The following is a 72,089-nucleotide window of genomic DNA, read 5'->3' as shown; positions in this document are numbered from 1 at the left end:
GAAATTGAAGGTTACAAACGGGAGGTTATATAACATGAAATGTAGGTGGATGGGATATTATATGCCTATTTAGTATTTACTGGGTATGAGGACAATAGCAAGTTTATTGTCCCCCAAGACGGTAACTATTTAATGAGGCAAAGCCAAGGGAAATAGTTGCTGTGGAATGGGACAATAAACTTGCTATTGTCCGAATAGTCAGTTAATTGGTATTTCATTATACAGAAAACTTTATTTGTCAGGGATGTAGAATTTCTTGATGATAAACAAAGTAGAGTTAAATCAAACTTTGTATTTAATGCGGCGATCTTATTAGGTCAGAGGTGTTCCGAGTTTAAGGTGATATGGGACACTTCCATGTTGTGACATATTGTTTATCGAAATAAACAATAAAATAAAGTGTAATTATATAAGTACATGTAGTTTCTTTTCAAAAATGGTCACCTAACTCCTTAGCACAGTGGGTTAGAGGGTTTACTAGGAACCTGTAAGTCATGAGTTCGAATCCCGGTGGGGTTTTTACAATTTTTACCTTTTCAAATATTTTTAAAAGCTATTTTTTGGTTAAATATTGTAAAATTTGAAAATTCTAAACCGGTGAAAAGTTTTCAATTATATAGTACTTTAATCCACATTAATATCGACATATGTCCCATACCACCTTAAAAAGGAGGGAAATCAAATTCTGCTGATGAATGGTTTTGATGACTATTCACCATGGGCAGATAGCATGGATACTATTTTAAATTAAATAAAAGGCATGTTTATGCGGGCGCCTTCTAGTGATCAATTTGTCCGTCTGTCCATCCGAGATGGCTTGACAGGAGCATAGCTTCTCTCCCCTTGGCCCAATCTGGCTCATACCTCATCCACAGGGTTCCTTTGGTTGAAGGATGTGCAGTGACCTTGAACCATGTTTTTAGGTATAAGGTTAAGGTCATAGCAGAATTATATATATAAAATCCTTGTATGGGGCATATCTTTTTTCCCTTTGGTCCAATCTGGCTTATACTCACAGAGTGTCTCTATGGTTAAACGATGTGCAGTGAACTTGCATGAAATTTCTAGGTAAAGGGTGAAGATCATATCGGATCATGCAAAAATCCTTTTTTGAGAGCATATATAATTTCTACTAACCCCTATTTGGCTCAGACTTCACATAAGCAGAGCTTTTGAGTAAATGGTGAAAGGGTGTGTAGTGACCTTGAACCTATTTTCAGTGAAAAGAAACTGTGAAAGTCATACCAGAATTATATTTTTAAAAATCCTTGTCCGGAGTATATCTTCTCTCCCTTTGCTCCATTCAGCCTCATACTTCACCCACATGATGCCTTTGTTCAAAATATATGCAATGACCTCGAATGATATTTGTAGATGAAGAGTCAAGGTCATATCAGATCACACAAAAATCCATATTTTAAGAGCATAGATATACTCTCCTTTTAGCCCCTATTTGGCTAATATTTTACCTTTACAGAGTTTATTGGTTAATAGCGTGCAGTGACCTTGAACCAAGTCTGTCAATGTGAAGGTCATAGCAGATCTTTTTAAAATTAGTTTTAAATAGTAGATTATTTTCCAAATATGCTTAATCTTGGTCAGATTGAACAAAAATGCATGTATGTTAGGGGGAATGAAATTGAATTAAAAGTTCTATGCCAGCTGGAAAAATTTCAAGTTATAGGTCAAGGTCAAAGCAGAATTCTCTGAAATAACATAAGCGGGGCCCTTTGAAATGTTCACTATTTCAATGTTGTCTGGTTCATAGTAATTTTACATAGAAAATATTCACAGAAGTACAGTAAAGTAAACTTTACATCGATAAGTTTCTGACAATTAATGACGCAACGAGCACACAGTACGAAAGGTCAACCTTTTGAAAAGCAGTGAAGAGGAAAAGTTGCTCAGAATTATGTTTTTTAACAAAATTGATTTTTTACATAAATTTTAATTTTGCATTCTGGGTTAAGAAAAAAGATGTTAGTTCAAGGTAAAGTAAACTTGTACCTAAAATGAAGTCAAATTTGTTAAGTCGTACTTAAACACATTGTTTTTTTTTTGTTAAGTCGTTCTTGAAATGGTTAAGGGTTTTTGGTTAAGTCGTACTTAAAAACATTCGGATCATGTTAGGTTGTACCAAGAATCATTCGATTTTTTTTTATCATTTTGTACTTAGGTTTCTTTGTTTTTAGATTAAGAACTCTGCTTCTTAGACGTACTTCTAGCGTTGCTTTCGACATTAGCGGAAAACCCACTCGTTGCTTTGCAACGAGCTTTGCTCTAGTTATTATTCTTTTTTTTTCTTACCGATTTTGTGCAGACGATTTCTCAGAGATGGCTCAACCGATTTCATTCAAATTTTCAAGATTAACGTGACTTTATCTGAAGTTTATTGTTTTTTATCCATTTTTGAAAATACACTTCCGGTCGGAAGTTATCGTCCGTTTACGATTTTTAAAAGTCAATTTTGTCTGTCGGGTTTCTCAAAAACGAGTAAAGATAAAAAGCTGAAAATTTCAGGGATGATAGATCTACCGTTTTTCTGGTGCACCTCGGTCAAAAGAATGTCTGCCGTCACTTCTGGTCGTCATCGGAAGGAAATTTGAAAAATTTAATTTTTCGAATTTTTTATTTTTTTATATTGTTATTTGAAATTTTTACACCTTATAGTGACCCTTTTACTGATTAAGAATATGTAATTAGTTTTAAAATCGATCAAGGCATTCTCGAGAAATTAAGCGTCAAAGTTCTGAAGCGGAGTCCGAGTAGCTCAGTCGTTATAGTCGTGGACATGGCCCAGGCGACCCGGGTTCAAGCCTCGAGTGCCGCAAAATTTTTTTCTCTTTTTTTCGCTTAGATCTACGATTTTATCTTAGAATTGATAAGTTTAATCTTATCTATTCAAAAATTGGACGGAAGACCCACTCGTTGCTCGCAACGAGATCGAATCTAGTTATTATTATTATTCTTTTTTTTTCTTACCGATTTTGTGCAGACGATTTCTCGGAGATGGCTGGGTCGATTTCGCTCAAATTTTCAATATAAACGTGTTTTCATCTAAACCTGATATATAATTTTTATTTTTTGAAAATACACTTCCGGTTGGAAGTTATCGTCCGTTTACGATTTTAAAAAGTCAATTTTGTCTGTCGGGTTTCTCAAAAACAAGCAAAGATATAGAGCTTAAATTTTCAGAGATGATAGATCTACCGTTTTTCTAATGTACCTCGGTCAAGAGAATGTCTGCCGTCACTTCCGGTCGTCACCGGAAGGAAATTTGAAAAATTGAATTTTTCGACTTTTTTATTTTTTAATATTTTTCTTTGAAATTTTTACACCTTATAGTGACCCTTTTACTGATTAAGAATATGTAATTAGTTTTAAAATCGATCAAGGCATTCTCGAGAAATTAAGCGTCAAAGTTCTGAAGCGGAGTCCGAGTAGCTCAGTCGTTATAGTCGTGGACATGGCCCTGGCGACCCGGGTTCAAGCCTCGGGTGCCGCAAATTTTTTTTTTTTTTTTCGCTTAGATCTACGATTTTATCTTTGAATTGATAAGTTTAATCTTATCTATTCAAAAATTGGACGGAAGACCCACTCGTTGCTCGCAACGAGATCGAATCTAGTTGTTTTAATGATCATATATTAAACTGTAATTTATATTAGAAATGTAATTATTCTAATGATAATGACCAATCTTGATTACGTGTTACTATCTATTTTTGTTTTATTCAAATAAGTAGAAAAATAACATAGTAAACTATCTCAATCATAAAACGGGTTAAATATCTATCAAAAATACCTTCAAACTTATTTTCATACTTACTTACCTCATAAAATTTACTACATAGTGGTCATTATCATATACGGATATATGTAATCGTATTTCGATGAAATATAATTTACTTAATGAAAACATTATCAAGTTTTGTGGTTTCCATTAGTGATGAAATTATAAACAGAACTAATCAAATTGTTTATGACTTGAATATTTACCCAGGAGCGTCCTTTAAAAAATCATAAAAACTTAAATTCTTTTCATAAAATCATTTCATAGGGGGATCAGCTTACTACAACACATTACGACTCCGTGGTTACTCTCTCCGTGTGTCCAATGATACCACTGTACCACCACCAGAGTCCTCGTGTTACAATGACCCAGGAAACGTCACACTACCCACCATTGTAGAGGAGGACTGTGAGACGACAGCTCAGTACATCTGGATCTATCAGTCCAATATATCACATTTCAGTGATCCTTGTCCCATTCTTGCAATCTGTGAAGTTCAGGTTTTCGGTATGTAACGATTTTCTACAACATGCTGATGTATATCTATATATTAATACTTAGTTAAATTATAGCTCATAAATGTTAGTATAAACAAGTGAAGTAACAAAAAATAGGTCGGTGATGTTTTTTCTTGGATTCATGTATATCCTTAAACAGGTAAAACTAATCATAAATAAATTTTATTATATACTTTTGGATTTCTGTAGTATAATTACATGCAGTTATATGTAAATCAAATGACAACTTTTGGTTTTAAGTTTACTTTACAGTTATAAAACGAGTTACCGGTATTCACAAACCAAATTGTTTTAAGAGATGCATTTTTCAGGATGTGAGACTGGACATTATGGAGAGGACTGCGCAAAGAAATGTGACCACTGTAAGAACAACGCTACCTGTGGGATACAGAATGGAGAATGTGATGATAATGGGTGTGCTAGCCCTGGATACCAGCCTCCGCTTTGTAAAGGTAAACCTGTACCTTAAGTGACTGTGTTTCAGCCCTTTCCGCGATATTGATAATTTATATCAAGGTAGAGGTACCCACCCACATAACTATATAGACACGCTGTAGGCCTTAAACTTCGACGAAATATCAATTTTCAAATTATATGAGATAACCGACATTAGTTGATATTTTCACAAGTTATTTATCCTAGAATGTTATACTGGATATTATGGTGAGGACTGCTCCAAGAAATGCGACCATTGTAAAAACAACACTTCCTGTGAAAAACAGTATGGGGAATGTGAAATCCTTGGCTGTGCTTACTCTGGGTATCAGCCTCCTCTATGTAAAGGTAAGATGATAAGCTACTTAAGGAAAATAAACTAGATTGCATTTGAAACGAGTTTTGATAAAAGAAAAAAAAGAAATTTCATTTTATTTGTAGTGCTTGGTAAAAATTTGGTCAAAGTATATATGAAATAAAATCTAAATATTATTTATATAATTTCCATGAAAAACACAGCATTTCCTACACATTAAATCAACGTCACAAAGATAAACAAATAAATACCTGGGTATAGGACAGACTTATAAAGACATCATTTATTTTGTAAGGACTACATAAACAATAATTGTATGAACAGGTTGTATTCTTGGGATGTACGGTCTTCATTGTGAGAAGAACTGTAGCCGATACTGTAGGTTCGTTGACTGTGACAGAAAAACGGGCACCTGCTTAGATGGCTGTAAGAGTGGATACATTGGGAGTTTCTGCAACCAAAGTAAGACCCACTGAAGAAAGAGCATACATTCCTAAGATCATTTATTGTTTATTAGTTTACAAATGTCTAAATGGATACACATATACATTGTCTGCCTATCTGCCGGTCGGTCGCTCTGTCCGTCCATTCATTTATGCATCCATTACTCCATCTACTCTGACATCATACCATTTATATATAAATGATTTTCAGCTTGTCTTAATGGTAAATACGGACCAAACTGCAGAGAAATATGTGGCCATTGTTACAACAACTCAGACTGTTACCATGGTAACGGGACATGTCTGGAGGGATGTGATCCCGGTTATTGGAACCATGAATGTAAAACACGTACGTTTTTTTTTTTACAATCAATCTCTAAAACACATGTGTGCTTTTTATGATAATTCAGTTAAATTTTTGGGTGATTTTATTTACAAAAACAATGCCGAAACTTTTGCATAATTAAACGCTTTAAATAACCAAACTTGTTTGAATTATGGTAAAAAAAATTTCATTGATCAGAGTACATTTATATTAAATATAGATATTGCTTGGTAGCGGGGACAGATCGTATTTATGTTAAACTTTCTTCAGATAAAATTATTTCCAGTTTACGTTGAACAAAATAACCGTATATAAATCAAACCCAAATAAAACAGACCAACATGTTTATCAGTCGTATTTTTAACAGCCATGATAGTTCTCGCGTGGTTTTATGGAATTTAAGCTTGGGAGTTTTGACTGACTTGATAACGCTAATCCTATTGAAAATAAGCAATCTTACATCGTTCCACTCTAAAACATCAATTAAGAAAAGGGTACATAACAAAAAAAATATCAGATATACCCGTTTTTCTGGTCTAAAAAGAGGAATTTTTATATTCAATTCTAAATCCCAATCTGAATTCTCATTGGCTGTCCCAAAATAAAAACCGATCATGGTCAGAAAACATGGCGGACAAATTCAACATGCGTTGTTGACATACACAAAAATAACAAATACTAGAATATGGACTATACTCTTTATTTGTGGATTATTTCATGCCATACACAACTACAATGTTTGAATTTAGGTAAGAAATGCAAATCTTATTATCATTGATACGCAATTTAATACATTTAATTCTAGCCTGCAGCAATGGCAGATATGGACAGAATTGTCAGTACACATGCAGCGGAAACTGTGTGAATGGAGAGGCGTGTGATAAAACAAACGGAAGTTGTAGGTTATGTGTTGATGGATTCCAGGGATCTAAATGTGACAGAGGTAGATCACTGAGTTAAAAAATCCCATGGAATATGATTCTTTTCAGTTCTTATATATACAGTAGATATCATGTAGTTACTTTGCACCAAAGCAATTTATCCTCATGTTATCACACTGTACAAAGTCTATTTCAATTGTAAATGATGTAGATACAGACTTGTCACCTGTCATAGTAAGTTATTCAAGTAAAGCACACAACCAAACCAATCTGCTATTTATCACTAGGATTAATGTTTGAAACTTGTTCATCTGATCTAATTTGTATGTTTGAATTTACTGCATTGTTCAACGGATAATTAGAATTTAAGTATGCCTTGCTTTTATTTTTTAATATAGAATATTTTTAATGCTTAACATATAAATGATGTTAATTGTAGATATTCGCCAGTCACCAACAGATTTAACGGAGGAAATGGACATAGATCATCTGAAGATGGAAAGAATGATGCTACAGAATCAGAAAACAGAAAAAGAAATCAAGAGGCTAGAGGCAGAGACAGAAGTTCTACGTGTGAGAAAGAACGTTTTATTAAGATTGCACGGGATACTTAGCGAACTCTCTGATGTTGTTGTTCAGTTGCTAAATGACAGTAAAATTTGACCGGTTTATATCTTTCATACTAAATTTATTACATTAGTAAATAACTTTTGTGTCTGTTTACGCGTCTGTAGTGAAAACAAATCAATGCATTTATTGCTACTTAATATATCTCCAAAATATGTATTTCAGAGCCCTTGCATTTCATATTCACCTCTAAAATCACCTTATTACCTACGCAGATTGAAATGAGTGACCATTTTCCATATTAAATTCCTCGTTAAAATGTAAAGGATTTCTTGAAGATCTTATTTGTTATTAGGAGCTGCTGATTAGGATAGTCTTGAACACACACAATTCGATACCTCGCATAGTTGTGTATCATAGATTGATAGATTTTGTCATTTTTCGCATTATATCTTTTGTTTCATTTATCTTATTTACAAGAATAAAAAATCAAACGACTCATCTATAAAATACTCCCTGGTGTTTTGATTTCTTTGATTGGAATATCTATTCCTGTGTGGTTAGATAATGACAATATAATACACACCATTTGTCTATCATGTAACTGCGATATGATGTTTCGTAAAGCAGGCTTTTATTTTTTTAGAGTAATCTAAAAAAGTCATGTATTTACCTACATTTTCACATTTCATTCTATCATCCACATCTTTAACAGCGTAAATATATAACAGAATAACAGCTTTAACAGAATATATATACAGTGTTTAAGTAGTGCATACTGTTGAAATGATGTATGCTTTTTGTTTAATTTAACAGTTATCTTGAAAGGGAATACAATTACTGACATTGTTACCATTCATTTTGTCGCCCACGTCTATAACAGCACTATATCGTTTAAGATGAAGAGTAGGTAAAGTACTGCGCACGTTGAACACTCAGCGTCCACTTTAACAGAGATCTGATAAGAGGTAATTGGGACAAATTTAGATAAGTGACCGTGTTTTGTACTAGTTTACAGAAACAAAAACTAAACACTGGGCAACATTTGAAAGTTCATTCTTATTTAAATTTGATGAGGTTCTGAATCCTAATGGAAGTATTAACTAATGATTAAATAAAGAAATTGCAAGATAAAAAATGTTATAATTTTGACATTAACCATCCAGTTACTCCCCCTTAATTTATTCGATCTGAAAAATGTTTTTTTTTAATTCATGACCACTCAGTTTTTCTTAATGAAGACAAATTATTTGTTTCAACTATTGATGGCTATATTGAGATATCGTTTATCATAATACTAGAGATAAAAAAGCAACAAATAATGTGTATAATTATACACCTTTTGATATATATTATAAATAAAAAAAGCCATGTTAATTGCCACATTATACATTTTAATTCTTTTTCATATTTATCATACTGTTCAGATGTAACTCTCATTTATTAAGACTGTGTCATGCAGGTTTTAAAATGCATACAATGTATGGCTGACATAGGATTTATGGCCATCGTTAAGCTCTTCTTAAAATTGCTTTAAGGTGCAAAAAGGTAGCTTAAATACGATATATAAGCCACATTTAAGCTATATATGATGCTTTAAGGGGGGCTTAAAGGGGGCTTAAAGAAAGCGTAAAGATGACTTAAAAGTGGCTTTAAGCAGCTTTAAGACTATCGTTAAATCAATATTATGCCACCTTCAAGCCATTTGATAATGAATAAAGTCTTTCTTCAATTTTTATTCATTTAATTTTATGATTATAAACAAAATTGAATTTGATACCCTATAAAATGACTGATTTTTGTATTTCTAGTAAATGAGATTCACAAAATTCTATCTAGTACCAAAAATTGATTTAAAATGAATTTTGTTGAAGATTAAAGGAGAACTGGACTCTGATCACTTGACTATCATTGCATTGATGCTTTGAAGTGCTTACTCTAGTATGACGTCACAATTGATTTGATTGTATGATGTTATGATGTCATATATCCATTAAAACATCATACAGGATTTGATAGATCTTTTTTCTTTACTTAACAGCTCTAAAAAAGTCAATGTCACAATATGAGCTGGGGGACATTGACCATTTTAATTTTAGAAACGTAAATGTATAATATCATATACGGTTAATATAATCAGATATATATTCTGATAATGATCGGTTCATGTTAATTGATAAATCTAAATAATGCATTACTTTTTTGATAGTTCAAAACAGAATTTGTCACAAAAAGGTCATAATTCCAAAATAAGAGTTAGTATTGATTCCTATTGTTGCATCTCTGTTAAATGCCAAGGAAGTATCCTTGAACACTTTATAAGTAATAAAGCACGTTGACAAATTTTTATGTGCCATCACATTTTTTTTCAAATTAAAAATCAAAAACTTAAAAAAATGAAGGGCTGATTTCAGCAAAATATTTTTTTTTTGTAGATTTTATTTTTTCTTGTCATTAAATACAACATATAAACAACATTTTATCAATCAAAATATAATAGATGCGATAATAATGATAGTATTAGCATTGACAAAAGTAGCCACAGAACATGTGCTGGTAATAATATAAAATATCTAAATTAGGTCGTATGCATACATCTTTATGAAATGATAGACATTTTCTTTTTTAAGTTACATTTTACGGTATATGTATATTGCTTTAAAAAAAGAAAATAGTGGTAATAATAATAATAAAAATAATAATAGGGTTTATCACCGAGTACTACTAAATAAATTTGAAGAATTCTAACAATAAATGTAGATATATGCTGTCTATAGGGATCACCACTTCTTCGTTACAGTTCATTCACATACCCTATAGACAGCGCTACTGGAGGACTGGTTTCCTCTCAGTAGATATTTTATCTATAAATGTATAATTTTATATAACATAAGTTTACATATAGTAGTATTTTACAACATACGAGCAAAATCAGTGATATAACTTGCTCTAGATTTGTACTTCAAACGTAAAACAGATGCGTAATTTAACAGAGATAATTTGATATGCGTCTTAAGACCTTCTTCGTTTTCATCTATTTTTTCTAATCTACAATACATTTTATACTTATATATTCTCAATGCTATTAAGGATATTAAAAAATTTAATGTTGCAGTTTTTCTATTGTTTTCTAAGTAAAACCCTATAATAATATGTTTCCATTTAACATCAAAAGAAAGAAATTCACTTAATAACCTCCATATCAATAGCACATTTTTACATTCATAAATCAAATGATAACTTGTTTCCATCTTGTTAAACATCCTGCACTCTGGTTTCACATCTACCTTCCATTTACATAAATATGCATTATTACACAATATATTATTAAGCAGTCGGTAATTGAAGTCAGATAATTGTTTATCTTCAACTTCTAAAATTTTACAGACATATATTTTTTCCCATTGTTGAGTATCGTGAATTTCAAACTCCTTCGATAGTTTTGTCTGGTAGCAAGGTTTTGTAAACTTCTTCTTTATAAAATTTTTGTAAAAAAAATTACATTTTTTTCCATACAAGTTATCATAGCCAGTTTGAAAATAAAAATCTAAACCAATTTTCTTATCCACAAATTTTGTATTTGCAAAATCATATTTTCTCACCACTGATTTTAACACAGAAATAATAGTCTTATATTCACATAACCAATTAGATCTATCTTTCAAAACATTGGTTAAACTTTCTAAAGTTCGAATTTTTCCATTATTATCCAGTATATCTTTCACAAATAGGATGCCACTTTTAACCCAATTTTCAAAAAATAATACATTTCCTTTGTATCGCATATTCCAATTGTTCCATATCGGCTGTCGTACTATATCGACATTTGACATTACATCTAATCGGGAAATTTTACATTCATTTAGAGAACAAAGTATTTCTTTATAGAACAGTGGAAATTTTAGATTGTCTACGTTACTCGAAAATTGCAAAACATACATCACATCTATATTATATTTGTTACAAAAACCGTTCAGTATATTGTACAGAACTCCTTTTGATTTCAATATTCTTGGTAACCAGGCCGCTTTTAAAGCTTTGAGTTTACTTTCTACATCAATGATACCCAGACCACCATTTCTTACATCGCCGATAAGAGTATTGCGTTTTATTCTTTCTGATTTATTCCATACAAAATTAAATATGAGACGTTGAATTTTCTTTAAGAATTCCTTCCCTGGGAGGCATAAAATAGACGCTACGTATATAAGTTTTGATATAGCTAGTGTGTTAATTATGCAAGACTTTCCAAATAATGTTAATTTTCTGCGTTTCCATGATTCAAACAGTTTTTCCATATCATTATATATTTCCATCCAGTTTTTGTTGTAACATTCCTCTTTGTCATGCCCTATATATATACCAAGACACTTTACAGTATTATCAGCTACTTTTATTCCATTAATTTCTGTAAGTGTGTTTTTTAGTCCACCTAGCAATAAAAATTCCGTTTTATTAACATTTATTTTGGATCCTGCGTGATCACAGAATTCGTGTACTATTTTCATAGTGTTTATAAAAGAAATATCATCTCTTACAGTTATTGTCAAATCGTCTGCGTGCTGAACACTTTTAATTTCATTTGAGTTTATGTTAATACCTTTTATGTTTGGATCAATTTTAATTTTCATTGCTAAAATTTCAGCTACAAAGAGATATAAGAGTGCCGATATAGGACAACCCTGTCTAATGCCACGTGACATATTACATGTTTTAGATAGCCAACCATTATTTTTCATTTTAAATGTTGGATTCCTATATAAGATTTCCACCCATTTCATAAAATTATTACCAACATTGTATTTTTCTAATACTTTAAATAGAAAATTCCATTCGACAGAATCAAAAGCTTTTTCAAAATCTAAGAACAGTAGTATACCATCTTCATTTTCTGCATTACAATACTCAAAAATATCTAGAATAAGCCTAGCGTTTTCCCCAATATATCTCCCTTTCACATAAGCCGTTTGGTTTTCATTAATTATTTTTGATAAAACATTTTGCAATCTTTTAGCAAATACAAATGCAATAATTTTATAGTCAGTGTTGGTGAGACTGATCGGCCTGTAATTTTTTAATAGGTTTCTTTCACCCTTCTTAAACAAAAGAGATACTATGGATAATTTTTGGGTACTTGTTAATTCCTCCTGATCATATATTTCCTGTAAAGCTGCATAGAATAATGGCCCAATATCCGACCAAAACATTTGATAAAATTCGCTAGATATACCATCAAAGCCAGGAGATTTATCTTTTTTCATTTGAAATACTGCGTCTTTACATTCTTCGTATGAAGGGAATTTATTTAACATCTTTCTATCATCAGCGTTTATTTCTAGAACATCTATATTTGATAAATATTCAATAATATTTTCATTAGGAATGTTTTTAGAAGAATATAGACTTGTATAGAAATTTACCATTTCTCCTATTATAGAGTTTGTTTTGTTTACCGTTTCACCGTTGTGTGACTTTAGTTCTCTAATAACATTCAAAGTTTGATGATGTTTTTCTAAATTTAAAAAATACTTGGAATTTTTTTCACCATTTTCAATCCATCTCGCTTTTGATCTTATCTGTGTTCCTTTTATTTTTTCATCATAAAGTAAATTTAATCTAGCTTCGAGTGATTTCAGTTCCGCGTAGTTAAATTTTTCAGTTGGACCCGTTTCTAGTGCGTCAATTTTTCTTTCAATCAATTTTATATTATCACGAATAGACTTACATTTGTTTTTTGCAAAATATATGGAAAAATCTTTAACTTTTCGTTTTAAGAGCTCCCATCTGTCGATTGCACCTAGCGAGTTATCTAAGGTTCGAACAATATTTCTAATGTTACTTTTGTATTCTTCATTTTCGCAATATGATACATTTAATTTCCAATACCCTGGACCTCTGTTATTGTTTAAAATCTTGAGCGTAAATTTCAAAAATCTATGGTCACTCATTCTTTTACCCGAATGCGTTCCTGGGATTTTTCTTAATATAATGTTTTCAATTCTTGGAACAAAATTATTACTAATGAATACATAATCTATTCTGCTTGTAGGAACATCCCTGGCATTACACCAAGTAAAACCTTTAATATCTGGATACATTTTTTTCCAAACATCAAAAATATTTAATTGTTTAATTAAGTTATTTAAAAAACGTGAGCTTTTGTCTTGTTCATTATCTAAACGACAATTAAAATCCCCACATAATAATACATTATCACTATCCTTATGTTTATTTATAAAACTTAGAAGCTTTTTAAAAAAATCAATTCTGTTTTGATTATCGTTTGGCGCATAAATATTAACCACAGTGAATTTATAATCATTTATCTCCAAATTCAGCAGTAATTTTCTACCGTCACTGGACCTATTTACATTGTAAACTTGCACATCAATATTTTCTTTAAAAAGAATAGACACTCCTCTACTAGATTTCAGCAAAATATTGACTAAATGAAGATATTGCTTTGTAAAAAAAGCCAGTTTTATTTTTAAAAAAAAAATGAAGTTTGTTCTCTTTCTAAAAAATAATGAATGTAATTTAAAAATAAGTTTCATCAAATAAACAATTATCGCACAAAATTGAAAACCTTAAAAAATGCATAAAGCCAAAAAAAAGGGGGGGGGGGGGTAAGTCCCATCAATATAGCTTTCTTTCAAGGTATGTTGTAATGGACATCTTACTGTAAATATTTTTAAAAAAGCAAAAAAATTCACACTGCAATGTCCTTATCCCCCTTAAATTACAAATAAGAAGGAAAAAAAGAATCGCATTAGCTATCAAGGAGTTCACCCTGGCAATTCGATGTAACATTTCAAACAAACAATAAACCTATGACTCAATAGTTATTTTTTAATCATGAATATCAGTTATAAAAGTTAGAAAAAATATAGATCATTTAATTACTGATCAAAACAAAAATAGCACGACGCACTGCATGGAATATCGGCTGCTGCGGCTATTATGCAATTCTTAGTTATATTTTTAGAATACTGCACAGTCTGCTTACACTGGAGATGCAATGCCACTGTGTGTGAAGTCATGTTACAGGGGATGAAAATGGCTGCAATACTCAATATATTCCTTTTATCTCTATTTGTTTCCAGGACTGTAACGTACAGTGAGTAACTTAAATTAACTCTTTACTTTGTGGGCTTGATAGAATTGAATTAGTCAGGTTGAAGTTTTACTCCGTGTCATCTGTCACTCATGCCTATATTGCTTATTTTTCGTATTATTCTTCAAAATATAATGTTGTCATGTATAATATTTACCCGAAATCTACACGCCCCGTTTATCGATTGGTCGTTATCTACGGCGGCTGAAACTGACAATAATGTGACAGGATTGAATTTGACATGCCCTGTTTATCGATTGGTTGAGACCTACGACTACCTAAGAAAAATCACGAACTGCACGAACTAACCATGATGATGTCAGACTCAAAGTCTCACTTGGGACGATTTGGCTGTTTCTTTTAGCTAACGTACTTATGTACATTATCAGTAATTGAATGAATTTTACCTACTTTGTACGCTCAATTTATTAATTAGTTAAAAAATGATCGCGGGTTATGTATTTTTTCTGCAATGTCGCTACCTTCATAACCCAAATGAATCACCAAAGTGAGCATTTTATTGTTTATATGAACACACTCCAATGTGTAAAGATAATGACCAAATAACACAGGCAACCTCCCCATCGTTTAACTGTGGTAAGATATATAATGGTGAAAGCTATATTGTCGGTTTTGTTTTCTTGAGAGTGATATAAAGATGGAATAAAGAGATGTACATTTCCACTACTCATTCTATCGCCCACGTCTCTATCAGTGCCATGTCTTTCAAGATAAACAGTGTATAAAATAGTGAACACTTAGACCACTCAGTGTCCACTTAACTGGGATCTAACAAGAGGTAATTAAAACAAATGTAGATGAGTGTACTTGTTTTTTGCTAGACTTATTACACGGGAATAATAGCAAAATTTTACTAGTATTTTAATAAAAATGTTAAACGATTATTAAAAGTGACCTTAAAATCAGTGTTTTATCAAACGTATTCCTTACATATTTTGTTACAATAAACGTAATACATGAATTTTTTGTTATATATATTTCAAAATTGATCTCGATGGTAAATAAATTTCCCTTAATTAATATAAAAAGAAATAGAACATGTAATATACGACCGTGTATTCTGACTGACCGCTAACAAGTTTGAATAATCAAAAACCAGGTCTGGTATGGATCAAAAATATCTAAATGAGGATTTGGTGCACCCGGCATTTGTTCAATTTCATTATTCCTTCACACAGTTTTTACTTTAATTTTGGTTTTTACACATAATTGAGCAATTCGATATGAAGGCAATTTTAAACTCACTTTTCATCATAACAATATTTTAGCCTAGTACATTGAATGTTCAAATTCCTTTTCACAAACTTCTAAAAACAAATGTTTGAACTATATGCGTGTCAACATTTTTCATTCGATGATAAGTATTATTCGAAAGAGACGAATTTTAAATATTTTGTCATATTAAAGTTATGTTCGTTTTGTCGAGTTTATCTTGGAAACGGTGTTTTAACTTTTTTTTTTTTTTTTTAGCAAATTCAGTGTTTTTAATAAGTTCATTTAAATTTTACTATACAAAATACAGTATAAATTCTTTGAAGCAAGTACATGTTATACAAGTTGCTTTATCAAATACTTACTATGTGACAAAACATTTATCTTGACGTTGATATACTAACAAAAACAGTTGATGTGGCATTAGATATAAGCACACATATATCTTTATGTAGTGTCAATGTAAACCCGGAAGAATTTGCCTTTGATGGGATGTAAACGAAGAGACAAACTCTCTTTTCTCTTGTTATAATCTAAGAATAGTTGAGAATGGATGTGTTGACCAAGATTTGTTTCCTCTCGCTGTTTGTTGGACAAGTTCTGGCATATTGTAAGTACATTTTTTTAAATATTAAAGTAGCAGTCAGTAGCGTATAGAACGATTAAACAATTCGTAAAAGTATGCTAAAAATTAAAAACAATATGGTGGATAATTCTGTCAGTGCCAAGTGAGGCATTGTTCACCCGCTTAAGGAAGGAGTCTTTTCTGGTTTTCGACTTGTCAAATGTAAATTTGATCAATTGTTCATTAAATCAAGATGAAAGGAAATTAAAATAGTATATTTTTCTTTCTTTTTTACTATCATACAACTTGGAATAGAAAAAGGCAATCAATGTTTAGAATCTAACAAGGACTATATTTTTGGCGTAATATTAGCGTAGGAAAATATCACATGTTTCGCAATTCAGAATGGTTGCAGATTACTGAGTTTGTTTTTTTCATTTTAAAAACAATAACATTAATGTTGAAATTTTTTACTATTGTGAACTAATGATATGATACTTGGGTTTCAGAATATGTTTTTAAAATATGATTTGTCTATCAAATTACATTTTTATAAGCTTTTTAAAGTGCCCATTCGATACATTGATTTTTGTGAAAAAAAATCACTAAAATCAGTTTTTCTCTCTTATAAAATGGTCAATGTATTAGATTTTCTGTCAGTTTATATCTTTATATAAAGTCTTCATAATACATATAAATCAGAAATATTTTTTTATTGGAAGCATAACACAAATAATCAAAATTTCCTCAAAATTTAAGAAAATTAGAGGAAATGCGGGCTAAGCAATATCAATTTTAGTATAAATATTTATTCCAATTTAGTAGTATAAGCTGATACACACTCTTATAGTCTATGATTTCATTGAAGACTAAAATCTTCGAATTTTAAACAAATGTCTACGGAACTACAGAGCGCTACACTTATTTTTATCACCCTTCACGTTGAGGAAAAAGGTAGTGACTTTGATCTGACCTTTATGCAAAAACAAAAAGGTCAAATTTGATTAAACTGATAGAATCATTTGGTAATATGATCCGTTTGACTGTGTCAAAATTTCATGAATTTCTTATTATAAGAAGTATATTTGATAATGAAAAAACTCCTTCCTTAAGACGCAGGTTTGTAAAAATCCTAGAAATTAAACAATTGATCATTGTCTAGAGATACTATAACCACTTTAATTTTAGTGTGTCTCACCTGAAGGACCATCTATTTACCATTAAAGGTTAATATCCCATAGCTAAATAATTACCTCCATTGGAGAAATAATTTTCCTCTTGAAAATACTATACGATTTTTAACAATTCCTCGAGAGAATATATTTTTTTATTGGAGAAAAGTATTTTCTGTAGGAATTGAATTAAAACCAGTAGTTTTACTATAGGAAATTAAGATCCCTTTCGGGTTTTAAAATCTAATACGAGTTTTGTTCAAATCCTATTGGTTTTAAATTCATGTACGAAGTTCTTTATGCTGGTAGGAAATTCAAAATACCTTATGGGAAACATTAAAAACAACGGTGGTTGTAAACTCTTAAAAGCAATGGTCTATCATATGGCATATTTGAATTTTTCGACACATGTAACTTATACGGGTGCAAAATGTCATTTTTGGCACTGTTTTAATTATCCGGCACAACATTCAGTATATTCTTGCAATAAGGTACCTCCTTGTATGTAAAAAAAGTATAACAATTGATAATACAAGTTATTGTGACAATATAACCCTCTTTCTGTGCCAAATAAAATAAAATAAGGAAGTAAAGAGTTACATTGAATAAGTTTTATCAACAAGGCATATTCGTTTAGACTTAACATTTGTTTACATGTATTCTCTGCTCAACAGCACCAAAATGTTCAAAGGAAAAACAATATTTCTTCTATTAATGATTGATACCTTTGCGACGGATATATTATTGTCGTTCATGGTTTAAAAAATCAAACCCCTTTCAAAAATGAATAAATAAACAAAAATGAATAAATAAAAACCTAATAAAAAAGACTCCATAGCTATTAGGGAGATTCTATGTTCTATATGACAATTGTGTTTTTAATTTTGTATGATCGCTTAAGATTTAAATAGTGTGTGTAATATTGCACAGTGGATTCGAATTGAATGAAATCGATAATGAGTATACACAGTGAGGACAAATGAGCTGTGAAACAGAAGGAAAACATATACGATATTCTTTAAAATAACCCAAACATCATTTATATATTTATTTCATATAATGCTATTCACTATGTGTCGAAAGAGAAAACAAAACAAAGTTAATTGCAATGAATTGTTAGATTTTGACGAACTGTTTGATGCAAATTCATGCAATCGTCTCAATCTGATATTTTTTCCTAAATCTTCATATACCATCTTTGAGACAAGCATTTAAAAACAAATAAAAAATAATTATAACTTTAAAAAAATGAGTGGATGCCTATATTACTTGTTTTAACTATATGCATTATAAAATCTTAATTCTAAAGGCAAGAAAACAACTAAGAACTCGGGAACAAAAATGATTGTATCTAACATAAATCTTAATTCTATTTAAATGATTAAAATTCTGGAAAAAAAATATTCAAATCTTGTGTCTAGTCCTAAAATTAGGTATGTAATTTTAACAGTTTGTAAATATTTATATACATAATATAACATTTTTTGTCAGACTCAAAGGTGATTTTAGTTGTACGACACATTTGAATTCAGCAAGATCAACCCAATAATAACAAATATAAATATGAAGTAGGTAGTGGTCATCCAGTAAGAATTAAATAATCTTATCAACTGTCTTCTTTTAACGGAGATTTAACCAAAAATATTATTTTTTTGGAAAGCATTCTTTTTTACTTTTAATGTAAATTATTCACAATTTACAGACAAAATAGAAACTACTGATCTTAAAATAAAAAAGAAAGAAGAAGGTGTGTAAAAAATGCACTAGAAATTAGATATTTGTGGCGATTATGAAATGAATTCTGTTTATAATCACTTGTAAAACTTACAAAAACTTCCAAAAGCATTATAAACACCGAGCCGAATAAGATATGATTATTGTATTTCTTGGGTAGCTAGATCATCGTAGTGGTAAACAGGTATTCTCTTTAAAATAATGATAGGCATTTATTATATCATTAGACAGCTCTCTAAATATAATGCGTAAGCATGCAATAGACATAATAAATGGGATTTGTCCCACTGTTTTGTTGATTACCGATATAGCAGGACATAAAAATACTTTACTTCTATGAAACTAAATATATATACCCAACTGATATTTGCAAAGAAAAAACTGGATTTTTTTTATCAAATAAGTATGTGGATGTTTTACTATTAAGGCAAACACTTTTTTACTTAGTAATTTACATGCAAATAAAAATTTACATTAAGCTGTCACTGCATAGAAAATAAAGTAGTGCAAGCTACAATGCCTGCGCAAATATTAAATTTGCCGGATGCATCATATAGACATAACTGTGATTGGCCGAAGCCAATAACAAAAACAAAACCAGCAATAAATGTTTTATTATATGGTTAAGCAAATAATTGATACATACTTTGTAAATTGAATGTTACCTCTATTACCTTTGAGTGTAATCATTCTCTTGCACCCATCCCCCAACCCATTTTTTCTGAACTAGTGTTTTTTATTAAACAAAAAAGTTAATTAACAGTCAGATGAGTCTCATATTGGAGTTTGGACTTCTGAATAAAGCTAGAAACGCAAATATAGGCCTCTGACATGTCAATAAAAAATGACAATAACAAACTGTCAACAGTCAAATTGTCAGCTGTCAATCTAATGATTATGGTACGCAGGTAACCGTCAGTGCCTTTGGGCCTCTTGTTTAGTATATCATTTACCATACAGTACAAGTATCTACAACACAAATAATAGAATCATGCAGGAAAAAATTGCAAATTCAAGCTTAAAAGTAACGCAGACATCACAGAAAGCGTTCTTGTTCCTATAAAATAAGACTTCCTTGTGTAATATCTCGAGGAAATAAGAACGATTCAGGGTCACAATGACCATTTTTGAGTACTAAATTATTAAAAGTGACTTGTAGCGTTGCTCAATGTTTGTTTTTCTACCGATTTGTAAAGTCGGGGTCCTTACAGACAGTAAGAATTCAGTTAGGTTTAAACTAATATCCAATGAGCAAAGGATATGTAGAGAAATGAATTTTTAAGGCTTATTTTAATAATCCTCTATAAGTCTCTCTCTCTCTCTCTCTCTCTCTCTCTCTCTCTCTCTCTCTCTCTCTCTCTCTCTCTTCCCTTTTCTTTGCAAAAAAATTTAACGTATGCAATTTTTTGCGTGTCTATTTAAGCTAAACTTATATAAAAAAAATACTATTTTAATTATCGATGAAATACTTTAAACCAAAAGATTCTTTAATCGTTAATTACATAAATTGACAACGATATCCAACACTTTATTCGATGCATTTTTATGATGTATTATTTTCTTCTTAAGCATGTGATATGCGTATCTTAACACGGCTAATGTTCTTTATAAGTCGCATTGTCGCAAGTGATTAATGACATGAAATCACAAATATTTTTACGAAATATCCTTTGCTAAGTCACGTATTTTACAGTTTTTGCTGGTAGTTCATTTAAATATTTCGTTTACCTGAAATATTGTCTAAACATTGAGCACCATCATCAAAATTAGGTGCAAAATTTAAACAATAGTTTCATTAGTACATGTTTAATAATAATTATTATAATAAAAGAAATGCACGATCAAGCTTTGCGTTCCCTTTTTTGCTACAAACTACATATTTCAACCTTAAATCATGTTGCAGTTTCGTAATCTCTACAAAAAATAAGATAAAATCATAAATCAGACAATATTGCCAATATTAACAATGCAGTTTTCTTATGTTTTATTGACTTTAACAACGAGCCACAACATCTTTGATGTGTCTTCTTTGTTTACCTTGGCTTATTGTTAATGTCATTTATTTCAACATTTACGTTATTTACACATTCCATCATGTCAAAAACTCACACGCTTTTACTTTTGAATATTTATATCTCACGTATTTTTAATAATATTTCTATACCAGCCCAACTTGTCAACAACAAAACAATAGCAGTGGGTAGTTCAACATACAGAAATTACGTGGCATCACGAGCTGTGGACGGTAATACCAATCAGGACAAGCCACGTTGCTTTCACAGTGATGATAGGAGAGGTATTACAGAGGCGTGGCTACGTATAGATCTGGGAGGAGTTTACAGTGTCAAGTCATTCAAATTCTGGTACAGGGATGACAGTAAGCATCATTTAATACCTTCATCGTTTTCACATGTTATTACAAATAGAGAGTGTCAAAGCGTTACATGAAACTATTGGTGTTGAAGTATGCAGTTGATACATTAAAACATCCATCTAACATTTTTTGCCGGATAGTAGTATCGATTTACAATCAAATACTGCCAGACCGTATTAAAAATACCTGGCATTATTCACGACTAACAATGATACTTATAGAGCTAACAAGTATGTAAAATGTTATAAGGTTATCAGACTATAAATTGAAGTATTTGCATGTACTACAGTGTTATACAAAATGAGACCATATTATACTTAGTAGTTAATTAAACTTTATCATATTTTTAACTTGAAACAGTTGGTTATATTCCGATATATAGGGTAATCTATATGTCCAAAAATATCCGGGTGCCTATATCATGCATTATTTATCTATATATAATTTCAATAAAATGCTATCAAAATGCTATAGTTTTATATGTGTTGATATCTTTAAATAAACTGTTCTAAATTATTTACTTGAAAAATTATTATTTTTCCCATTTATTCTTTTCCTATATATAATTCAAATCCTACAACTTTAATAAAAACAAAAGTATTTCTCCGTGTGTCCAATGATACCTCTGTACCACCTTAGGAGTCCTCTTGTTACACAGATCCAAAAACAATAAAACAAAAACAAGTTGCTGTCCTACAATACGTGGACCATTTGCATGTGTTTCCAACGAAAACGTAAAAGCCTTAAGATTATCAGAGATTCCACCGACTCTATCCCTCTGCTTTTAACGACTAAATTTGTACGTTGTATTACGTATACTAAATGTATAGCCCTGAAATTTTATCTCATAATTTAAAGGGTTCATACTTCTAAAATAATTATGATCTATCTATGAATGAAGTTTGCATGTAAAGTATTAGGCATTTGGTGAATTCTACTATCTGCGCACACATTACGATTCGCACTACTTTGTTAAATAACGTTATGCAGTGACAGCTTTGTGTAAATTAAAAATTTCATATTTTGATGCATTTTTCTTGAGATTTAAACTTTTTTACAGTGACATAATTATTCAATCACACTTAAATGGTTAAAAAAATTTAATGGGGAAGTTCTCTAGCCTTGCCTACTATAAAAGTAAAGTTAAGTTACATGTGTTTTCGGAAAACAACAAAACATTGCAAATTATGCTATTTGATGCATGTGGAGTTTCGGCATAACATAAACTTATTTCATAATACTGATAGTTCGTATCACATGCCAATCATTTCTTTAAAAGGAATACTTTGTTTCTGTACTGTTTACCAACAACTTTACAATTATAGCGCATTTGAACTTGTGTGTGCATAAGGCACGGAATCCCGATCCCGATTCAGATAAACGTGTGCTAGCCTGGTTCCCTGAGCTACCCATTACGCACAGGAACCAGGCTAGCTCATGCGCAGACTAAATTTTCCCCATAGCATCCGGTTTAACCTCGCTTATATATTTTCTGCGTGGACCTCAGGGTCCACGCAATAACAAAAAACACACACAGTCATACACTACTTATAAAAACTCGATATCATAGAGATATATCTCTTTTGTGTGTCCGAAAACTATATTTTAATAATTGTTTATCGACTTTCTTTTAAGGAAAACCGACAAGACTCCGTGGGTACTCTCTCCGTGTGTCCAATGATACCAATGTACCACCTGTAAAGTCATCATGTTACACAGACCAAGGAAACGTCATACTACAGACCATTGTGCAGGAGGACTGTGAGAAGACAGCTCGATACATCTGGATTTATCAGAAGAACAACCCTGATGTGGATATGAGCCCTATTGTAGAAATTTGTGAAGTCCAGGTTTTTGGTACGTAACATGTAGTTTTGATTCAAAACAGCATTGTACAACACTATTAATTTTCATATGCCAATCAAAAGGATTTAAAAGAAAGAATAGCTAAACCCTTAAAAAATCGTTAAAAAACAAAATGAAATAAGTTTGGAATTCAGATATTGAAAAAATCCCGCAACCAGTGAAATACATATTCTGTTTCTTTTATTTAGAGAAATATATAGTAATGTTGTTAAATAGAATAAAGTTAGAGAGAAACAAGTATATTTTCATATTTCCTTTACCAAAAATTACAATGTAAACCGTTGAAAACAACCCAACTTTTTCACAAAAATGTTAATTTTATAAAATAAAATAAGTTACGGTTTTAATCTTAGAAAACAAATCATACTATCTCTGTTCATGCAGACTGATGTACAGTAGTGTTGTGTAATAGTATGTAGTACTGAAAGGATGAACAACACCATTAAAACCCCAAAATTTGGATGCTTCACACAAAAATTGTAACAATTGGTCTTGTAGTTTTAACGAGGAATTTTAAAAATGTAAACTTGTCAACGCACGTGGACGATGCTTGACTAAGGACGCAAGACACGACAGTCAAAAACCATTAATGATTAGTCCGTCGTGCGTCATAAGTTTTCATTCGTCGTCTTGCATAGACTCTTTAACAATCCATTACCAGACTTATGGTACCCAGGGGATCATTATGGCCTGCGTGCCTCTTGTTTTTATTATGAAAGTACATAATATAGTTATTTTTTTTTAATTACTTTAAGTAACAGCAATTTAGTTGTTTTGTGAATTTAATTGTTTCAAATATAACAGTTTTAATTTTTCTAAATTACAAAAAAATTCCAAGGATGTTCCAGAATGTTTAAAATGTTTTGAGTGTTGGTTTTTACATGTAAAAAATGGGGTGGGGAAGTCATCTTCATCTTCATACTTTTCTACAAGGGTTCTTAATGACAAAATATTGTCTTAAGATGGACTTTAGTCATATTGAGGTATAATATTTATTATGCTTATGTTATACGATGAAAATAAAAATGAAAAAAAAAAACCAAAACACAAAAACAAAAAAGCCTGTCAAAAAAATGTTTTAAAATCAAAGTATTTAGTATTTGATAATTGTGGTTTGATCTCTGACCGACACATATCAATTAACTTGATTTTGATCGTTGTGATTCTCGTTTCCTTGGTATATGACTATATTATTTTATGATATTTTGAATACTGTTTAAAGAAAGATTTGTGGTAAACCGGGTATGAATATATGGTCTCTAGAAAAGTTTAATGGCTATTTCTAAGTCAGTTGCAACAAACGTAAGCGTAACATTAAATTGAAACATAATTTGACTATTGTTAAATAAATGGAAATAAAATTAACAAATATCAGTACCTTATAATCAATTAGCACTGTATTCGGTATATTTTATCTAGGTTGTGAAGTGGGATATTATGGTAGAAATTGCACAAACAAATGTGACCACTGCAAGAATAGTGTAACTTGTGGAGTACAGAATGGGGAATGTGATGCTCTAGGCTGTATAAACGATGGATACCAACCTCCATTATGTAAAGGTAAGATTAAATGTATTATTTTTTTTCCCAAATACAATATCAGATAATACTTATTCATTCAATACGTACATGTATATGTAATTTTTACTAACTCAATTATATTTGTTTCATTATTTTGAGCAGTTTTATTGTTATTTATTTAGAGTGTAAACGCGGTAGGTATGGACTTAATTGTATAAAACAGTGCAGTCAATTTTGTATCGACGACGACTGCCAAAAAAATGAAGGAACCTGTATAAAGGGCTGTGAGAGAGGTTACAGTGGAAATCTCTGTAATGAAAGTAAAGTGTTCATCTATCTATCTATCTATCTATCTATCTATCTATCTATCTATCTATCTATCTATCTATCTATCTATCTATCTATCTATCTATCATCTCCTTTCTTTCTTTTATTCTTTTTTTTAAAAAGATGGATATTCGCATCATGCATTTCATGAATTTTGGGGTTTTTTAAAATGCATTTTATTTATTGAAATGAGTTTTATAAATTTTAACTTTGCTATATATTTTCTTAGCATGCCAGAAACAATGGTACGGACTTAACTGCTCTGAAACGTGCGGACACTGTTTAAAAGATACTATATGCCATCATGTTACCGGGACTTGTCTTGAAGGATGTGCTGCGGGTTATAAGACACAAACTTGTAAAACCTGTAAGACGACTATTCACTTAAACGTTGTATAGCAATGATTTTATAGAAATACACCAAATATATAAAATATAAGAGAACTTGATATAACATATATTGCCAATACCTTAGAAATTCCGGTAAAGATTCCGAAAATTGATTTGAATCGAATTTTAATTATCTTGGTTTAAAAGGAAAAATATTAATAATTGTAATATTATAATCTCCATTATCACTATTTTAGAGCATCATAAAACTTTGCATATTATTTGAAATAGTTTATCGAAACATTTTTATTGATCAAATTGAAGCTTGCGACGATGGAAAATACGGAATGAATTGTCGGTTCGACTGTAGCAGACACTGTTTGAATGACAAGGTGTGCAACAAAATAGACGGTAGTTGCCGGTCCTGTGCAGATGGATATAAAGGACTAAAATGCAACACAAGTAGGTTACATTTATGAAAAACGTTGATCTAAATTGCAAAGTTAATTTTGTATAAAATATTTTATTGATATTTTTTATTTCCGGAAGCATGTGAAACTGGAAAGTATGGTAAAGATTGTTCTCAGAACTGTGGAGCCTGTCTGAAATCCACTGTCTGTAATCACATAACTGGAACTTGTGAACTTGGATGTGAACCAGGATGGCAAAAAACAGATACATGTACAACAGGTAGTTCTTACAATCGTCTTTTTTTAATTATATATTATTCTGTAAAACATAAATTATTATGAATCCATGCATGTTATCTAAAAAACACAATGATAAACCAATAAGACAATTGCTTATATTTGGTTGACACGTTATGCGTATTAAATCTAAATTAATCGTTTTCAATGTGAACCAAATATTATAAATATTCAAAGAACATGGTGTAATTGTGTAAGTTTATACTGTAAGTTGTTTTAATTCCATGGTGTTAACATTTCACGAATTTTCAAAAAGTACCAATTGCGATGGTTTTAATTTCACGCTCTAAGAAAAACGGTTGATCAAAGTACAAGCAATAAAACGTTTAAAAAAACTAATGGTAATATTTACGATGAGTTTATTTTAGCGAAAGAACGGTAAATCGCGAACATAGTGAAAATAAAACCATCGTGATTATTTACCAATCTACAATATATCAAACGTTATGAACTTTGTACATTTCATACCAATACGTTATCAATTTGTTAAATGTGTTATATATTTCGCATAGCCTCCTAACTCCGTCACTATCCTAACTCCGTTACTTTCGGGAAACTCCTCGCCGTTTGAAATCAAGTGCGATTATGACGTCATTTTTCGCATGTCAAAAACTTTCAAAAAAATGTCAACAATTTACAACGGTCAAATTTAAGAATGTGTTCAAACATAACAAAATTACACATGTTCATTTTTTGCAACAATAATTGCGATAATCAGCTTACACTTTTTTTCGGGGGCACTGAAATAACGATTTTTATGACATTCGGGCCCATTTGATGATTTACAATGGTCAGTCATTTTAAGAGAGGTCAAGAGAAAGCATTTCACATGTAATTTATTTATTATTAGGTTATGAATACATTTTCTCCGTCTGCAATAGCGTTTATGCACTACACTTGATGATGACGTCAAATCCCTTATGCCGTAATTTTTGCCTTATACATGGTTACAGATATATGCGGCACGTCAGTATTTAGAATATGCTACATTTAACAAATATGTAATAAATCAATAATATAATCATTAATATATTCAAAATTGATATGATTTTATTGACTGAGCATTACTAGGAACATAATAACATTTTTAAAAACATATTTTGGATAAAGTTTTTCTATGCCATTATATAGACAATGTGACAAATTTTTGGAGTAAGAATCATTTTTTACATATTCTACCGGGTTCAAAGTTAGAGGTCAATTGTATTTATATGCCATCATTTGGTGACTTTTAACAAGGTTTCGTGTATTTAAAAAAATACCATAGGACAAAAATGCAAAAACTAGACAAAAATGGGACTAATTAGCACTTTTTCAACAAAAGAATTCTTTCTACCATGATATCACTTGTTATACCTAAATATTAATTATTTATGGATAAAAAAAAGGTTAATTAATTAACCACCCCGATTCTTGGAGGTTTCTTGAAGGGTACTACGTGACTCAATAATAATTCGTTGAAAACGGGCTAAATAGTAAATGCTTAAATCTCACAGATGTTTTGATGTCGGCCTCATTAGAGGTGTAAGATACACATTTTCTAAAGATGATTACAGGTTCGCTATTATTCATAGCTTGTTTAAATGGCACGTTTGGACTTAACTGCCAATACAACTGCAGTGGAAACTGTCTAGATGAAGAAACTTGCAATTCAACAGACGGAACGTGTACATCTTGCTCTCCGGGATGGGACTCTGTGTGGTGTAACACAAGTAAAACGGATCTTAAGAGACTTGTATTAATTAGTATTGCTGAAAGTTGAAAGAAAAACATTCTTGTTGGTTCGGTAATGGAAATGCCACCTTTCTATGTATGGCTAAGAACAGTTTTTTTTAACTTATAAAAAGTTTGATTACTCTAATAATCTTATCGGTCAAATCATGCTGTTATGAAGAACTTAGAATTACCTTGTGATGTCAAATTTTATAGACATATATAACTTTCATGTATCTAGCATGCGATGCCGCTTGGTATGGAGCTGGCTGTAAGTTTCAATGCGGGTACTGCTTCGGTGAGGATAATTGTCACCACGTCAACGGCAGCTGTCTCTTTGGCTGTCAAAAGGGTTTCACTGGAGACTTATGTTTCAATCATAACTGGTGTATTTACGTAATGATTTAATACAACATCATGGAAAATCATATAATAATTATTTGCACTTTTAACATTATTTTAAAGTATGATTTAAACAAATGTTACGTATTTAATTTTAAGCTCACCTGAGCTGAAAGCTCAAGTGAGCTGTTCTGATCACATTTTGTCCGTCGTTCGTCTGTCCGTCCGTCTGTAAACTTTTCACATTTTGAACTTCTTCTCTAAAACTACTGGGCCAATTTCAACCACATTTGGCACAAAGCATCCCTATAGGGAGCTAATTATAAATTGCAGAATTGAAAGACCAATCTTTATTTAAAACGGAGAAAACCTCGGAACTGTAGAAAAAGGGGGGGGGGGTGCATTTTAAAAGATCTTCTTCTGAAGAACTACTGAGTCAAATTCAACGTTATTTTGCATAAATAATCCTTTTGGAAAGGAAAATATAAATTTCAAAAATTACCGGCGAATTCTGTTTAAATTAAAGTAATTTACGAAAATAAAAATAGAGATAATCGCGTTCAATCAGTTTATAACTTCGGGTTCTGTATTCCATATCGAAAGTGAAAGTTCTTTGTATAAAGCAGTCATGTTTGAATGTTGACGCATGACAAACGGGGCAAACTGACAAAGATGTAATTGCTTGTTGTGCAACAGTTTACGTGCGAAGGGATACTTGAAACGTGCTAAACATATTCGTGCCGATTTCCTGAAGTAAATTGAGGGTAAATCTTTCAATGCGTTAACATTTTCACTCGTGACGGTGGTCTTACGTTGTTTTGAATATTGTTTATGCTTTTTAACTTGAGGGGAAATATCGCCTGTATTTTGGAATTTTTACGTATCGAATCAAATATAGACTTCAGTAAATCAGACAGTTAATTGTTTACCTGCACAAAATGAGCAAAATTTGATGCACATACAACATATTATATTACAAATACTATACATTCTTTTGGTAATTTGGTACGATCTCTACGTAATGGTTGATTATAATGCAACGTGCTTTGTTAAGATGCTGTGCATTTTCAGTCAAAACAGAGATTGTTTTTGCTGCTAGAAATATATATATATATATATATATATATATATATATATATATATATATATATATATATATATATATATATAATATGAAAAATAAATTGTGCTCTTTCTTTGTTTTAGTGTATGTTTCTTCTGTTTTAATTGTTTACGGTTTTCTCTTTGCAAACCATATTCAGCTGTGTCAAGTTCCGAATTATAGGCAAGACACAGAGACATATTCGTGCCGATTTCCTGAAGTAAATTGAGGGTAAATCTTTCAATGCGTTAACATTTTCACTCGTGACGGTGGTCTTACGTTGTTTTGAATATCGTTTATGCTTTTTAACTTGAGGGGAAATATCGCCTGTATTTTGGAATGTTTACGTATCGAATCAAATATAGACTTCAGTAAATCAGACAGTTAATTGTTTACCTGCACAAAATGAGCAAAATTTGATGCACATACAACATATTATATTACAAATACTATACATTCTATTGGTAATTTGGTACGATCTCTACGTAATGGTTGATTATAATGCAACGTGCTTTGTTAAGATGCTGTGCATTTTCAGTCAAAACGGAGATTGTATTTGCTGCTAGAAATATATATATATATATATATATATATATATATATATATATATATATATATATATATATATATATATATATATATATATATATATATATATAATATGAAAAAAAAATTGTGCTCTTTCTTTGTTTTAGTGTATGTTTCTTCTGTTTTAATTGTTTACGGTTTTCTCTTTACAAACCATATTCAGCTGTGTCAAGTTTCGAATTATAGGCAAGACACAGAGCTTTGCTCACAGAACTGAGGCCATGCTTTTGTTCATTCTGAATAGGAAATACCAAGTTTTAAAAATCTTAAGTTGAATATAATTAACTCTTGTGAACAACAAAATAACTCAAACCAAGCAGAATTGTGATTTCTGTATCTTGCTTATAATTCTGCGATTGACGCTGAAATTTCGATTTATGACTAGAAATGTCTCAGTAAACGTTAAATACTTGTACATAAAAATAAAAAGGATGATATGCTGTAACAACTTTTTTGAACCCCCTCCTTATACGAGGAATCTACTCCAACTTTGTTGGCTTTTAAGACACAATTAAATAAAAACGACCTCTTTAAAACAGTTTAAAACATTACTGTTACGGGGATAAATGTATGATCGCTTTTCTTAAGAAAAAATTTACAGCAGAAAATCATCTCAATTTGTAGCCATTTGTTAATGTTGATTAACATTTGTTTATGTTGAATTTGAATAAAGAGTAAAATAAAGGATGGACCATAGTAAAATAGAGCGATATGCCTGTCAATACCTTGCAGTCTGAGGTACATTGAGAGGGGGGTGGCTAGACCTTATCAGAAATCTTGACAAACAAAGAAAAAACGATTTTGAATACGGCTATATCTGAAAAAGGGGGGGGGGACCCCTCCACCCAGTTCCGACGCCTATGCATTGATTATACATGTAATAGCTCTTCAACATATCACATGATTACATTTTTCATTCGAGTGTATTCATCGATCAAGTGAGTAAGGTAACCGTTATAAAACGTACCACGAGTTCACGCCTGGTAAACAACAATCGTTCATAATGCAGAAGACCAATCAAATCGTTTAATGTTCTTAATTTAAGCGCCTTGAGATACAATTATTTTCTATCACATGTAGGAATTTTAATACATTTTAATAAATTCAAATACAATAACTATCTAGTACAATGTAGTTGAAGATGAATATATATATATATATATATATATATATATATGCATATTCTCATATATAATTTGATCGTTTTATAAAGTAAGGGGGCAAAACTAAAATGAAGGGGATTGGAGTTACAGTATAGTGAGTGTACCCCTACCAAAAATCTCGCATAGGATCTTATTTTTGGTAAAAATGGTATTTCATAAGGGTACAATGTCAAAGATTAAGTGTAGGAAAATAAGTGTAAAATTTGGATACAGTTTATTTTTTGGTATTCTTTTTTCTACCGACGGGCCATAGGGGACAATATCCTTTGTACACCCATATAAAGCCATTGTTGCTCAGGTGAGCGATGTGGCCCCATGGGCCTCTTGCTGTTTTGTTATTATAGCCAGTGTGTATGCTCATTGAAGTTTAATGATTGAGCAATGTAAGCGATGTTTTTTTTCCATTCTGTGTAATAAATTCCTTAATTTTGCAAAGAAGCGGGACAGACAATGAACTTTATGTGTTCATCATGCTACAATTTCTGTTTATGCTTCTTACTTTTATAGTTATTTATATCGAACCATAGTTTTTAGTAAAACTTAACTCCTGTATATAAAACTTAGTAACGTTTATTTATAGCCTGCAGCGCCGGCAGATATGGACATAATTGTGGGTACACATGCAGCGGAAACTGTGTAAATGGGGAGGCGTGTGATAAAACAAACGGAAGTTGCAGATCCTGTACCGATGGATTCCAAGGAATTAAATGTGACAGAGGTAGATTACTTGGTGAAAAAAAACCCTTAAAATTGTGCTTCTATCCTGTTTTTATATACATTAAATATCTTTTAGTCACTTTATACCGCCGTAATTAAATATCCTCATGTTAACACACTATTTAAAGTCTATTTTCATTTTAAATGATGTGTAAACAAACCAGTCATCCGGAATAGTATGTGATTCAAGTAAAGCACACAATAAAACCAGCTTGCAATTTATCATCGGATTAATGTTTGAAACTATTTTATCTGATAAAATTTTAAAGTTTGAATTTCCTGCATTATTCGACGGAACATTGGTGTTAAAGTATGCATTTCATATATAATTTTTTGCATATATATATATATATATATATATTGCTTATGAATAATATAACTGTAGATATTCGCCAGTCACCAACGGATTTCAAAAAGAAAATGGACCTAGAAGACCTGAAGATAGAGAAAATGATGCTTGAAAATAAGAAGACACAAAAAGAAATCCAGAGGCTGGAGGCCGAGACAGAGGTTCTACGTGTGAGAAAGAACGTGTTATTAAGATTGCAAGGGATACTTAGCGAACTCTCTAAAGTTGTGGTTCAACTGCTCAATGACAGTAAAGAATAATCGGCTAATATATTTATTACTCAATTTATTAAATTAGTGTTTTAATGTCTGAGACTAAGCGTCTTAAATGCAGTATATGGCTTTTTCTGGTTGTTTTTTTTTCAACTACAATAATATGTTAAAATGCATGTTTGATATTTTATATGTTTCCAATAAATGCATTTGATGGCTCTTAAATTGCATATTTTCTTTTAATAAAACATATATATCTAAGCAGATAAAAACGAGTAATGATTTTCCTAATCATGCTTTTCGTTTGAGTGCAATGAAGATAGTCATTTTTTACAGAACCTCTTTTACTATAAGAAGCTGCTAATTATGATGTTCGCGCAATTATTTGAACACAACAAATTGCATACCTCTTTTAATAATGGTATCCTTTAGAATATAATATTTACCCGAATAAAAAAATACAGAAATCTATTCACCCATTGTTATCCTGACCGGATCGGTTCTTCTAATCGAAATTTTAGCAAGGTAATTCATAGGTTACAATTTAGCTCACAATTTTCTATTCATAAATTCTGATTTAAAGCATATCTATAACATTTATAGGTACATTGGTTGTCCTTGATAATGGACACTATAAACTTCTTCCATCTACAAGTATTAATATTTATAAATGTTGACATTAGTAAACGGCAATCTTTACGTTGATATGTTTTCCAAGGTGTATCTATAAAAATGCATGTTTATTTCATTCGAGTATGTTCACACTCCAATGTGTAAAGATAATGACTAAATAACACAGGCAATCTTTCCATCGTGTAACTGTGGTATAATATAAAATGGTGGAAGCATGTTTGTCGGTTTTGTTTTCTTGCGAGTGATCTGAAGATAGAATAAAGAGACGTACACATTCACCACTCATTCTATCGCCCACGTCTCTATCAGTGCCATGTCTTTCGAGATGAACAGTGTAAAAAGTAGGGAACACTTAGACCACTCAGTGTCCACTTAACGGGGATCTAACAAGAGGTAATTAAAACAAATGTAGATAAGTGTATTTGTTTTTTGCTAGACTTATTACACAGGAATAATAGCAAAATGTTACTAGTATTTTAATAAAAATGTTAAACGATTATTAAAAGTGACCTTAAAATCAGTGTTTTATCAAACGTATTTCTTACATATTTTGTTACAATAAACGTAATACATGAATTTTTTGTTATATATATTTCAAAATTGATCTCGATGGTAAATAAATTTTCCTCAAATAATGTTAAAAGAAATAGAACATGTTATATACGTGTATTCCGACTGACCGCTAGCAAGTTTTAATAATAAAAAACCAAGTCTGGTATGGATCAAATATATGTAAATGAAGGAAGGAATTAACGATTTGGTGTATCCTGTAATTGATCAATTTGGCTCAAACATTAATCCTTCACACAATTTTCACTTATACTTTCGTTTTTACACATAATTGAGCAGTTCGATATGAAGGCAATTTTGAACTCACTTTTCACCATGACAATCTTTTAGCCTAGTACATTGAATGTTCAAATTCCTTTTCACAAACGTCTTCAAAATTATATTTAAAAACAAAGGTTTGAACTATATGCGTCAACATTTTTCATTCAATGATAAGTATTATTTGAAAGAGACGGATTTTAAATATTATCTCATATTAAAGTTACGTTCATTTTGTCGAGTTTATCTTTGAAACGGTGTTTTAACTTTTTTTTAACAAATTCATAGTGACTTTAATAAGTTCATTTAAATTTTACTATACAAATAACCGTATACATTCTTTGAAGCATGTTGCTTTATCAAATACTTATGTGACAAAACATATCTTAACAAAACAGTTGATGTGGCATTAGATATAAGCACACATATATTTTTATGTAGTGTCAATGTAAACCCGGAAGAATTTGCCTTTGATGGGATGTAAACGAAAAGACACACTGTTTTTTCCCTTGTTATAAATTTAAAAAAGTTAAGAATGGATGTGTTGACCAAGACTTGTTTCCTCTTGCTGTTTGCTGGACATGTTCTGGCATATTGTAAGTACATTTTTTAAAAATATAAAAGTAGCAGTCAGAAGGGCAGAGAACGATTAAACAATTTGTAAAAGTATGCTAAAAATTAAAAACAATGTGGTGGATAATTCTGTCAGTGCCAAAGGGAAGCAGTGTTCACCCACTTAACAAGGCCGGGTCTAATTTGTACTGCCCTAGATTTTTGGATGAAATTTTTTACATGAATTTCTACTGATATAATTATTATTTTAAGATTAAAAAAATAAGACAATTACCACACCGTTTGTTTATGGGTCATCTCAAGTTTTTTAATCTTTTACATAGGACCCTATGGGGTTTTGCTTGAAATGTATCAATTTTACACATTTTTTTTTTTACATTTTTTAAAAACTTCTGCCCTTTTTATTTCTTTTTCTGTTCTACATTTAAAGTTATTGCTAAAGGGCATCTACTGGTCAACTAAAAAAAGCCTTTTACCTCCTGGTTTGTTCCAGGGGTCTTGTCAAAGTTGGTTTTTGTATGCCCAATTTCCCAAATTTGTCGGATGATGGCTATTTTTTATTTGACAAAGGCGGAAAAGGTGATCTATATAGTATTATTAAAACATTCAGACATATTTAAGTAATAAAAACATATATAACATCACATATTAAGAGTCATCAATATAAAATACATGCTTACTGTCTTGAAATATAAGAATTAAGTTATATTAAGGCGGGTTAAGAAAACGTGACGGGGGGGGGGGGGCTAGGCTTGTTGAACCCTCTTCATGTGTTCGACCCGAGCCCAATTATAGCTTATACTTCGAGACATTTATGTTTATTCCACAATATAACATTAATTTTACACATCAAACGAGCTATTTTCAAAAACTTTTGCTGAATATCTGCAGTTAAAACTATCACGCCATGGCGTCAACCAAGCAAAACGATGACGTCACAATACAAATGAACGCTGCGTGAAAGCGTGCGTACTCGTTCTGTACTCGGCCTCGTTAAGACGCAGGTTTGTAAAAATCCTAGATATTAAACAATAAAGATCATTGTCTAGAGATACTATAACCACTTTAGTTTTAGTGTGTCTCACCTGAAAGGTCATCTATTTACCTTTAAAGGTTAATATCCCATATGTAAATAATTACTTCCATTGGAGAAATACTTTTCCTCTTGAAAATACTAAACGATTTTTACAATTCCTTGAGAGAATATTTTTTTTTTATTGGAGAAAAGTATTTTCTATAGGAATTTAATTAAAACCAGGAGTTTTACTATTGGAAATTAAGATTTCCTTTCGGGTTTTAAAATCGTATAGGAGTTTTGTTCAAATCCTATATGATTTTAAATTCATGTACGAAGTTATTTATACTGGTAGGAAATTCAAAATACCTTATGGGATACAATAAGAACAACGGTGGTTGAAAACTCTTAAAAGCAATGGTCTATCATATGGCATATTTGGATTTTTCGACACACGTAACTTATACGGGTGCAAAAATGTAATTTTTGGCACTGTTTTAATTATCCGGCACAACATTCAGTATATTCTTGCAATAAGGTACCTCCTTGTATGTAAACAAAAGTATAACAATTGATAATACAAGTTATTGTGACAATATAACCCCTTTTTGTGCCACTAAAGGAACTATTGAAGTAAAGAGTTACATTTTATAAGTTTTATCAACAAAGTATATTCGTTTAGACCTGTAGACTTACCATTTGTTTACATGTTTTTCCTGCTCAACAGCGCCTAACTTTTCAAAGAAAAAAATATTTCATCTATTAATGATTGATTCTTTGCGACGGATATATTATTGTCTGTTCATGGGTTTAAAAAATCAAACCCCTTTGAAAAATGTATAAAAACCTAATAATAAAAAGACTCCATAGCTATTTGGGAGATTTCATGTTATTAACGGCAATTGTATCTTTAATTTTGTAATATTACATTTTCCAGTGTATTTGCCTGTGATAACACTATGCATCGATTTTGTACTTTATAACCCATAATACAAATGACGCCAAATTGAGGCGCCAGCGGGGTTTGCTTATTTATATTTAAATATTTAATCGTACGATGGCTAAAAGTTATATAAATATAAGTAATAAGGAATGATTCTTTAAATATTATGAGGTGATAATTTCGGTCGGGGTGTGATCAAAACTATCATTAAGCCCTTCGGGCTTTATTGGATTTGTTCACTCCCGACCAAAATTATCACCTCACACTACTCAAAGAATGATTCCTTATTCCTTATATAATCACTTAAGATGCAAATAGTGTGTGCAATATTGCATGTTAGTCAACATATTGCTTAAAACTGAAGCAACATTAATCTAACAATGGATTTAAATTGAATGAGTTGATAATGCGTAAACATAGTGAGGACAAATGAGCTCTGAAACAGATGGAAAACATATACGATATTCTTTAAAATAACCCAAACATCATTTATTTTATATAATGCTATTTACTATGTATCGAAAAGAAAAAAAAAACAAAGTTAATTGCGATGAATTCATCAATATATCAGTTTAGACGAACTGTTACATAATGTAGATGCAAATTCAAGCAATCGTCTTAATATGATATTTTTCCTAATTCCTGATAAACTATTTATTAACAATTTTTACAGAAACATTTGATTGTATAATAATAATCAAAAAACTTGTTAATTGAACAAACATGCATATAATGTTTCAACATAAATAAAAAAAACCATCTTTAAAAAATAATATTAATAAATTAAAACAAAAAAAATTAGCGGATGCCTATAGGACGTGTTATAAGTGTTTTAATTATAAACCTTAATTCTAGAGACCAGAAAACAGTTGAGAACTCGGAAACAAAGATGACTGATTATATCTGACATAAATCTTAATTTTATTTGAATAAATAAAATTCGGAAAAATATTCAAACTGCTGTGTCGAGTCCAAAAATTAGGTATATAATTTTAACAATTTGAAAATATTGATTAACATAATTTGATAACTCTTGTCAGATTCAAAAGTGATTCTAGTTGAACGACAAATTTGATTTCAGCAACATTGATTCAATTATCGCAAATGTAAATGTATAGTTAGTAGTGGTCATTCTGTAAGAATTAATCAATTTTATCGACTGTATACTTTGAAGGGGGATTTAACCAAAAATATTAATTACTTGGAAAGCATTTTTTTTTACTTTTAATGTAAAATTAAAATAGAAAATACCAATCTTAAAATAAATGTACCAAAAAAAAAAAAAAACAAACGAAAAAAAGTGTGTAAAAATGCACTTGAATTAAGAAAACGTTTGGCAATTATGAAAGAAAATCTATGTTTATGTTCATTTGTAAAACTGTACAAAAACTTCCAAAAGCATAACAATCACCGAGCCGAACAAGGAATGATTATTGTATGCTTGAGTAGCTAAATCATCGTAGTGGTAAACATGTTTTCTTTTTAAAGGAATGATAGGCTTTTATCATATCATTAGACAGCTCTCTAAATGTAATGCGTAAGCAATACGGTACATGCAATAGACATGATAAATAGGATTTATCCAACTGTTTTCTTTATTTCCGACACAGCAAGACATAAAAATACTTTACTCTTAGTAGGCGAAATATAATACCAATTACTAACGCACTTATCAGGTAAGTGTAAGGATGGTTTACTATAAAAGCAAACACATGATTTGTTTTATTTAGTTAATGGCATGCAAATAAAAAATTACATAAAGCTGTTACTGCACAGATAATAAAGTAGCGCAAGGCGCAATGCGTGCGCAAATAATTAAGTTTGCCGGATGTAGCATATGGACATAACTGCAATCGGCCGAAGCCGATATAAAAAAAGTATTAAATGTTTAATTATATGGTTAAGCAATAAATTGATACATACTTTGCAAATTGAATGTTAATTTTGTTACCCTTGAGTGTAAACCTTTCTTGAACCCCTCCCCTATTATTTCTGAATTAATGTTGTTCATTAAACAATAACAGTGAAGTAACAGTCAGACGAGTCTCATAGTGGAGTTTGGACTTCTAAATAAAGCTAGAAACGCAAATATAGGACTCTGACATGTCAATAAAAAAATGAAAATAACAAGCTGTCAACAGCCTGCGGGCCTCTTGTTCTTTTGTTGTGCAGTATTTCATTTATCATAGAGTGTTTATACTACAGTATAAGTATCTACAACACAACATAATAGACTCTCATGGACGAACATAATAAAAATAGCAAATTTAAGCATGTCATCTCAACAAAAGTAACGCAGACAAAAATGCACATCACAGAAAGCGTTATTGTTGCGATAATAGATACCCTGAGTTAATATTCATCTCGAGAAAATGAGAACGATTCGGGGTCATAGTGACAATTTTTAAGTACTAAATTATTAAAACTGAATGGCTGCGTTGCTCAATGTTTGATTCCTACCGATTTCCAAAGTTGTGGTCCTTACAGACAGTAAAAATTCAGTTAAGTTAAAACTAATATCTTATGAGCAAAGGATATTTAGAGTGATAAAAAAAATTAAAGCCTCATTGTAATAATCCTCTAAAAGTCTCTCTCTCTCTCTCTCTCTCTCTCTCTCTCTCTCTCTAAAAAATATTTTAACGTATGCCATATTTTGCGTGGCTATGTTAATTAAGGCTTTCCGAAGCAAAATTTATAGAAAAAAATACCATTTTAAGTATCGATAAAATACTTTAAACGAAAAAATTCTTCATTTTTTTATTTCATAAACTAGCAACGATATTCAACACTATATTCGATGCATATATATGGCGTAATATGTTCATCTTAAAGTACCTCACTACACCAGGACTTATATTTTCTGAGACACTACGTCACAGAATGGCGAATTAATGTTTTGTTAAACTCCTTATGTCGTTCGATTGGCTTGTATTGTAAGCCCTCTGTCCTACGGATCCAATTGAGTGTCAGCTCAAACTTAGTGATCACAAGTCCAGTATTTCTTTCTCAAGCAGTTTTATTAAGCGTGATCGTATAGTTACAACAATTTAAAGCAGCCCAAATCAAGAGTCTCTCTGAATCTATCTCTATAAGCGGAATCTCTCAATCTGCTCAACATCATTATACATGGGTATATATAACATTTTACATATGATGGACAGTTTTGACTAGTTCGGCCCATTTACGACGATCATGAGTGAACCTTCAATGTTCAAAATTAAGATTAATAGTTTATTCCTAAATAAAGTAACAAAACCGTCAAAACTGCCAATCAAAGAGTCTGGATGCAGGATTTGAGTCTCCGAGTCCTGGGTCTCGGAGTCCCCCACCTAGTATGAGGCATCACTTACTCATAATACGTTCATTCATACATGGCATAAAAGGTTACAAAGGTTAATATATAGAATACACAATACATGAGTCAATATAGAGTACTAGACCTATCGTTGCAGACACAGAATCGCCAAATATGTCACTTGTTTTTAAACTCTCAATTTGGATATTATTATGCCCGTATTATGCACCTGGTTTCATAACATCATTTAGGAATACTACGCATTGCTACAAGAGTCACAGAGTTCATTCTGTTAATTATCATTAACACCATTCAGTGCGCAGTACCTAGGCACACATAAATATCATAGTGAACATTATATAATAGAGTACTAGCAATTCAAGGTCATAGCATGGCTATCTGTTTACATACGTCCCCCAAACAAAAGAAATATCCCGAAGGGAGATTTCTCATGCCTGGCGCCCGGAATAGGAAAGCGTCCTTGATCTACCCTTGATCAGACGAACTTCCTAGTGACATACCAGTCAGAACATCTATGTTAAGAGATAGTAACAAGTGACATGTTTCCACCTTCGGCTTGGAACATCATTCATCTACAAAAACAAATCTATACCCAGGATGTATACATAAAATCATATAGATTGTTTGATTATATCGCATTATAACCATGAAAACAATAATGAATAAAGTATGACAACAATGACCAAGATGAAATAACCATAATTGAAGATATTCATAATTCATCATCAAAGTAATACTAAGTATGGTTAAGCTTAATGTCACATATATATGCAAAGTCAATGCATGCTTGTAAGTTCACAAAATATTTCTTTCTTCTAAGGGGTGAGGTTAGCTTCATAGGTTCGGAGTCCATCGGTTTCTTCCTGAAGTTCTCCAGAGTAAATCACCAAATACAAGATTTATATTAGCACAAGATAACGCATATTTTTACTTTAACACATTTTACATAATTCACATTTTTAATTTTCACTAAATTTCACAACTCCTTGATAAGGAATACACAACTTATTCACGGCTGCAGCTTAATTATTCATCCATCATCGGCACCCGTGGAAAGAGGGTCGGCGCGGATGGCGAGGCGACTACTCGCGGAGCGTCTCCTGCGTTCCTCTGTTGTGTAGGCATGGCAGCCTTCTCTTCCAAGTATTTACGTGCCAGCTCTGGGTCCGGTCTATAGTATTTGGTCCATGGATATTCTTCATTTTTCTCCTCTCCAAGTAATTGTTGTGCTAGTTTGGTCGAAATTGTCCCCGTGTTACTGGTCAATTTGCGAGTTTCGAGTCTTCCGCTCCGTCGGGGTTTCTCTTGGATCCTAGTGTCTTTCGGGATTGGTTCAAGTTCAATAATGTCACTAGAGGTCCATTTCTATGGATTCACACAACAAAATACAGTGTCTTTGGAAGAACCTTTCTTATCTCCGTCACTACCCCTTTTTCGACAACCTGTCTAGCAACCACCACAGCATATACCACCCCACCTTTTAATAGTTTTGCGTTTCTTAATACAAAGTCCTATCGTTATTGTTACTGCCAAAGTTAAAAACACATAAAACCAGGGGCTTCCCACCCAAGACGAGGATTTCATGGGTTGAAAATTAGTTACTGGCAATTCCGCCTTAAGTGTATTCATAAGGAAAACTTTTAAATAAATATCTTTTGTCTTAAGTCATTAAACCATGAAAACCTGAGCAACCTTGTCCCATACTCAAGATGTCGATTGTAATATTTAATTGTTTTTACCAATAATCTTAAATCACGTACAAAAATTAGTCTTACAGTTTTTTTTACTTAGTCGCTGTCTCATGTCTTTCAAGTATATGTTAAATCTCTTTAACTCCGCATATACATACAAATAACCGAGGTGCTGAGTCCGCGTTTGCTAGTCGGCGTATCTCAATACATGTTTTGATGTCACAGGGGTCACCCTGCCATACATTTTTAAAAGCATGCAATATATACAAAGCTAAGCTTATTCAAGATTATTTACATCTACATATACAATAATACAACTTATTTAGTTTATTATTTTGGCTAATTCCTTCATAATAGCCAAACAATCTACAGCAAACTTTTGTTTGCCATTTTCCCTACGGGGTTTAGGGATTAGTTTACGCGGTTTAGGGATTGGTTTGAAGCCTAGACCTACTTTAGGGACTATTTTATCTATTTCCATATTTTCATCTAAGGGTACATTTGGGTTATCTAAGGGTATTTCATAGTCTTGACCACTATTTTCATCACATTGTTTTGACTCATGGGTCTCATCCGATTCTGAATCTACGGTCTGATCATTCTCGTGTTTATACTGCTGATCATCCAGGATCTTCTTAGCTCTTATACGTCTTTGAAGTTCTGCAAGGGGTATCTCCTCTTCGTCTGAAGACCCTTCTCTTTCCCACTGTTTGGACTGTATAGCTCTTTCTAATGGTTCTGGTTGCATGTCTTCATTTTCTGACGACGATTCATCTTCTGGTGGTACCACATAGTTAGTCTTCCTTAGAGTTCTTCCACCATCTTCAGTAGTTGATGAAAGAGGCCAGTGCGAAATGTCTGCCAGTCTTAATTGTCGTGCATGGCATTTGGTGGTTAATCCAGTCAATTGATCTCTCACCACGAAACTAACTTGTCCTTTCTGCTCTATGATTCGATAATATGGTAGCCACTTTTTATCTAACTTATTTTGTCTTCTGTTGTTCTTAAGGTAGACAGGGTCACCTACCTGAAAATTTTCATCTTTGCTTCTCTTATCGGCCTGAGCTTTCTGTTTCTTCTTGGCTTCCTTCATATTACGATATACTAGCAGGAAAGCTTTATGTTGTTCTTGAATGGCGATCTTGTCCCGCATATCTCCTTCGAGGTTTCATCAACGTATCAAGAGGTAATACGACATCTCTGTTGTACATAAGGTAATATGGAGAAAACTTTGACGAATCGTTCGGATGGAAACGAATGGCTGCCAACGTCTGATTAAGATGAATATCCCATGTTTGAGCGTTGTCTGTTGTTTTCTTAGCCATCACGTCATGTAGAGTTCTATGAAATCGTTCTACTTTACCATTACCTTGAGGATTGTAATAAGATGTTTTGATATGGTTGATGTTCAATCCTTTTAAGCTTTCTTCCACTTTCTTGTTCACATTTTCTGTTCCGTTGTCTGTGAGGATTTGAAGAGGACAGCCATATCTTGGATATATTTCTTCTAGGATAAGATGTACTATGTTGTCAGCTGACTTATCAGGAACGGGAAAAGCTTCTGGCTAACCAGAGTAAATGTCAATAAAAGAAACTATGTACTTGTTTCCCGACAAGGATGTTGGATATGGCCCTGATAGATCAAGTCCTACTTTAGCCATTGGAAAAGGTGGTATATCTGTCTCTTGAAGTGGAGGTTGATTTTTCGTATTGCTCCTCGTTTGGCATACTACACATCCTTCTATATAAGAGTATAACCTTTTGTACAAATTTGGTATGTAGTACTTTTGTCTGATTACGTCATATGTTTTGTCCACTCCCATATGTCCAATTCCGTCATGATACTGCTGCACTACTAAAAGTTCTAACTCACGTGGTACATACAGGCGAAGTTTTGGGCCTTCTGAGTCTCCATCTGAAAGATTGTACATTAAACCATCAATTTCCAAAAACTTTTTTTCTTCGGTTGCTGTTCCTTTACTTAACCGATTCTTCAGTTTCTTGATCTGCTCGCCGTGTTGTTGACTTTCTTTGATGTTGTTATCCTCTGGTAGATCAATAAAGGGTTTGACCAATTCGTCGTGTTGATTAACTTCACATCTGGCCAATCTCTTAGGCGAAAAGGCATTGAAGTTAAGTACGTTCACTTCAAAGAAATCGTCCTTAACATCTGGTTCATCATGCTCTGATTGTTCTTCCTCTTCACACTCCAGGTTGACTGTCGGTAATCTGGATAAGAGATCTGCACAGCAGTTAAATCTTCCTTCTATGTACCCTACCTTACAGTTATATCCTGCAATACTTAATGCCCATACTTGAATTTTCTTATTTTGCATTGGAGATTCTAAGATATACTTGAGCGGCTTATGGTCTGTTCTTATAGTAAACTGAGCACCGTGTAAATAATGGTCAAACTTCTGAAGGGCGTAATGGATTGCAAATGCCTCCTTTTCTATGGTTGACCACTTTTCTTGAGTTTTACTCAGCTTGTTGGATAAGTAATATATTGGCTTATCTTCTCCCTCATCTGTCTTTTGAGTAAGGCACGCTCCAATACAATTGTCGCTGGCATCGGTGTACAGGATGTACGGCTTATTAGTATCTGGATATGCTAGTAAAGTAACTACCGTTAAACTTTCTTTAATAAAGTCAAACGCTTTTTGGCAACATGGTGTCCATTTGAACCTTGCATATTTTCTGGTTAAGTCAATCAATGGTTCTGCAATCTTAGAGAAGTTTGGTATAAATCTCCTGTAATAACTACACATACCTATAAAGCCACGAACATCTCGGACTGTAGTGGGCGCTGGTAACTTTCTTATAGCTTCGACTTTCTTTGGATCAGGTGTAACGCCATGTTCATCAATGATGAAACCAAGATATTATGTCTGTTCCTTGAAGAAACTACATTTCTTTAGCTTCATTTTAAGTCCATGCTTCCTTAAGCGGTTGAAAACGTCTTGAATACGCGGGTATGATAAGGCAACTAATTCCTCTGATCGATATGACGTCACAATAAGCAGCATGATGTCATATTTTACTCAGAAACTTGTCGATTTTAACTTTATATCTGGTTTAAATTATAAAAACTACAGACATAAAATATCACTAGAAACTCTTCTAACTGAATATACTTTTGATTTCTCTCTATTACGTATAATTATCATTGATGACGTCACAAGCATGCTTAATAGAGAAAATCATGTCGGGAGACAAATCATCGGAATGCAGTGTAAACAATGCCGAAATAAGACTTATTCAATACAGATACCTAAGATTTAAATGAGTGTCAGTTAGGATATAATCAGGATAATACAGGCATGGATATTTTGTTTAATCAGCGAGCGTTTTAAGGTAAGCAGATCGACATTTATATGGCTTGACCAGCCTTTCCTCTGTCAGTGTGTACAAAAAAGGCAAAAGTGTAACACTACCCCGGATATTAGGAAAGATGACTTTGGTAAATATCAACGGTATTAGACCTAAACTACTTGCAAAGTGCTGCTAGAATCCTGTGCTTTGTTGTTTTAAATGAAAAATACATAGTATTTTTAATGAAATTATTTTTTTTATGCGATTAACAATAGGATTCTAGCAGTAATACTAATAAATATGAACTAATTGCCGATCGAATTATTGTAGCAAACATACAAATGAACTTCGGAGTAGTGTTACACTTTTTGATTTTTTGTTAAGGTAAAAAAGTGATCTATTTTTAACTGTCACGTGATACCATGGTACGCCAGCTTCAAAGATCAAGTCGATTTCGAAGTAGAAAAATAAAATCTTGGTGAACACATTCACTTGGTATTAATATTCCGCACTGTTTTCATAAAAATAAACAGTTTTTAAATTGATCATAATTTTGACGGTCATTAAACTCGGAGTTGCCTTAGCCTACCCGCATATGACGAAGATGATCTTCCGGTGTCTCTGAGAATATAAGAATGTCATCCAGGTATGCGATAGCAAACTCTTCTTGTCCTTGAAGAACTATGTTCATCAGCTCCTGAAAAACTGCTGGTGCATTACTCAACCCAAATGGCATACGGTTGAATTGAAATAGTCCTTTGTGACATGCAAAGGCCGTTTTTTCTTTACTTGAATCTTCTAATTTCACTTGCCAATATCCACTCTTTAAGTCTAGTGCAGTGAAATATTTTGCCTTACCTAGTAAACATAGGATGTCATCAATCAACGGTAGCGGGAATGATACGGGTTTCACTATCTTATTCAAGCTTCTAAAGTCAACGCACATCCGGTCTGATCCGTCCTTTTTCTTCACCAATACTAAGGGAAATGACCAAGGCGATTGTGATCTCTCAATAATCTTTGCGTCCATCATTTCCACTTTAGCCTTGTCAATTATCTGTCTTTTATTTAGGGGTACACGGTAGGGTCTGTTCTTTATTGGGTGGTGATCTCCAGTTTCTATCTTCATTTTAACAGTATCAGTCACTCCAAGATCACTGTCTTTCTTTGCAAATAAATCATTGTTTTTTGCTCACAAGTCTTTTGATTGAGTGTTCAAATCTTTTAGGTACATCAATTTCTTCTTTTGTGTCTTTAGTAGTCTGTATTTCTGAGATTTCCTTCTGTTTTAATGCGGTAATTCGTCCTACTATGTAGCCTCTTGGAATTTTATAATTTTTGTTAGTTTGGTTAACGAAGATCATTGGAACTTTCTTATCATTTCGAACTATACAAACGGCGTCTTTTAAATATAGTCTTGGGTCTTCCATAATGCAGTTATTGTCTATGCTGTTCACTTCAACCAAGTCACTTTTTTCCAGAGGAAAATTGTTATTTATTTATCAATAAAATACAGTCACTGTGTTTAGTCTCATAAAAAGTTTCTTATCTGTTCTTACAATAGTTGAGTTGTGTAAATCTTCTTTTAAGTTCCGCGTATACTTTGCCATCAATACGCATGAGTCCAAGATCAAAGTATAAACGAACATTGTTTTTCTTGAGCCAATCACGACCGAGAATCATGTTTCGGTTGAGTCCCTTTGTCACATAAAGTTTGTGGTCTAAAGTTAACCCTGAAATCTTAAAGGAAATATTTACATACCCTATCGCAATTAAAAAATTGCCATTTGCTGCTTGTAAAGAGGGGATGTAATTATTAAACAACTTGGGGCGGGGAAATAGATTATCATACATTTTCTTACTAATTAGAGATACGGCTGCACCTGTATCTACCAAAGCTCTAAATTTATTTTTACCTACTTTTAATAAACAGCTACTGGGGTTGTTAGTAAAATTAATTTCATATGCAGGTCTTTGTTTAAAGTTCTTTCTTCGGGCTTCAACGAAGGAAGAACGTCTTAGTTTTCCTGTTTTTGTTTGTCAAAATAAGAGCGCGGTTTGAAATTTTGAGACAATCCCCTATTTACTTGGTCGCTAGATTCATATGTTCGGCCTTGACGATTTGATGGTCTGCCCCGATTTTGCTGCGCTCTTTGATACATATGCGAGCTCCAACAATCTGCATGCACATGACCTACTTTACCACAATTCCAACACTCAACAGGTGAACGGGGTTTCTGCTCTATATTATGGACGGGTTTGTTTGACTGAGTCGTTTGTTCATTTGAGGCTGAGACCTGACTTGGGGTTTATTTTGAGGACAAAATCGAGCCCTATGACCCGTCTGTTTGCATTTAAAACACCTACTATTACGCGCATGCTCAATTTCCATTGGTTCTACATGCCTTGTTTCTATTGAGGTAAGATTATCTGCTTTATCCTTTAATAAGGGAAGAGTAGTATCAACATTTGAAAGAGTTTGTCTGTTGTCATTACTTAGTACAATTTCTGTCATATTTGACCCTCTTATCGCTAGCCTCTGTCTCAGATTTTGTTCTCGCATTGATATTTGAATTGCGGATTCTAAATCTTTAGGGTTTTCTCGCAAAATTTTCATTCTGAGGTAGTCGAATGTCAACCCGTCACAAAAGATATCTACTAACTGTTGTTGTATCAAAGGATCTTTTAGTCTGTCATTACTGTAGGCGTCTTCCGCGATTTGCAATAGTCTCTCGGCGAACAACTGAACACTTTCATTTGAATTTTGTCGAGTCTTACGCATTACTGCTAACGCGTGTTGGGGATCTGTTATTTCTGCAAATCTATTTTTAAGGGATTCCTTAAGATTGTTCCAAGATGTGATTTCTTCAGACGCATCTGTTTCATCTAAATACCTTTTAATATAATCCCCCACTGAAGCCTTACTCGTTATGTATGCAAGCATGGGGATCTCATGACCTTGTTTCCCAGACATAACACTGTACTTTTCAACTTCTTTTATCCACTGTTTAAATTTTTGAGCATCTCCCTCAAAAGGAGTTATCACAGAAGATAGGGGCACTGAGAGTGCGGCTGTTATAGCTTTAACTTGACCAATGACAAAATCTTTATCAAAACCCCATCTGGGACTCGGTGGCGAGGTTCACGAGTTTCATACGGCCTAGCATTATGATATGTTTCAAAAGTATTTTGTTTAATCTGTTCTTTTTCTGAGGATTTTTGACCTGTTTCTTGTCCTTTATTTTCCTTGTTCTGACCCAACCCCGCGAATTGTTTTTCTTATTGCTCTATTTGATTTTTAAATTATTTTCTATCAAACCCATCACCTGTCGTCATATTGGATGCTTAGACAAAGTTGTTTACTTCGAGATAGCTGTAAGAGACATATAGAAATGGTTCTTATTTTATTCTGTATTGAACTTCGCTCAATCCTGGTCACGGCACCAAGAAAGCTCATGTAAGCCTTCTGTCTTACGGATCCAATTGAGGGTCAGCTCAAACTTAGTGATCACAAGTCCAGTATTTCTTTCTCAAGCAGTTTTATTAAGCGTGATCGTATAGTTACAACAATTAAAAGCAGCCGAATTCAAGAGTCTCTCTGAATCTATCTCTATAAGCGGAATCTCTGAATCTGCTCAAAATCATTATACATGGGTATATATAACATTTTACATATGATGGACAGTTTTGACTAGTTCGGCCCATTTACGACGATCATGAGTGAACCTTCAATGTTCAAAATTAAGATTAATAGTTTATTTATAAATAAAGTAACAAAACCGTCAAAACTGCCAATCAAAGAGTCTGGATGCAGGATTTGAGTCTCCGAGTCCTGGGTCTCGGAGCCCCCCACCTAGTATGAGGCATCACTTACTCATAATACGTTCATTCATACATGGAATAAAAGGTTACAAAGGTTAATATATAGAATACACAATACATGAGTCAATATAGAGTACTAGACCTATCGTTGCAGACACAGAATCGCCAAATATGTCACTTGTTTTTAAACTCTCAATTTGGATATTATTATGCCCGTATTATGCACCTGGTTTCATAACATCATTTAGGAATACTACGCATTGCTACAAGAGTCACAGAGTTCATTCTGTTAATTATCATTAACACCATTCAGTGCGCAGTACCTAGGCACACATAAATATCATAGTGAACATTATATAATAGAGTACTAGCAATTCAAGGTCATAGCATGGCTATCTGTTTACAGTATATCGTCGTAGCTCAGTAGTTAAAGTATTAGGCTTCTTAACCGCAGATCATAAGTTTGAATCCACCTGGAGCTTTTGTTTATGTTTACTGAATTAAATTTTGAAAATGAAAAACAGCTATCATAATCAAGTATTTTCTGCTTATTTGAGAAAATATTTCAAGTTGTAGTGAGCCACCTTAAGCATGTATCCTAACACTGCTGACGTTTTTTATAAGTCGCATCGGTGCAAGTGATTAATGACATGAAATCACAAATATTTTTACGAAAAATCCTTTGCTAAGTCACTTATTTTGCAGTTCTTGCTGGAAGTTCATTTAAATATCTCGTTTATTTGAAATATTGTCATACATTGAGCACCATAATCAAAATAAGGCGCAAAATCTAGACAATAGTTTCATTAGTTTCATTAGTACAAGCTTAATAATAATGTGTATAATACAAAAAAATGCACGATCAAGGTTTGCATTCAGTTTAAAAATTACATATTTCAATCTTTAATTATGTTGCAGTTTCGTAATCTCTACAAACATCATAAATGAGTAGTAATATCATAATACGGACAACATTGTCAATATAAACAATATTTTATTATGTTTCATTGCCTTTAACAACGAGCCACAACATCTTTGATGTTTTTTCTTTGTTTACATTGGCTTATTCCTGATGTCATTTATTTGATTATTTACATTATTAACACGTTCAAACATGTCAAAAACTTACAAGCCTTTACTTTTGAATATTTATATCTCACGAATTTTTAATAATATTTCTAAACCAGCCCAACTTGTCCACCCAAAAACAATAGTAGAGGGTAGTTCAACATACGGAGGTTACGTGGCATCACGAGCTGTAGACGGTAATACCGATCAGGACGTGTCACGTTGCTTTCATAGTGATGATAGGAGAGGTATTAACGAGGCGTGGTTACGTATAGATCTTGGAGGAGTTTACAGTGTCAAGTCAGTTAAGTTCTGGTTGAGGGATGACAGTTAGTATCATTTATCACCTTTACTATTTTCACATCATAACTATAATTAGAAAATGCAAAAGCGTTAGATGTAAATATAGGTGTTGTAGTATGTGTAGTTGATACAATAAAAGAAATTAGTATTTAACATTTATTTGCCCAATACTAGTATTCATTTGCATTCATAATTATGCTAACCGCCTGACCCTATTTAATACCTTCTTCATTCTCTTCATCGTTTTCACATGTTTATTACAAATAGAGAGTGTGAAAGCGTTACATGAAACTATCGGTGTTGTAGTATGTAGTTGATATATTAAAACATCCATCTAACATTTATTTGCCGGATAGTAGTATCGATTTACATTCATATTCTGCCAGACCCTATTTAAAAATCCTCGAGATTATTTACGACTTACAATAATACAATGGAGCTAACTATTATGTAAAATGTCATAAGGTAATCAGAATAAAAATATAAAGTATTTACATGTACTGCAGTTGTATTAAAAATGAAAACATATTAAATTTCTATACTACTATATTAAAATAATAGACTCGATTTTTTTTGTCTTTAATACCGAGAAATCGGAGGAGTACTGTCATTTGGTTTATATATTTTAAACAATTTTGGCACTTGAAGATTACCAATTTGTTTTTATTTTTTCTCAATTAAGCTTCGCTTCCTCTTTTAAAAAATCCGGAAATCGGATTTTAGAATCTTGCGCATGCACATTACATTCACGCTAAATCACAGGATGCTCTTTAGTTTTTGTTTTCACAATATCACACTTGCATAGATAAACTCAGAAACGATTTTATAAATGCGAGTAAATTTTTATTGAAAATTTTTCATTTATATATTCTATTCATCAAAGGAAATACCGCAGATAACTCTAACTCAGTGCAAATAATATGAAAAATCCCGAAAGTTCCGAATGTCAACTCAAAGCGATTGAAAACGTTGCTGAAGAGAGTGTTGAATTCGTCATTAATATGAATTACATTTTTAGATGAAAGGTATTTACAGCCTCAAAATGGTTTATTATAAATAATTTGATAGGTATTTTCAATGCAGCTTCATTAATTTTCTCCAAAATCGTTTCGGAGCGATTCTGCAATTTTTTCTACATTACGGGTGTATGGGAGGCATTTTAACTCTGGTATAGGCTTGTCCCGAAACAAGGTTAAATTATTCTAAATAAGCAGAATGTAGTGAAATTAATAGCATTATTGTAGGTTTAAAGCTTTATTTTGTAAATGGCAACAATACGGCGTTTCGATGTATCATTTTTGAAAATGTCCGATATCATATACAATGTCAACCCGTGCAAGCACGGGTCAAAGTTTAGTAGTAATTAATTAAACTTTATCATATCTATAACTTGAAACAGTTGTTATATTCCGATATATAGGGTAAAATATATGTCAGAAAATTTATTTGGGTGCCTGTATCATTATATATATATATATATATATATATATATATATATATATATATATATATATATATATATATATATATATATATATATATATATATATATATATATATATATATAATTTCAATGAAATGCTATCAAAATGCCATATTTTTATATGTGTTGACATCTGTTCCAAATTATTTACTTGAAAAATTATTATTTCTTGTATATGTATTTCTCAGATATAACTCAAAGCTTACAACTAAAATAAAAACTAAAGTATTTCATAGTTAACCATTTTGAAAAATTCCTTATTATTAAATTTTAGTCAGTTTATTTTGTAGGGAAATAAGAAAAAAATCAACACTGTATCACATTAATAGGAAAACCGACACGACTCCGAGGTCACTCTATCCGTGTGTCCAATGGTACCACTGTACCACCACCAGAGTCCTCGTGTTACACAGACCCAGGAAACGTCATACTCCCCGAAATTGTAGAGGAGGACTGTGAGAAGACAGCTCGATACATCTGGATTTATCAGAACAATAACCCTGATGGGGATAAGAGCCCTATTGTCACAATTTGTGAAGTCAAAATTTTTGGTAAGTTGTATACTGATAAATTTCAAGTGATATTTTATCGATTTTTGAGTTATCTTGAATACAACATAAAACCATTAATAAAAGTATCAAAATTATAACGGAGTTTTTATGTTACGGTAAGAGACACGTGGTTCTTAATGAAATCGTTATATCTTTTATAACGAAGGTGTTAATTCTGAAAAATACAATCACGAATCCTAGGCATAATACAAGCGCCAGACTTATCACGAGGTCGTAAAAAGTCAGACATATCCGCTTTTATTGATGATCTCTATATGATGAAGAAATATGCCCACGTCCATCCGTAGACAAATTATTGTCAGATCTCGTTTTGAAGTTTATCAATCTTCTGATGCACTGTTCTTTCGTTGACATTAAGACGATCAACAAATAGTATGTGATAGAATTATATTTACTTTATATGAATTTTGAAATTGTTTAAGTTTGTTGACATGAATTGTATATGGGCAATATCGAAGAAAGCAGAATATATTGACTACCATTTTATTTCTATATAATGTGAAAGACACAAGTATCTATACACCTATTAAAAACATTTCGTTTTATACTAATGTTGCCTTATGTTACCTTTAAATACTGATATCATATTACTCAGACAATGACGTCATTATACTAGGAGGAGATATATCTCTACTAAATGTGTACTGAACATACATTTCTTTTAATGGACGTTAGTTATCTATCAATATTCTTACAATTGAAAAGATATATTTGTATAAATAAGGTATGATTAAGTATGTGTGTTTATAGCATAAATGTGTCTGTCTGTCCTACGATGATATTAAAGAAAATCAATCCAAATACGGATTGTTTGGTATCTAATTCACTTAATTCCATTTAAGGGGGGGGGGGGGGTGGTGGATAGGGTGGGGGTGGGAGGGAGGTAATTTGCTAGTGAACATGCACAATGGTCGATTGATTAATTGTTAGATTTCTTAAGATCTTTAATCTGTCATCCGATCGGTGCATATCTAGTCCATCCAATAATATTTAAAGTGTTTAATTTCTCACGAATCTCCAGCCAATTTCAACTACACCTGGTACTTCGGGTCTTTTGGTGAAGGAAAGTTTAAAAAATTAAAAAGAATGGTCTTGTTTCTCCTACAAGGCTGAAAAATGAACTATAGTAAACTATTTTTTGTCATTTAAACATATTTTAACAAAATACCATTGCACCAAAAGAAAAAAAATGAAACTTGCCTCATATCATTAAAAACATCTATGTGCCGATGACATTAGTCATTAGAAATAGTCTTAACTGAAAACACAATGTGCTTAATATCCATGCAATGGCATTAATATAAAAACCCAGGGCTGTTTTAATTTTAAAGTTAGTGTCCAAATTGTTCTTGCGACAAGTTATAATTTTTTAGGGATATTGCTCATTTAGGCATCTGTTATGTGCTTAAGAAAATTTGGCAATCTGTATACAAAGTTATTTTCCAATGCAATCGACAACTTATAACATTCCAAACGCTAACTTAACTATTATATTCAGCAAAGATAAAAACAAAAGGTTAAAATCACTACATCGTTCTTCACCACATGCGAAGTAAGGACATTGGATCCTGCTATAACAAATCTTCAAATTTTATAAAGTATTTTTTTTTAATCTACGTACATAGCTTAAACATTATTCAAAACAAAAGTTTAGCGTCTCTATGCTTCATTCGACGCTGCGTTGTATTTGATCTGACCTTTCTGCCCTGAAAGCGCAGATTGCACATCAATCGCTTTTCCCTCTATGTTTTTTATCGGAATGAACCATGGCATCAAATACAAATTTATACTGTTAAAAGAAATTAAAATTATCATAAAGAAAAATGTAATATTATTATCTGATAGATGTTTTGACCTTTTTGCACTGAAAAAAAACGCTATTTTTCTCGATTAACGATTCAACATTTAATGAAATTATTTTAAAATCTTTAACTTTTTCTCAAATTATGATAGACTTGTCAGAAGAATCTTATGAATTCAGAAAATTAAACCAAAATATGGGTCTATTATGTAATATTTGAGATATGGCATGAAATGAAAATATTCTAATGCACAAACTATTTGGATATGTTTGCATTGAAAATAAGGAAGGTAAAGTCACGGTAATCTTAAACAAATGAGTTATGAAAAATGTTCATTTTCTTCTTAAATTTTATATAACCATTACAAATTTGTAGAACATTTAGAACGTTGTTTTAACGTATACAGACTTTGTTAAAGCAATAGAAAAACAATATCTTCAATATATATATGTATGAAAAATCTCAATAACTGCAGCAGTTGAATCAGCAAATCCATATCGATGCTAAATCGTCGATATTGACATCAAGGTAGGACGCCATGAATATGATATCAAGACTAAATAGGTATGGTGTTCGATATTTGTTAATATAAATACGATATTATCGATAGCAACGCAAAGAGAACACATTTTAAGCGCACAATGCCCTAATGTTTAGAGTTGTTGACATTGGCAAGTCAATATAAATATGACATTGTCAATGAAGTCAATATTGACAACAAAGTATGACTAGATATGCCATACCATTTATAATCGCAATTAAATGTGATTGTGAAATAATTTAGACAGAATATTACATATGATATCATCAATGTCGACCATATATCGACAAATAAAGTACCCCTTTGATATGAAAAGATTAGCCATATCAATAATTATAGTCAATTAGGGTGAGTGATTATCCTGGCATGTTATTTTTGTCAATGAATTATATGATATAACATGGATATATTCGATATACAAGCTACATCGTTCAAATATCAAATCAGTATTAAAAAAATCAGGATGAAAATCATAATCAATCATAATAATTTTATTGCTACATTTTGGAAAATAACTATTTTTGTATAACCATATTGATATAGTTTTGAAAATCAAAAATTACGGGAAAAGAGTAGAATCGAAACGATTATGAAGGTATATTATATACTTTTATGAAATCCGGTAATCTGATTGGTCAATACGAAGTAATAATTTTTTTTTATAATGACTGCTTAAAACGAATATTGACTCGCACGAGCTGTCTCGTTTTCACTTTCGCTTCAGTCAAATTAACGTCGATTACGATAGCTCGTGGGTTTGCGAGAGCTTTAGTGAGGAAGATTTTAAAGAAATAGTACACAACTCTTAAGCCGAGTATACCAAACAATTAACAAGGATAGCAGTTAACATTTTTCGGGAATGTTCACTTTCTAAGCAAATCGGTGCAGAATTCGAAGCCATATCGTGTATCTTCGGTCAATACTGTCAATCTGGGTGATTATAAACGCATATTGACCTACATTGAGTCCATATTTGTATAAAAATGGATTCAGCACCAAAATACACTCACGATGAATCACTATATCTTTATTAAAACATGTCTATGTATTTTATGCAATGTGAAACATGCATTTACTGCAAGAAATGGTAGATTGATAAAGGTATCCCTCTTTTTGTATTTGTATTTGTAATAATAATAATGTCAATAAACAGTGTTTGAATATATTCTTCAATTGTTTTCTAATAGGGTGTAATCCTGGATATTTTGGCGATGACTGTTCCAAGAAATGTGACCATTGTGAGAACAACGCCACTTGTGGAGCAAACACAGGAGAATGTGATGCTTTAGGCTGTTCAGACAAAAGATACCAACCTCGATTTTGTACAAGTAAAATGTGTTTGCCGTTTATCATTTATCAACTATTATCTGTACATAGGACAAAAGTAGCTTAAATATGTGAGTTCAAAACTTTACAAAAATGATATATGATAGTCATTCAAGTATCATATATTACAATGCTTATTTGTCATTAAATTATTTGTTTTGCATTTCTTGTAATTCGATCAGCGTGTATTCCTGGTATGTACGGTCAAAACTGTGAAAAAATCTGCAGCCAATTCTGTATGCATGCCAGTTGCAAAAACACCTCAGGGAAATGCTTGCAAGGTTGTAAAAGTGGATACAGTGGGGATTTCTGTAATGAAAGTAAGATATCTATCTATCTATCTATCTATCTATCTATCTATCTATCTATCTATCTATCTATCTATCTATCCATTAATTCATCTATATATCTATCTCTCTTTTTATCTATATCAATAGGATTTCTGTGTCTTATTTTATGAAAAAAGTGTCTATGTTCTATGCTTTGCTCTGATTAATAGCGGGTATAACTTTTGCAATTAAGCTTGTGAGGGCAGATCATATGGAGTAAACTGCAGAGACAAATGTGGACACTGTTTAAACAACTCGACGTGTCACTTTGAAAACGGTACCTGTCTAAAAGGATGTGCCGCTGGTTTCCGGACACACAAATGTCAAACACGTAAGTGATTCGTGAGGTATAATTTAAAATAAAAGGTATGTACCTTTTTTCAAATTGTTACTAAAATGTTTAATTGCCATTAACAAACACGATTACATAACAGTGGCCGAGCCGGCGAGGCCATTCGAACGCACTGAGCCGTTCACTGCACCAAAGAAAAAAAATCTGGTATATCGGCTGCTCTGGCATTAAATAATTGTTTTATTACCTAATTCCATTTTTAGTATTTATTCTACACATATCACATATTATTCTTTACATATTACAGAAGGTTTAATACTATAATGCATTAAGATCATTCTTAATTAATAACTAGATGCGCAACGTTACATATAAAATCGAAACCAAGATTCGTTTCACCGAAATACGTTGCGGATCCAAATAGATCGTCGTGTATTGACTGGCGGTCTAATCGAAAACAGCCTTTGGATGGGTATTTCAAAAGATCGGTTCCAAAAGTTAAAGAAAAACTTTATACAAATATAGAATAGACGAAAATATTTAATCTGTAATAAAATAACACATTCTTTTTTATTAGTAAATAACTATACCATTGAATGTTTTTATTACAAATCTGATTATAGCTTGCAACGAAGGAACCTATGGGGCAAATTGTTCGTTTAACTGTAGCGGAAACTGCTTCGATGGAAAAGCATGTGATAAAGTGAACGGAAATTGCAGGTCCTGTGCGGTTGGATATCAGGGATTAAAATGTGAAAAGAGTAGGTTACATATAAAACATAACTTTGTTGATGAAAACTGCAAATATTCGTTTTAGTACATACATTTACCAATTCCATGAAATCAATATTTTTAAAGATTGCGACGCAAGAAAGTACGGCAAAGCTTGTTCAGAAAGTTGTGGAGCCTGCCTCCATTCTACTATCTGTAATCACATAACTGGAGATTGTGGACTTGGATGTGAACCAGGATGGCAAAAAACAGCGCAATGCAAAACAGGCAACTATTTGATTGTTACGAGTAGTTTTACATTGTGTTTGAGTAATAACTACTGTAAATGCATGAATTTATTGAATAATATCAGTAAACAAAAACGACAATTTATGGAAATCCAATTGACATTTGATACTTATCAAATGAAATTATTAATCCAATGCTATCTAAATGTAATTCATTTTGAACAAAAAAATATGTCTTTTAAACAGATTGAAAGCCAATTGAAATAAGATCCGTTTTTGCTAATTTATTTTGCGTGTAAAAATGAAAGCTCCTAACTTATTACCAACTTAAAACCGATTTGTTATTTCTGTTGATTTCTAGCGTGTAAAAATGGTACATTTGGGTTGAACTGCAAATACAACTGTAGTGGAAATTGTCAAGATGAAGAACCTTGCAATTCAACAGACGGGACGTGTGCATCTTGCTCCCCAGGATGGGACACTTTGTGGTGTAACAAAAGTAAAACGGATCTTAAGAGACTTGTATTTATGAGTAATGCAAAGAAAATAAAAAAAGCCAAAAAAAAAAAAAAAAAAAAACCCTAAAAAAACCCCAAACAAATACACAAACAAGCAAAAAAATGTTAGTTCTGTGATGAAAATTCTACCATACTCTGTATGTCTAAGTTCATTTCTTTTATCTATAAAAAGTTGGATTACTCTAATAATCTCAACATTCGAATTATGCTGTGATGAAGAAATTAGCATTATGATTTGAAGTCATATTGTATACACACATAAGTTTCATGTATCTAGCATGCGATGCCACTTGGTTTGGAGCTGGCTGTAAGTTTCAATGCGGACACTGCATCGGTGAGGATAATTGTCACCACGTCAACGGCAGCTGTCTTTTGGGCTGTCAAAAGGGTTTCACAGGAGACTTATGTTTCAATCGTAAGTGGTGTATTTGCGTATTGTTGATAATCGTTTACTTAATACTAAATCATGGAAAATCATATAATTATTTGCACTTACAACACTTTTTTTTTCAAATATGGTTTAAACAAATGTTACCTTTTTAATTTTTTTTTGTTATTATAGCCAGTTTATATGCTTTTCATTTACATAGTCTTATATTCCGTTAATAACAAGTTTTTGTTTACGTACACACTGGATAATGTTTAACAATTCATAAACCAAACGTGCTATTTACAACTTCACTTTTCTATATGTATTAGTGTTAATTAAAATATAATATAGTAATGTAAGAACAACCATTACCTGTTTTAATTTAATTCTTTTATCCCCGTTAATCAGAGATCTGGCATAGGACTGAAACCTACTAAAACAATGAACTATGCAGTGAAATTAAAAAAACACTATCAAGAATGCCTAAAATTTTTAAAAATGGCATATTGAATGTTTTTGAACTCTTTTTTCTTTTAAAGATATTAATATTTACGTGAACATAGGTATCAGAGATAAAAAAAAATTCAAAAGAATTTTTAATAGAATGTCAAAAATATTTTATTTCCGTTTTGAGTCTCCTATATTCTTTGAGTATGGGGAATTATAGAAACATAATTTTGACATTGTAATGGATATACCACAAAAGTAAACACTGATTTATTTTACTTGATCGTGACCTTAGCATTCGTTCTTCTGATATTGTGACCGGTGACTGACATAGACACGAATTTATGATGCCAATGGTTTATAATCCTTTTGATATTTAATCTATATTTGATAATAATTTTGACATACATATAGTAACAAACAAGTCAAACCTCTTAACAGTTGGTTTTGTCTTGCTCAGGCACACAACGGATAGAAGTTACTCCCCCTGATACACTGGATTTAACAGTCGTTCTCCTGATAGTGTGCCCTGTGGCCGGTCTTTTATTCATTGCACTATGTGTCGTCACAATGGTGTTCCTCTCACGGTATTGTATATTTTATTATTGATACTCTTAATTTGTTATATCTGTAGATTATCTTCATCTAGATGTAGAATGTTGACATGATTGAGTTTTTCTTATCATTTATTAATAAACAACATTTAATTTCAAGAAGTTCTTTTCTTAAGTAACATTTTTTATGATGCTAGCCATCGACATGGAAAACAGAAAAACAAAAGAACAGACGAAAAATTTCACAAGATTGAAGAACAAGGTTTGATATACATTTTCTCATTGTAAACAAAAGAAAATGTGATTGTTTTATTCTCCTTTTATACTCGCATTTTTTTTTAAATGCTAGATAATGAAGATGAAGAGTCTCCAGAAACTTTAGATGACACCATACTTTACACAACAGTACAAATCCGCTCTAAAAGCATAAAGACAGCTGATCTTCTCTCTGTCATCAAGTCGATGGGTGATGATACAGATAAAGGCTTTACTGAAGAGTTTAATGTACGAACAAAAAACTAAGTATCAGGAGCATTGCACAGTTTTTTAATTTGTCTTTTAGGTCACCTGAGTCACTCAGGGGCCTATTGGTATCTGTTATTGTCCGTTGTCGTTCGCTGTACGTTGGTCGTAAACGTTTAAACATTTTAAGCTTCTTCTCCGGAACCAATGAACAAATTTCAACCGAATTTTGCACTTAGCACCTACGGGTGAGGGGAAGTACAAATTGTTAAATTGATGCCCCCCGCCCCTTGGAACCTGAGGGGTGGGGATAAAACCATCAAAATTAATGCAATCTTTAAATAATCAAGCAGTCAAACTGCTGACGTGCTTGTAATAGGCATTGATCTCTCTATCAAAAATCGTGAAATTCATGGCCCCAGGGTTAGGAGTTTTTGCGCTAGGGTGGGGCTTTAATGAATATATAATGAATAAGTATTCATGTTTAAAAAATCTTCTACTCTGCTCTAGGGTATTTAGCCAATCAATGAACTCGGTGCATAGTTAATATGATGAGGAAGAATGCCTTTTTAAAATTGTGAATGTGAAGGCTTTTGGGTCAGAGGTTTTTGTGTAAGGGCGGAATTCTAATGATTTTATTTAAAAAAAAAATACATTTACTCTTCAAAATATCCTCCTCTTCTCCTGGATATTAAGCAGATGAACGAAGTACATAGAAATAATGATGAAGAATACCTATTTCGAAATTCTGAATTTCATTTCCACTGGTGTTATCGCATGGCTCTAATTATTATATAGGGTAGGATGGTGTAATTTCGACCGATTATTTTTTGTACATGATTTTTTTAATTATGTCCCTGTATGTTATGACACAGTTTTTTCATATTTGTTTTAGAATTTAGAAAAATTGTGAGATTAAAAAATCCCGGAATATTAAAATGATTGCATTAGCCCTGTCATTATAATGCACATGAATATAAATTTCAAAAGCCAAAGTGCAGTTATCTAAGTAGCCGATAAGGCCTATGGGCCTCTTGTTTAATGATTTTGTTTGATTATTTTTAAGTATAAATGATATCACATCATGTGGTAAATAATTACTCCATGTACGCATTTTAGGACATTATTACATTTTTATTTCCCTTTCTTATTCACATTTTATAAAGTCCATCCCCTACGGAGAACAGTCTGACATACTTTGCACCGTTGGAAAACTGCCAGAAAATATTCCGAAAAACAGGTTCAAGACAACATTTCCTTGTAAGAATTAATATACAGTCACAACTTTTAAAAGTATTGCTGTTTGCTAATGTTTCATTCGATTTATTTAATTAAATTAAATAATTTCAGATGACCACTCTAGAGTTGTATTACAATTCTCAAAGAATGGAGACTACATAAATGCAAATTTTATAAAGGTATTTATAGTACAAAATAATACTCATTAATAACAAAACGCTTTATCTATTTTGTGAATTGCAGTCACCTCTTAATGAAATAGAAATAATACAGTTCTATGTTTTTAGAATACTGATGGTGATGCAGTGTACATAGCATCCCAAGGTAAAAGAAATTATGCATTTGCAATATGATCTAAATTTGGTATGGACACAAATAGCAAAATCTATTATATGTTTATCTTATCAAACAGGACCTAAACCAAAAACGGTTGGAGACTTTTGGAAAATGATATGGCAGGAAAACGTTTTTGTTATTGCCATGGTTACTAACCTGAAAGAAGGAGACAAGGTTTGTTATGAGAGTTGAATTCTTTAAAAAATGATGTTCTTTGTTAAATTGTGTACTGCTCTATGATTCTTTGAGATATTTCTTTAAAATTATTACATAATTGTCATAGAATGCCTTTGTAAAAATCAAACAATTTGAATTTTATTTTAACTGCGTTGCACGATTAGACAGATGTGTCCAATTTCACCGGTTGCAAAAATAAATTTAATCCGGCCTTTTTCCACAGACAAGGATGATTCATGCACGATTTCTGAATGTTTTGCGATAGTTGCAATGCAAGTCTTATATTCTCTTTATTTCAAATTGGCTCAAAGTCTATGTACTTTTGAGACGAACACATATTAATTCGTTATTAGTCTATTGTTTTCTGGATAACATGTTAGAATCCCAATTCTAAGAAAATTTTTAGGTTACTGCTTAATTTACTGGTTGACTTCAGTTTCATCTTCATGGTATTCTGTTTTGTATTTAGATCAAATGCGAGAGATACTGGCCAACTTCAGGAGACAGTAAAATTGTGCTGGAAATATTTACCGTCCAACTGTTTTCAGAGAGAATATACGCCAATTTCTCAACCCATAACTTGAAGTTATTTAACAGAGAGGTAGCATAAATTAATGTTGAAACGGTCACATATGTTCATGCAATATGAATTTTATTGTTTTCAAAATCTTTAAAAAAAATATTGAATTTATTCAGATATTAATGTGGAGAATTATTACAAATTCTTTTGATTCTTAAAGAAATTAAATGAAATTTTTTAGAAAAAAAGTCATGTTTAAGAAAATTAAAAAATAATAGATTTGGGTTAAAACCGCATGCGCTATTCTTTTTTTTTATTTTTAAGACCCAGGAAACCCGCCAAATAACACATCTACAGTACACATCATGGCCCGACCATGGTACGCCTAACCCTCTTGAACTCCTCTCGTTTTACCACTATGTATCAAGGGCTATGGAACAACATCCCGAACAGAAACTCGTTGTTCACTGCAGGTTTAATGTTAAATACATTGAAAGTTTTTCTATGCATAACATACAATTATATTTTGTTTTCATGTTCAAAAATAGCAATCTCCTTTTTCATATCAAATTACTTTAACTCGTTCCTTTTTTATGCATTCTTTTTTGTATCGTTTTTTGTTTATGTACGAATTTAAGCGCTGGCATAGGACGTACCGGGACATTTATCGCCCTTGATGCTCTACACAGAGAAGGGGTAAAGAAAGGCAAGATAAACATTGTGGAGTATGTGCATACCATGAGAGAAGACCGAATGAACATGATTCAAAATACGGTTCGTCGTATGAAAAATAGCATTACACATATATGATACAGTTTACAAATGTGGCATTAACAGTTGATACAATTTACATTTTTTACGAATGTATACGATTTTAAATATACTTTATTGGTATAACTCATTCTTGTTTGGATTTATTTTTGTACAGAATCAATACAAGTTCCTATACCATGCATTGTATGAGAGTTTCCGAACTGGATGTCATGTTCTAAAGAAGGATGTCTTTGTGCAAGAAATGGACGCACAGATGCAATCGGATAAAGCTACAAATCTGTCAAATTTCCGGACTGAGTTCAAAGTGAATCTATTGTATTATTTTGTTATTTTTTTTCCTTTCGATATTCCATGTATAAGCAGACCTTACTTTTATTTTACTAATTGGTTCCAGACGAAGTAGGTAAATCTTATGCATATACATGTATATATTGTATGATGTATTTTTCACAGGAGCTTGATTCTATGAGGAGAATTTTTGATGAAAATGAGAAGCAGATAGGAATTCAAAATCTCAAATTAAATATGACGGAAAACGTTTTACCTGGTAAGAACCAATGGATGTTAACATCATTGTACCCGCTGTGTATTTTTTTTTAGAAAATGAAAAGTTTCATCATCGCTTAACTTATTAATGTTGATTAATTTCAGCGGACAAAATGATGATTATTCTATCATTTAATTTTTTTTTAAAAAAATGAAAGTTTCATCATCATTACTAATATTGATTAACTTACTAATATTGATCGATTTCAGCGGACAAATTGAGGATTATTCTATCATCCCACGTACCAGAACGAGGAACCTATTATAACGCTGTCCCTATTTCGGTAAACGTTGTGACATGTTTACGAAATGAGAAAGGCAAATATTGTTGGGCCTTTTTGGAACTCCAAAAAAAAAGGATAACATTAAAAATTAAAATACCATGACTATTTATCTTTTATTTCAATACTTCGCAAATAAGACATTTCCTCATTTAGGACAACGGTTGACATGCTTGTGGACATACAGATTTTTAATCATTTCTATTTATCACATATTTATATCAATATACGGTGTAAATCACTCATGGTATAAATATTTTATATTCCACTGTGTGGTCTTAAACCACGTGACGCCATGGTTAAACATGTCGTAGCTTTGAGGGAATGATTGACGTAGAATGAAAACGTAACAGAATAATTCAATTGAAAAGGGTACAGTTATGAAAGTGAAGCATTAAATGATGTTTCATTATTTCAGAAACTGATAAAATATGTTAGAAAATAAATATGTTTGTTAATCTTCAGGAAACCCTTTTCCGTGACGCCGTTTAGTAAATGCGTTGTGTGGCTCATAATTAGAGAAAGTTTACCAAAAAATTGAGGTCTAACAAAACACGTGGAGAACAGTGATAAAAAGAATTCTTAGGAATAGAAGAAACACAACTCGTTTGAAAAAAAAAACATCGTAAATTAGGGGAGACCCTATATATGCACGTGACAGTTGATGTACATAACATCACTTTTGTTCGTTAGAAATTGATTGTTTATGATGCTCTACGTTATTTTTTTCTGACAGACGTTTACAACAAAAGATTGCATCATAGCCGGTCAGTACCCGGTCCAAGGGGCGGGGATTGATTTGATCCGCCTCCTTGTTGACCAAGACTGCAGTTCTCTGGTCTTAACACACCCACTATCTGAAATACCACACGTAAGATCATGCGTTGTCTTTATTTTATATATTTTATTAACAATTTGATCTTGAAAATATAACCTGTTATATATTACGTTAGTCGAATAGTTCATTTTTGCATTTTAAATTTTTTCAATTTACCGTTCTAAAATTGTTTGGTTGATATGATTCTATAAAATGTAGGTTACTTTCTACTACATTGTTTAATCTGATTTTATAAATTCTACATTCGAAGAAGGTTGTCGTTTCATTTTTATTTACTTATGATTTGCTATTTTGAAATCTATAGCATGCCTTAGCTCCGTTATGTCCATATTCGTTGTATTTCTTTTATCAGAGCGGTGGGTGGTTTTCGGATCCATCGTTCAATTATCGTGTGGAAGTCGGTGCAGTGACCAAAATGTCCGCAGATGTCAACAAGTGTAATGTTCGAATAAAGCCACCATCGGTATGTTTTATATATTTTTTTCCTTAAGGGGTTAGGGTATACACTAAAATGCGTTTGGTATGTGACCAAAATTGTACACAATCAGCTATTTCGCTAAATGGTTTACCACACTTTACAGTTTAACGATTTGTTATTTTACTTCTGCAACTCTGGCAAACAATGCTAATAAGAAACTGTTAACTGATAAATAATTTTTGGCAGACCTTTCCGTTGTTGATTTGCAACTGTTGCCACTCTTTTAAGATCGTATATCAAATATAAAAAAAAGATATAATTCGTAAAACATATTACTCATAATAAATGACAATATTTAATGAGAAAATTATTAATGATTTATTTTGTGAGGTCATCTCAGTTATCTTTTTAAATGAAGTAAAGATCCATTTATAGTGTGCATTAGGTAACTTTATATCTATATATGTGCTAACTATTCGTAAAAAAAAAAAGCAAAGCCTAACAGTCACCGACTTCAGACAATTAGAGACGATGTGAAAATGATAAATAAATAGTTTTTTAGGTTCAAGATAAAACATTGCACTATAATAAGTATTAGTTTCATTTTATGTAATATGTTAGGCATCTTATTATTTATTTTAGCATAAGAAGTTAACCTTAACACATAGTACATTTATTGAACGAGTTATTAATCTTTTTTTTAGAGTAAGGGATGGCACAAAGTATCTATGTACGAGATAAAAACTTGGAATCCCACTGAAAACCTACCACAAGTATTACTGGACACTGTAAAACGTATACAGTTATGTGAACTACTCGATCCTGAGCGTAAACTGACCATTTTATCTAGGTACACTGTCAATCGGCGTATGTTTTTAATGAAAACTATTTCTTACAATAGACAATAAATTCCATTTCAATATGCAACATATTTATAACTCTTAATCCAGTGATTATTTTTATGTGCTTTGAATTTTAATTTCAAATTAGAGCTCTCAATAACTTTTCAATATAGCCCAAAAATAACATACTTTGGATATGAATACACTTTAAATGATCGAACCATCTTTATTTTACAACTGCTTAACATTGCATACAGGGATGGTGCGTCCAGATGTGGGGAGTTTTGTGCTGTGTATAACGCCATACAACAACTACAACAGGATCAGGAGGTGGACATGTTCACCATTGTCAGACAGCTACAGAGTCGACGACCGGAAATGATCTCAGACTTGGTATAGTTTTAAACAACTGTTTTTTACCTGGTTTTTTTTTTTTATAACATTCGGTATTCAGATTTACATGTTCATGTGTTATAACAATTTCACATTTCATAAGACAAAGTAGGCAAAGCAGGGAGGGGTGGAATGATAGGGTTAAACATTCCAATATAAAAAAGACAGAAGTACAGAAGATCTTTTAAGGTTGCTGTAATACTTTTGTGTACTTTAACGTTGCTTCACATATCAGCCAGTAAGTTTTAGTGGAGTTAAACGTTTAACTACAGTGTTAGATTAAGTCATTATTATTTTTTATAACAACGAAATTGTGGGGAAAAGTGATTATTTGTATTTGAAAGTGATATTTTAGATGACAAGAATAAAAAAAAATTGAGATTTTATTATCCCCCTATTTACTTATGATATCCTTTTCTCTGTTTAAATCTCTGTTTATTTAATTAGAAATAATAAGTGGCATCAGTGTGTAAGAGTCATCTTTAAAAAAAAAAGTTATTATCTATTACCTTTTTTTTTTTTTTACAATTAAGTAGGTTGTTCGTTATCAGAATAATAATTCGCAATCTACGACGATTGAGACTTTAAAAAAAATTCAAATATAATACGACGTAAGATAACTCTTGTAGAATACTTTTAGGAAAGGAAAAATCGAATTACACAATTACTACTGCAACCGTTCTTTTTTTTTTTTTTTTTTTTTTGGCTTACAAAAACCTTGAGCTAGGTTATAATATCCACATACAACTAAAGATAACCCTTGCACAAAGTCTGTATTTGTTATAACACGTTGTGTATTTAAGAACGAATACCTGTTATGCTGCCAAGCTGTTGCCGAGTTCATCAAGTCTGACTCAGATGACACGTACATGAACTCTGCCAGTAATACAGTTACTGTTGAGGAGAACATGTATGCTAATACTTAATGCATCAAAAGAAGTCTGGATGATGAGAAAAAAATGAACTATGAGCTCAACTGATATTCATTGATAATATTTGCTTAGTAATTTTTGCCTTTCCCTTCTTAATTATTTTCTCACGTTATTTGTTGTTCTTTATTGTTTTATTTCTTATTTATTATTCAATAATTCATTAATTTTTCTTTGTATTGATTTATCATTAGTGATATTTATTTTTAATATTTCTTTCAGTATACGGTATTATGCCCAGAGACTAATTAGTTTCTACATTGAGCATTATTAGTGGCAATATTCTTCCCTTAATAAAACTATGCTAGCATGTTCTTTGATTGTTATTTATATCTGCTATTTTATTTTATTGATTATATACGATATTTTATTCTACAGCAAATTGTCATAGTTTAAAAGACGGAAGTATGATTTATGGGGTATTGATATTTTCTTTTTATTTAAAAGGCTTTTTTAGTTTCAATGTGTTTTAAATACATTTCTACAGACATAAAAAATACAGTATTTTATCTATAATATAATTGTTAATATTTGTTTAGTAATTTTTGCCTTATTTATATTTCTTCTCATGTTTTTTTTTCTTTGTTGTTTTAATTTGTTAATTATTGTTCAACTAATGTATAATTTGTCTTTGTTTTTATTAATGATAAGTATTATATATTTTGAATAGTTCTTTTAGTGATGAGGTATTTTGCCAATAAACTAACTAGTGTCTACATGAAGCAGTATTAGTAACAACATTTTACCCTTGATAAAGCTATGCCAGCATGTTGTATAATGATTTGTTTGCTATTTCATTTTAATGATTATATACGATATTTTATTCTATACAAAATTGTAATTGTTTAAAAGACAATTTAAAAAAAAAATTAAAAGTTAAAAAAAAAAAAAAGAGAAACGTAATTTACTCTTGCAGAAGATTTATAGGGTATTGATATTTTCTTTGTAACGTAAGGGTTTGATTTCTAAAGACATACAAAATATAGTATGTTATCTATAATGTTATCTACCATAAAACCATAAACTAGATGTTGGAATTTGTTATATGCTAAACTATAAATAACATAAAAGTTTGCCTTGCTTTCATATTTTCGTGACAGACATTGTTACTTTCCTATTTTATAGTGATAAGCACAAGTGCTACACAGTATTTGCTTTCAATGTGGCAACGAGAGCTATTTCATTCTAAAACGATAATAATTTCGTAGAACTATAACGTTACTTCTTTTTCTTGTTTATGTGTTTAAGTGCTGATTTTACAATGAACTATAACCAATAAAATTTACTATTTATGCTTTTTTGTTTTGTTTTTGTTTGTGTTTTTTTTTTGTGTGTGGTTTTTTTTTGGCTAAACACAATGAAAAAAGTGTGAGACAGTTTTAAAATCTCGCACTAACAAAAAAAGCTTTGTTATTAGTACGAGATATTAACTCGTTATAACTACTAGTATTTCATCTATTGATATGATGACATAACTTTAATTAGATGTATATTTTTATCCTCTAGAGGTTCGGAAGCGTAAAGGGGCTTACTCTTGTGCGTTTTTTTAAAAATATGTTTGAATAGAAATATAGGTTTAACACCTGAACAACCGTTTTTGACACCCTCACTGTGTTCCTAACCTATCACCAGGAGACTTGATTGAAACACAATTAAATTCAGATGTAGGGGAATGTTTTAATAAAAAAAGCTTAAGCTTTTCAAGTCAAATGATTTTTGAGAAGACGCAGTTTGAAAAATACTAACAGATTTGCAATAAATCAGAAGTTTCATCCCCTTTAAGAAGGTAAGGGCTATCATTAAAATAAACTTGCATAGAATCATCATAACCAAATAAAGCATTTTGCTAAGTTTAATTGAAATTCGCAAAGCAGTTTTGAAATGTTGTCTGCACAACGACGATAAATATATAAGTATTTTAGTCAAAATACGTGTTTGGAACATGGTTTATGTATTAGATATGATGAATTATCGAGATTAAAGACAACGTCTCGGCCATATTTGTTTTATAATTAAATATTATTTCCTCTATTTCTTACGGAAACGTATAGTTAATTCATGTTTCTATAGAAACAGCCAGACTGAAATCTACACGCCCCGTTTATCAGTTTATCTATTGGTTGAAATCTACAGTGGCTGAAATGAACAAGAAACTGACAGGACTAAAAATGATATGCCCATTTTATCGATTGGTCGAAGTCTAGAGCGACCTAAGAAAAATCACGGACTGCAATGTCTTATAAATGTAGAAAATATCTTAAGGATGACGTTTACTCAGAATGAAAAAAAAATCCACTGATGATAATGAAAAACCATCTATTGTGTGTTATAGGCCTTTGCTTGTATTGTTATTTATCACTTTCAGAAAAGTAGGTCAATGACCTACTTTTTGAGTTAATGGCCATTGAATATTTATTGAAAAATCAAGAAAAATCCCATAAAATTTTACACTACGATTGAGATTTTCTTAATTTTAAAAATATTACAAATAATTGAACACTTTAAAAAAATAAGATACAGTTTATGAATGGTAGTGGCACTTAATGAGTACTCAACATTAAGATTTCAGCATCAATTTTAAAAAATAATTCAGTTCAAATTTCCTCTATCAGTTTTCAAATCCCTACCCATTTTTGATTAAATTTTACAAAAAATTGAACGATGATAATACAAAAACATTTATGATATTGAACTACTTATATTGACCTTATTCTGTTGGCATAAAATTTATATGAGGTCAATGATCAAAATTTTGAGATATGATGTCTTTTATCGTTTTTAAGCATTTTTCAATATTTTTATTATTCGTGCCATAAGATTATTTTAATGAATAAGTGAGGTAAAACCAACGGAAAATATGCAAAATTACGTAGACTTAAATATAAAATCCTAACTTTTAATATTACACTACTGCCAAAAAACTTTTACCAGAAAACAAAATCTGCAAAATTTAGTCCGAATTTCCTCTGTTTGGCTAAAAGTCAATTTTTGTTTGAGCATAATTCCATAATAAAGTAAAACTATTGACTGTTTTGTCAAAAATAATTAATTTTATAAATACTTTTTGTGTTTAGAACAAATTTTACTCATTACATTGAACTTTTTAACAATCGGAATTTGAAAACTCAAACCCTGAGTAAATAACACCCTTAAAAGCCCTATTAACATTATCCAGTTTAAGAGTGCAAAAGGATTGAATAGCACATCAAGTGGTATTTTTATGATAAAGAAAATATAATATACTAAGAAAAATATAAAATTTTTACAACGTTTAATCATTAACACACGTTCCCTAGCCCAACTTGTCAATACCAACAAAATCACTCTTAGTAGAACGACCTATCACGGACTCGGAACGGTGATATCGACCAGAAATAAATAAACTGTTCTCATACCGATCTGATATTAAAGAGAGGTGGCTAAGAAAGACCATTGGAGAATATTCTGTGTCAAGTATGTCAAATTATGATACAGAGGAGACAATATTTTATATATTATAGCATTCATGAAATATAAGCTTTTTAGTTGTTTTAATGTTTATTAATCATAGTTTGGAAGCGTTAATTTTTTAAAAAGTAATGACCAAACTTATTTACGTATTCAGATTTTTTTTTTAATTTGTTGAAAATATTAATAATATACATGTCATAAAGTTATTCAAACATGTTCATGGGTTGAATATTTGTCTATGGACGCCCTCATAATTTCCTCATACCATTTACTACATAGCAAGATCAGATTACTACATCACTACACGACTTTGTAAGTTACTATTTCCGTGTGTCCAATGATACAAATGTACCGCCCCAAGTGTCATCATGTTACACAAATACAGGAATTGTCACGCTACCGCCCATTATAGAGGAGGACTGTGATAGAACAGCTCGGTGCATCTGGATTTATCAGTATAATAAACCATATCATGACCCGGTCCAATGCTTGGAATCTGTGACGTATTCAGTAGTTATCCATTTTCAAGAACATTGATAAGTTGCCACATGCTAATGATCAAGTATATTCAAACACAAAATGTCACTATACACAAGAATAGAAACAAATACTAAATCGCTTACTTGAGGCCCGTGGGTTAATACATAACTATCTTTAAACAGGTAAAATAATCATAGATAACGTGTTCTATCATTTGGATCTTCATAGTATACTTTCATACAATTATCTATAGATTGTTAATTAGTTTACAAATGTCTAGACAAGATAGGATAAGGGCCATTTATGGCCCCCTCAGCAAATATTTTCATTTTACTACCATGCATAGTGTTGACCTCAGTAATCAACATGGTAGGATTTTTTTCTTGGTAACCCTTCAGTATAGCTGCCTAGCAACGAAACAAACGTGACCATGGTTTCGGTCTAAATTAAGAAAAAAACCTCTTCGTTCAATTGGGAAATTTTAAGTTACTGTTATTTGATTAGCATAAGTTTATTTAATTGAAGTACCAACATGAATTGATGCATTAAATGCATAAAATTATTTACTCAGCGTTTCCATGGCAACCATGGATTTCCTTAGTAACCAACAAAATAACTTCTATTTAAAGCCCGATTGCATTCTGAGAAGTATACAACTTAATAAAAACTTTTTAAAAGCTATTAAATAAATAATGTAACATATTTTTTTTACATTAATGTTCATGACATTGTGTTTCCTGTTACCAAAAAAACCCATTTCATAGCAACCATATGGATATAGATAGATCTGCAAATGTGTAAGGTTGTTTGTGCTTAACATAGCAGTGACCTTAGTTCTCGACATCTTAGAGGATTTTCTTGGTAACCATTTGATTTACATATACATGTAGAATCATGCAATTCAAAAGATATTAGTGAGGGTTCTGTTATTAAATAGATAAAGGAACACCTTGTCCTTTTACTTATATGGTAGTTACAATAAATTACGTATTTATCATTCTTCTTTTTAAAACTTTTAATACCGTCAATTACATTAACACATCAAAAGAAAAACGTATTTAAATTCAGAAATGCATTTATTAAACGACTTTTTTCGGTAACCAATTAAATAACATTTCAAGCCCAAATACAAACAGCATGCACAAGTATAAAAGGTACATAGTATTTAACATTGCAGTTATTTTTTCCCTTATTTTTTCTACATATTGAAATGTGAATTTTTCCTAGCTACACATTCCGAAATATATGTGTTCACAGAGAGAGAGAATATAATGTACAAACTAGTATCATCTATTATATTTCA

General features: G+C 31.6%; 3 protein-coding genes across 5 annotated transcripts in view; all 3 read left to right on the top strand.

Moving 5' to 3' along the window:
* Positions 1-7,788, top strand: part of LOC136274712 (protein draper-like) — a 14,199-nt gene extending 6,411 nt beyond the window's left edge. Inside the window, exons 3-9 of the mRNA XM_066082215.1 lie at positions 4,058-4,297; positions 4,620-4,760; positions 4,951-5,091; positions 5,384-5,521; positions 5,714-5,851; positions 6,633-6,770; positions 7,148-7,788. Of these exons, the coding sequence (XP_065938287.1) occupies positions 4,058-4,297; positions 4,620-4,760; positions 4,951-5,091; positions 5,384-5,521; positions 5,714-5,851; positions 6,633-6,770; positions 7,148-7,371 (1,160 nt within the window). The 3' untranslated portion in view covers positions 7,372-7,788. The remainder of the gene's footprint in view (positions 1-4,057; positions 4,298-4,619; positions 4,761-4,950; positions 5,092-5,383; positions 5,522-5,713; positions 5,852-6,632; positions 6,771-7,147) is intronic.
* Positions 7,789-16,081: 8,293 nt separating this feature from the next.
* LOC136274709 (multiple epidermal growth factor-like domains protein 10) lies at positions 16,082-32,629 on the top strand. 2 transcript variants are annotated; one of them, XM_066082208.1, is made up of 10 exons: positions 16,082-16,232; positions 21,261-21,470; positions 23,103-23,324; positions 24,753-24,893; positions 25,037-25,174; positions 25,411-25,548; positions 25,836-25,973; positions 26,061-26,201; positions 31,707-31,844; positions 32,229-32,629. In XM_066082208.1, the coding sequence occupies exons 1-10, from the start codon at positions 16,172-16,174 to the stop codon at positions 32,450-32,452; spliced, it is 1,551 nt and encodes a 516-aa protein (XP_065938280.1). In that variant the 5' UTR covers positions 16,082-16,171; the 3' UTR covers positions 32,453-32,629. The 2 variants fall into 2 exon arrangements, with proteins under 2 accessions (XP_065938280.1, XP_065938285.1); XM_066082213.1 differs by lacking the exons at positions 31,707-31,844; positions 32,229-32,629 and adding an exon at positions 27,793-28,305.
* Positions 32,630-34,350: 1,721 nt separating this feature from the next.
* LOC105335146 (receptor-type tyrosine-protein phosphatase alpha) lies at positions 34,351-68,155 on the top strand. Of its 2 annotated transcripts, XM_066082159.1 has the most exons (28): positions 34,351-34,461; positions 49,725-49,934; positions 51,721-51,942; positions 55,494-55,634; positions 55,815-55,952; positions 56,155-56,292; positions 56,877-57,014; positions 57,112-57,252; positions 57,574-57,711; positions 58,008-58,145; positions 59,008-59,134; positions 59,299-59,363; positions 59,451-59,605; positions 60,730-60,823; positions 60,914-60,981; positions 61,090-61,126; positions 61,215-61,312; positions 61,785-61,916; positions 62,160-62,308; positions 62,474-62,609; positions 62,764-62,913; positions 63,063-63,156; positions 63,366-63,439; positions 64,173-64,307; positions 64,627-64,737; positions 65,397-65,542; positions 65,792-65,927; positions 66,731-68,155. In XM_066082159.1, exons 1-28 carry the CDS (start codon positions 34,401-34,403, stop codon positions 66,851-66,853), a joined length of 3,495 nt encoding a protein of 1,164 aa, XP_065938231.1. In that variant the 5' UTR covers positions 34,351-34,400; the 3' UTR covers positions 66,854-68,155. The 2 variants fall into 2 exon arrangements, 1 of the variants encoding a protein (XP_065938231.1); XR_010713116.1 differs by lacking the exons at positions 63,366-63,439; positions 65,397-65,542; positions 65,792-65,927; positions 66,731-68,155.
* Positions 68,156-72,089: the final 3,934 nt, after the last annotated feature.

Source organism: Magallana gigas, chromosome 1 (assembly GCF_963853765.1).
Source record: "Magallana gigas chromosome 1, xbMagGiga1.1, whole genome shotgun sequence".
Classification (NCBI taxonomy): Eukaryota; Metazoa; Mollusca; class Bivalvia; order Ostreida; family Ostreidae; genus Magallana; species Magallana gigas.
Note: the sequence above shows the minus strand (reverse complement) of the source record. Positions and strands in the feature narration are given on the sequence as shown.

Coding starts and splice junctions, on each gene's coding strand:
- LOC136274709 (XM_066082208.1), top strand. CDS start 16,172: ATGGATGTGTTGACCAAGATTTGTTTCCTCTCGCTGTTTGTTGGACAA. Junction 21,471..23,102: donor ATTCTGGTACAGGGATGACA/GTAAGCATCATT, acceptor CTTTCTTTTAAG/GAAAACCGACAAGACTCCGT. Junction 26,202..31,706: donor AACAGATACATGTACAACAG/GTAGTTCTTACA, acceptor GTTTATTTATAG/CCTGCAGCGCCGGCAGATAT.
- LOC105335146 (XM_066082159.1), top strand. CDS start 34,401: ATGGATGTGTTGACCAAGACTTGTTTCCTCTTGCTGTTTGCTGGACAT. Junction 34,462..49,724: donor TGGACATGTTCTGGCATATT/GTAAGTACATTT, acceptor TTTCTAAACCAG/CCCAACTTGTCCACCCAAAA. Junction 58,146..59,007: donor AGGAGACTTATGTTTCAATC/GTAAGTGGTGTA, acceptor TGTCTTGCTCAG/GCACACAACGGATAGAAGTT.